This window comes from Aquarana catesbeiana, linkage group LG11 (genome assembly GCF_042186555.1).
Source record: "Aquarana catesbeiana isolate 2022-GZ linkage group LG11, ASM4218655v1, whole genome shotgun sequence".
NCBI classification, from domain to species: domain Eukaryota; kingdom Metazoa; phylum Chordata; class Amphibia; order Anura; family Ranidae; genus Aquarana; species Aquarana catesbeiana.
In genome coordinates this window covers 238,756,176-238,828,264 of record NC_133334.1, presented here as the reverse complement: position 1 = coordinate 238,828,264, position 72,089 = coordinate 238,756,176, and positions in this window count along the sequence as shown.

The window sequence follows — 72,089 nt, the reverse complement described above, 5'->3', positions numbered from 1 at the left end:
TAATTTTGATGATTATGGCTTACAGCTAGTGAAAACCCAAAATTCAGTATCTCAGAAAATTTGAATATTACGTAAGACCAATTAAAAAAAGGTTTTTTAATACATAAATATTGGCTTACTGAAAAGTATGTCCATGTACAGTACAGTATGCACTCAATACCTGGTCGGGGCTCCTTTTGCATGAATTACTGCTTCAATATGGCATGGAATAGATGCGATCACCCTGTGGCACTGCTGATGTGTTATGGAAGCCCAGGTTGCTTTGATAGCAGCCTTCAGCTCATCTGCATTGTTGGGTCTGGTGTCTCTCATCTTCCTCTTGACAATAACCCACAGATTCTCTTTGGGGTTTAGGTCAGGAGAGTTTGCTGGCCAATCAAGCACAGAGATACCATAATCATTAAACCAGGTATTGGTACTTTTGGCAGTGTGGGCAGATATCAAGTCCTGCTGGAAAATGAAATCAGCATCTCCTTAAAGCTGGTCAGCAGGGGGAAGCATGAAGTGCTCTAGAATTTCCTGGTAGAGGGCTGCACTGACTTTGGACTTAATAAAACCAGCAGACATGGCTCCCCAAATCATCACTAACTGTGGAAACTTCACACTGGACCACATGCAACTTAGATTCTGTGCCTCTCCACTCTTCCTCCAAACTCACGGATCTTGATTTCCAAATGAAATGCAGAATTGACCACAGTCAGTGATGATATTCAAATTTTTTGAGATGCACCTGTATTTTTACCTGTCATCCCTTAATCCCCTTTTTGGCCTTAATTCTAAGCAGTATGTGTGGAGAAAACCAGGCACTGCTCATCACCTGTCCAATACAGTGCCAACAGTGAAGCATGGTGGTGGCAGCATCATGCTGTGGGGGTGTTTTTCAGCTGCAGGGACAGGACGACTGCTTGCAATTGAGGGAAAGATGAATGCGGCCAAGTACAGGGATATCCTGGGTGAAAACCTTCTCCAGAGTGCTCAGGACCTCAGACTGGGCCGAAGGTTTACCTTCCAACAAGACAATGGCCCTAAGCACACAGCTAAAATAATGAAGGAGTGGCTTCACAACAACTCTGTGACTGTTCTTGAATGGCCCAGCCAGAGCCCTGACTTAAACCCAATTGAGCATCTCTGGAGAGACCGAAAAATGGCCGTCCACCAACGTTTACCATCCAACCTGACAGAACTGGAGAGGATCTGCAAGGAGGAATGGCAGAGGATCCCCAAATCCAGGAGTGAAAAACTTGTTGCATCTTTCCCAAAAACATTTATGACTGTATTAGATCTAAAGGGTGCTTCTATTAAATACTGAGCAAAGGGTCTGAATACTTAAGACCATGTGATATTTCAGTTTTTCTTTTTTAATAAATCTGCAAAAATGTCAACAATTCTGTGTTTTTCTGTCAATATGGGGTGCTGTGTGTACATTAATGAGGAAAAAAAATGAACTTAAATGATTTTAGCAAATGGCTGCAATATAACAAAGAGTGAAAAATTTAAGGGGTCTGAATACTTTCCGTCCCCACTGTATTTTGTTACATTACAGCCTTTAGTTCAATGATTTTTTAATCTGAATTATATGTGATGGATCAGAACACAATAGTCTAAGTTGGTGAAGTAAAATTATAAAAATATATATATAAAACTATTTTTCATAAATAAAAAACTGATAATTGGCATGTGTGTATGTATTCGCCCCCTTTGTTATGAAGCCCATAAAAAGCTCTGGTGCAACCAATTACCTTAAGAAGTCACATAATTAGTGAAATGATGTCCACCTGTGTGCGATCTAAGTGTCACATGATCTGTCATTACGTATACACACCTTTTTGGAAGGCCCCAGAGGCTGCAACACCTAAGCAAGAGGCACCACTAACCAAACACTGCCATGAAGACCAAGGAACTCTCCAAACAAGTAAGGGACAATGTTGTTGAGAGGTACAAGTCAGGGTTAGGTTATAAAAAAATATCCAAATCTTTGATGATCCCTGGGCTTTATGGCAGAGTGGCCAGAAGAAAGTCATTACTTTCAGCAAAAAACAAAATGACACGTTTTGAGTTTGTGAAAAGGCATATGGGAGACTCCCAAAATGTATGGAGGAAGGTGCTCTGGTCTGATGAGACTAAAATTGAACTTTTTGGCCATCAAAGAAAACGCTATGTCTGGCGCAAACCCAACACATCACATCACTCAAAGAACACCATCCCCACAATAAAACATGGTGGTGGCAGTATCATGCTGTGGGGATGTTTTTGAGCAGTCGGGACTGGGATACTGGTCAGAGTTGAGGGAAAGATGGATGGTGCTAAATACAGGGATATTCTTGAGCAAAACCTGTACCACTCTGTGTGTGATTTGAGGCTAGGACGGAGGTTCACCTTCCAGCAGGACAATGACCCCAAACACACTGCTAAAGCAACACTTGTGTGGTTTAAGGGGAAACATGTAAATGTGTTGGAATGGCCTAGTCAAAGCCCAGACCTCAATCCAATAGAAAATCTGTGGTCAGACTTAAAGATTGCTGTTCACAAGCGCAAACCATCCAACTTGAAGGAGCTTACATTTATGCTGCATTTAATTTTATGATATTAGCAATTGTTTTTTCCAGACTATGACATCACCTAGCTCCCCTACAACAGCCAAATGACACGAAACTGGGCTGGTTGTTTAGTGCCACGTTTGTGCTGGTTTCTGCTGTTTACATTTCCGTTCTATCTCTTATCGTTTTCGCTTTATTAATGATTTATTAAAGGTCACCAAAGGTCACTCGGCCCCCCTATAACAGCCAAAAGACACAAAACTGGTCTTGTTGGTTAGTGCTATGTTTGTGCTGGTTTGTGCTGCTAACATTTTTATTTGTGCTGTTATGGTTTTTAAGTTCAGCGCTGCTCCAAAATAAATATATACAATAATAAATTAAATTAAAGTGCTGTGCAAACACATAGAGTGCAATCAAAGTGCAATCAAAATAAAGTCCTTCAGTGCAGATAAACGTTTTTCACTTCTGCTTGTAAAGATACATGTGCCACTCTGTGCTTCCCTCCTGGGTCCCCACTCACCAACAGTAAGCTTTAAAAATGCAAGGTCTTTGTCCTACATCAATGGCTAGGATGTCTCCTTTGGCGAGTGGGCACCCAGGAGGGGAGCACGGAGTGGCACATGTATCTTCACAAGCAGAAGTGAACACGTTTATCTGCACTGAAGCACTTTATTTTGATTGCGCTCTGTGTGTTTGCACAGTACTTTAATTTAATTTATTATTGTATATATTTATTTTGGAGCAGCGCTGAGTATAATCATTTTGTATCCCCATTAGGTTTTTTTTTTACCTTACACGTTAGCAGCAGCTCATTGTTTTTTATTTATTTATTAACCATTTATTAGCATACACCATAGCGCGGGCACTTTTACTTTTTTTCATGGTTTATAAGTTCTAATGCCGCGTACACACGGTCGGACTTTCCGGCATACTTGGTCCGGCGGACCAGAGTTCGCCGAACAATCCGACCGTGTGTAGGCTCCGGCAGACTTTTCCGGCGGACTTTTTCCCAAAAGACTGCTGGACCTAGATTTGAAACAAGTTTTAAATCTTTCCGTCGGACTCAGTTTCTGGCGGAAAGTCCGCTCGTCTGTGTGCTGGTCCGACGGAAAGCCCGCTCATCTGCATGCTGGTCCAACGCAAGGGCAGGGTATTGCATTTCGCGCTCGCTGCAATAGGAAAAACAAATTTTCCTATTGCGGCGAGCGCGGGGCACACCACGCCCTTAGGTCTGGTATGGATTATTAAGGGAAACCCCTACGCCGAAAAAAACGATGTACCCCATACTCATTCACATTGGGTGGGGGGGCCGGGATCTGGGGGCCCTCTTATTATAGGTTCCGATAAGCCCCCCGCCCGCAGACCCCGAAACCAACGGCCAGGGTTGTCGGGAAGAGGCCCTTGTCCTCATCAACATGGGGACAAGGTGCTTTGGGGTGGGGGGGCCCCGCAGGACGCCCCCCTCCCCCAAAGCACCCACCCCCCATGTTGAGGGCATGCGGCCTGGTACGGTTCAGGAGGGGGGGGGCGCTCGCTCGTCCCCACCCCCTTTCCTGACCGGCCGGGCTGCGTGCTTGGATCGGTGGTCCTGTATGGATCTTAGGGGGGGACCCCACGCCGTTTTTTCGGCATAGGGGCTTCCCTTTATAATCCATACCAGACCTAAGGGCCTGGCATGACCCGCGACGGGGCTCGCAAGGTGTCAATCTCGCCGATAAAAGCGGCATGATTGACTTCCTTTTCTAGTCCCGTCGCACCTGAGTCACATTCAAAATGAACGGACTTGTCTATGTGTGGGCAAGTCTGTTCATTCTGAAAGTCCGCCGTAACTCCGGCGAAAGTACGTCGGAAAGACGGGCGGACTTAGCCCGCCGGAAAGTCCGGTTGTGTGTGGGCAAGTCCGTCCGTTTCAAAGTCCGGCGCACCTGGCGGACAAAGTCCGTCAGAAAGTGTGCCGAACCAAGTATGCCAGAAAGTCCGATCGTGTGTACGCGGCATAACAGTTTTTTTTTTTAATCAGACCCCACCCACTTTGCCCCCCTACAATCAGCACAAATAAAAACTCAGTGTGTTTCTTTAGTGCTACTTTTGTGCTGTTTTGTGCCGTAAAAATGTACATTTGTGCTGATTTTATTTTTAAGATATTAGCAATTGTTTTTTCAAGACAAACAAACCAGCACAAACGCGGCACTAGCCAACCAGCCTGGTTTCATGTCATTTGGCTATTGTATGGGGGCTAGGTGATGTCATAGTCTGGAAAAAACAATTACTAATATCTTAAAAATGAAAGCAGCACAAATGTAAATTTTTACAGCACAAAACAGCACAAATGTAGCACTAAAGAAACACACTTGAGATTTTATTTGTGCTGATTGTAGGGGGGGCAGCTTTGCTGAGCTAGAACTCCATTCTATGCTGATATAGCGTGGTGAAGATATTGTCCACTTAACTATAACTGACCTAATCCTTTACTTACTCATTTATGTGCATACTGCTATTTACTGCAACCCCTGACAATATATAGGGTTCATGTACTAACCAGTCTGATGTTTGCTTTTTTATATGGAGAACCTTAGTTATGTGCAAGGTATCTATATTTGTGCTCCCAGTAGCAGTGCAGTATCCATTTGCTTAACCTGGTGTGTCAGTGGGACTGAGGTTGTTTTTAAAGTCAAGGCAGAAGAATTCAGAACCCTATCTACCAAGCGGCTCCTGCCAGGGGGTAGCGATACAACCGGATAAGTCTTAAAGCTGAACTTCAGCAATACCTCTATTCTTGCACAGTTGTAGAGGCTCTTCTCCTCTACTGAAGTCTCTTACCCTGTTTACGCTCTGAGGTTCTCACAGTGTGCATTAGCTCTTGCAGATGCTCAACTGGATTGAGATCTGGACAATTTGGAGGTCAGGTCTACATCTCAAACTTGTTGTTTTGTTCCTCAAACCATTCTTGAACCATTTTTGCATTATGGCAGAGCACATTATCCTACTGAAAGAGCAGGGGCGTTGCTAGGTGGCAAAAAGACCTGGGGCTTCAGCCCGAAGTCCGATGTTGGCACCGATGGGGGGGGGGGGGGGGGGTTGTGAGTGGTCATGGCACGGGGTTTTTTGGCTGAGCGCTGGGGTTGTGTGGTGGGGGGTAAGCTTACTTGCTGGTTGCTGCCTGGGGCTTAGCAGTGCCCATCAATTTTGACCACTAATCTCAGCTACCTGACACACTGACCTACCTAACATACACTGACCTGACATACATACATACATATTTACACCTACCTAACATACACTGACCTGACATACATACATACACCTACCTAACATACACTGACCTGACATACATACATACATACACCTACCTAACATACACTGACCTGACATACATACACTGACCTGACATACATACATACACCTACCTAACATACACTGACCTGACATACATACATACATACACCTACCTAACATACACTGACCTGACATACATACATACACCTACCTAACATACACTGACCTGACATACATACATACATACATACATACACCTACCTAACATACACTGACCTGACATACATACATACATACATACATACACCTACCTAACATACACTGACCTGACATACATACACCTACCTAACATACACTGACCTGACATACATACACTGACTTGACATACATACATACATACACCTACCTAACATACACTGACCTGACATACATGCATACACCTACCTAACATACACTGACCTGACATACATACACTGACCTGACATACATACATACACCTACCTAACATACACTGACCTGACATACATACATACATACACCTACCTAACATACACTGACCTGACATACATACATACATACACCTACCTAACATACACTGACCTGACCTACATACATACATACATACATACACCTACCTAACATACACTGACCTGACATACATACACCTACCTAACATACACTGACCTGACATACATACACTGACCTGACATACATACATACACCTACCTAACATACACTGACCTGACATACATACACTGACCTGACATACATACATACACCTACCTAACATACACTGACCTGACATACATACATACATACACCTACCTAACATACACTGACCTGACATACATACATACACCTACCTAACATACACTGACCTGACATACACTGACCTGACATACATACATACACCTACCTAACATACACTGACCTGACATACATACACTGACCTGACATACATACACCTACCTAACATACACTGACCTGACATACATACACTGACCTGACATACATACATACACCTACCTAACATACACTGACCTGACATACATACACTGACCTGACATACATACATACACCTACCTAACATACACTGACCTGACATACATACATACATACACCTACCTAACATACACTGACCTGACATACATACATACATACACCTACCTAACATACACTGACCTGACATACATACATACACCTACCTAACATACACTGACCTGACATACACTGACCTGACATACATACATACACCTACCTAACATACACTGACCTGACATACATACACTGACCTGACATACATACATACATACACCTACCCAACATACACTGACCTGACATACACTGACCTACCTAACATACCGTGACATACATACACTGACCTCACCTACCTGACCAGGAGACAGACTTCATGTGTCCAGGTGTCCTGCAGTTCAGTTCAGCTGTAGTGTGCGGTGTGCAGCCCATTCATCATGTGGCACAGCAGGCAGCCAGAGGAGAGGAGACTGCTTGAATTTCATCGCCTGGACCTTGGAGCTCCAGGCTTTGTCCTGCACGTAGATATACAAAGTAGAGCCTGCCTCCCAGTCCCAGCACGGCCAGCAGGCACAAGGCGGTATGGAGAAGACTCTTCTGCCTCCTGCTGCACACTCCGGTGCCCATGATCAGACACACCGAGATCTGGAGCTCTTCACTCTGCCATCCGCCCCCAGCACAGCTCCTCTTCAGGTTATCCTCATCCCCGCCTCCTTTACAATAATCGGTACAGTCACTGGCAGTGGCACATCTCGCCAGATCGCTCCTCCGCTGCCCTGATCTATCTGAGCGCGGGGAGCGGGGATCTCAGTGATGTGGCGCGGCGGATTGTAATTCCCGCCTTCTGGAGCGTGCAGCGCCTATGATGGACGTCACACGTCCCGCGGTCCCAGCATTGGACCAGTGGGATGTCCATCATAGCTCCAGAAGGCGGGACCTGTATGTCATTCGGCCACACTCGGCCGCACTCGGATCAGATCGGTCCCCGCTCGTCAGCAGCCGGCGGCGCTCGGGGCTAACAATTAAACGGTGCCTTCTTGACACTCGGGGCTTTTCGGGGACCAATTCGGGGCTTCAGCCCCCCCTAGCCACCCCCTCCCGACGCCCCTGTGAAAGAGGCCACTTCCATCAGGAAATACAGTTTTCATGAAGGGGTGTTCTTGATCAGCAACAATGTTTAGGAAGGTGGTATGTATCAAAGTAACATCCACATGAATGGCAGGACCATGGTTTCGAAGCAAAACATTGCCCAAAGCATCACACTGCCTCTGTCGGCTTGCCTTCTTACCATAGTGCATCCCGGTGCCATCTCTTCCTGAGGTAAGCAACACACATGCACCCGGCCATCTGCATCATGTAAAAGAACAGGTGATTCATCAGACCAGGCCACCTTCTTCCATTTTTCCATGGTCCAGTTCTGATGCTCCCTTGTCCATTGTAGGTGCTTTTGGCTGTGGATACAGGTCAGCATGGGCACCGTGACTGCAGCTATGCAGCCCCATACACAAAAAATTGCAATGCACCGTGTGTTCTGACACCTTTCTATTGGAATCAGCATGAGCTTTTGCAATTTGAGCTAGAAGCAAGGGCAAGTAAGCATAAGTCTTTTGGGGGGTTGTTGTGGGTAGAGGGTCATGTAAAAGATATCTTTGCTAAAAGTACAGTTATCCTGTAAGCTTGTTTAGGTTGTTGGTGTGTCTCCTATCACATTATATAAGGGCCAGTGTTTGTTTTAGAACTGTTTTTCTCCCCATACAAGTCTATGCAAAAGCTACTTGAAGCAGGTCAAATGCAGGCCAGAAGGAAGTCAACTGCACCTGCTATGGATTCTGAATGATCTCAGGTGCATCTCAAACTGATGTTAAAGCAGAGTTCCAACCAAAAGTGGAACTTACGCTCATTTGTCTCCTTCCCCCTCCAGTGCCACATTTGGCACCTTTCTGGGGGGGGGGGTCGGATAACTGTTTCTGACAGGTATACTGTCCCCACTTCCAGGTGACCTGGCCGCGGCGCATTAAGTCAGCAGCTCAGCTCCCTCCTCCTCCCTCCTTCTTCCCCCAGGCCAGTAGGAGAGCGCAGTGGGGCCTCATAAATGCGCAGTAGGGACCCGGCGTGAAGCCCTAGTGCTTCACTACCGGGTTCCCTTACCGGCAATGGCGGCGGCAGCACTTGACAGCTGATGGAAACATCAGCTGCGGTGCCGACATCACTGGACTCCAGGACAGGTAAGTGTCCTATTATTAAAAGTCAGCTGCTGCAGTATGTGTAGTAATTTTTGCAGGGGTGGGCCGCTTTAAAAGCATGTTACAATTTGCAGTCCAAAATTCATTGACATTGATCCTGAAGCCAAATAAGCATGCCAACCATGTGGAGATTCTGCATGATTTTGGCTGGGTCCAAGGTTGAATCATACCCAAAACATTGAATGGAGTTTGTACAGTCTATTTGTGCTTATGGATATCCTCCAGATGTTCTGTTTTTCTTTAAAACCTCAAAACATACTAGCAGGTTAACCACTTGCCGACCAGCTGCCATCATTTTACTGTGACAGGTCACCACAATCCCGCGAGTCGTTGTAGCTGTACGTCGGTTCCTTTAAGCGGGATAGCAGGCTGCACTGCTCCAATGCTCGTGGTCGGCGGTTGCGATGACCATGTAAAAGGCCATGTAAAAACACACAACCGTGTTCTGTGAGGAGAAGAGAGGCAGATTGTGAGTTCCTAATAGCTAGTAACTACGATCTGTCATCTCCTATAGTCAGTCCCCTCCCCCCACAGTTAGAACACACACTAGGGAACACAGTTAACCCCTTGATCGCCCCCTAGTGTTAACCCCTTCCCTGCCAGTGACATTTACACAGTAATCAGTGCATTTTTATAGCACTGATCGCTGTATAATTGTCAATCGTCCCAAAAATGTGTCTAAAGTGTCCGATGTGTCTGCCCAATAGTCGCAGTCCTGATAAAAATTTTGCCGCCATTACTAGCAAAAAAAATAATAATAATAAAAATGCCATAAATCTATCCCCTATTTTGTAAACGCTATAACTTTTGCGCAAACCAATCAATATACGCTTATTGCAATTTTTATTACTGAGAAAAAAGTTCGCTTTTTTCAAAAAAAATTGTGGTACAAAAAAAAATTAAGGTACAAAATATTGTGTTTTTTTTTTTTTTTTTTAATTGTTGCTCTTTTTTTGTTTATAGCGCAAAAAATAAAAACCGCAGAGATGATCGAATACCACCAAAAGAAATCTCTATTTGTGGGAAAAAAAGGACATCAGTTTTGTTTGGGTACAGCGTCGCATGACCGCGCAATTGTCAGCTAAAGCGTCACAGTGCCTGTATCGCAAAAAATGGCCTGGTCACTGAGCAGCCAAATCTTCCGGGGCTGAAGTGGTTAAAGTAGATCTTCACTCTTGGAATAAACTTCCCTCCAATCCACTCCTCCTCTATTTGAATAAGACACCTTTCACACTCAAGGCATTTCTGTAAAGCGCCTGAAAAGCACCTCTCAAGCTACCCCAGTGTGAAAGCCTGAGTGCTTTCACACTGGGACGGTGCGCTTGCAGGACAGGAAAAAAAGTCCTGCAAGCAGCATCTTTGGGGCGGTGCGGGAGCGGTGTATACACCATTCCTAAAACTCCCTGCCCATTGAAATGAATGGGCAGTGCCTGCAACACGAGCGCTTTTAACCCCTTTTTTCATCCGCTATCGGGGGTTAAAAGTGCCCAGCTAGTGGCCGAAAAGCGCGGATATAACAGCGGTAAAGAGCCGCTAAAACTATCAGCGCTTTAACACTAACGCCGGCACCACCCCAGTGTGAAAGTACCCTTAAGAAGCTTTTTTTCTTTACCTTTGTTTTAATTAATAATGTGCAGCCCTGCCCCCCCCCCCCCCCCCCCCAATGCACGTCACTAGCCTAGGCGAATAACATGCACAGTGCCTGCTTTGCCTCCTGGGATATGCACATCACATCCCAAGAGGCATAGTCCTTCATTCACAAAGGAGGAGGGGGCGCACTGGCTGAACCCAGAAGTGCCGGCAGGCCTCTCAATTACATCACAAACAACATGGCGGTGCGGGACTGAGTTGTGACAGAAGATGAGGCTTTCAGCGGGACAATGCTGGATCCTCAGGATGGGTGAGTATCTGAAATGTGCAGAACACACCACCTAGTAAGCGGGTGGTAAAAGCAGGGCCGTCTTTAAGACAAGGCAAAAGGGGAAGCTGCCCTGAGCCCTGTCATTGTTGTGGGGCCCAAAGCAGCTGCCTCATACTTGCCAACTATCCCAGTGTAAATTCCCTTGTCCCTTAAAGTTTTAGTCCTGTGCTGTGTCCTGATATCTCAGTGTGAAGTGCTGCTACTAATGCTGCCCAGCTCTGCCCTATTGTTGTGTACAGATGACTCACCTGCAGACCCTGTGTTTACATGTACATAACCGGCATTCATATGTAAATAGCAGCAATATTCGTATGTAAATAGCTGCATCCGGTGGCATAGATATGTAAATAAAGGCGGCATTCATATGTATATCATGCCCCCTGCAGTGAGGAGATGATGTGCTGTAACCTCTAGCAACCAATCAGTGAGCAGTATTAATGTACAGTAATCTCTAGCAACCAATCAACAAGCAGAAATCATGTGATGTAACATCTAGCAACTAATCAGTGAGCCGTAATGTGTGCTGTAACCTCTAGCAACCAGTCAGTAAGCGGCAATGATACACTGTAACCTCTGGCAACCAATCGCAATCGCTGCCTGATCTGATACAGTAAACTGATTTTAAGTCTAGCTGCTAATTATTGTATGTCTCAGAGCAGGTGGAGAGCGAAATTGTATGGGGGGGTGGGGGCAAGAAAACGTTTGCTCAGGGTCCAATCAATATTAAAGATGGCCCTGGGTAAAAGTATGGTATGGTAAGGTATGCTTTAATGCCAATGAATTACCAAACTGGGTGTGTATACATTCCAATGGGACATGACATCGTAACCTCTTTTAGGTGCACATGATGTGAATGGTTCTCTGTAAAAGTGTTGAATAATGTGTTAGTGCTTTATAAATACAGAAAATATAGAAATAATTAAATAAGCACATATTTTATTAAAAAATGTCATACACATATAGTAATATACTTTTTTTAGTATGTGAGAAGTTTACACATATGGTATCTCATTTTTATAACAGTGGCCCTTTTGCTGCCCACATCCACCCAAACATATGTGATTTATTGCTTCCACTATCCAGACACAGAGATTTGGACAAAGGGTTGGGTGTGGATGACAGATATTATGTCAGGAATAGGTACAGCGGAGGCAGCGCTATGCTCTATATGCACATCTCCACTGGCCGTCCGCCAATTGTTTCGCTGCAGCTGCAAAGGCTGAATAGTAAATCACACATCCTAAATACTGTTGTTTCACATTGTATATGATATTTTTTTTCCTGGATCATTTTCTCTCTTTCTTAGTGAAAGCCATAGCAAATTTAGCAAGGATCAAACACTGCCTAGGGATCAAACAACCAACCTAAATACTTCAAAATAGTCAGAGAGGTTTAATCTCATAATATGGTTTTGTTTCTAGGTGCAAAGTCTTAATACGGAGCAAGAGGTTCTAATATGCTGAATATATTAAAGGATTACGGTGATATGCCCTGTGCCCAATAGACATAAAGGAATGTCAGGATGGACTTGATATGTTCTGCGATGTCTTAGAGGTAAAACTTATTTATTTATTTATTTATTACAGGTACTTTTATAGCGCTGTCAATTTACGCAGTGTTTTACATATATATTATACATTTGCACCAGTCCTTGTCCCTCAAGAAGCTTACAATCTAAGGTTCTTGGCTTTGGCCTATAGTCAGGTTGTGAACCACCTCCCTAGTCTTCTACTGAAGCAAGGCTGATGAATAACAAACTTTTTAAAGGAATATCGGGCAAAATTAGCATTCCAAAAAAACTAAACCAGTCTTGATTTTTCCCAGACAACAATAACGAGCCATAATGCCACTGAAAGAGGAAAACCGCCAAACTTTTTTCAGGATTTTAATACTTGACAGGGCTATAATATGGTAAATACAGAATGTTGACTTGGTAGCTTGTTATGGCAGTAATAGGGTTGATTTATTAAAGGCAAATAGGCTGTTTTTGTTGCAAGGGAAATTATACTTTACAAGGAGATTTTCCCCAGAATTCATTGAATGTGGAGAAATTTCACTTTAGAAAGAATACCCAATCACTTGGAAAGAAAATCAAAAACAGCATTTATACTTGCACATGATGGGACAACGGAAGTCAGCAGAGCTTCACCTCATTCACTAAGCAAGAGGGTAAATTCCTTTGCAAATTGCAATTTCCCTTTGTCTATTTGCCTTAAGTAAATCAACCCCAGTGTTTCACTCATCTAGTCACTTCACCTCCCTTTATTCACATAAACTTGGTAGATTGGCAACCTTGCAATTTTATGAAGCACCCTACAGCTCTTGCCCAAGTTCGTGCCTTGCGAAGGTGGTTGGAACTACCCTACCATCCAGTTACCTTGTAATGTCTATGGGTTGCCCCAGTAAACCAAACTTAGTGCCACTCAATCTTCCCTTACTGTATCTTTAATCATGTGTTACAGGGTGCAAAGCAACACCTCACCAAGTACAGATCAATATAGTCTAAAAGGCAGCATTCATGCGTAATCCTCTGGTTCATGCATTTCAGTTAAACCTGGGTTAGCCTGAAAAGAGTAAAGCCAGAGGTGTTTCTTCTTTGTACTTTATATTCTGTCAAATGAAATAAAAGATGTTTGAGGACATTTACTCATGAGCACTGGCTTTTGCACTATATGGGTAGCCTATGGATACCAGTGGATATGGAGTACTAAAAAATAATTTTCTTAAAGAGCAATTGCCCTTCTTCCTGAACTGTCCTGATCAAGTTCTAAACACATAATCAACATACTTTATGTAATACAGAGAACTATCCTAGATACTAATCAAAGATTGAGCTGGCATGAGTAAGGCATGAGCGTGTCTCAGTACCTGTAAATATGGAAATACCAAAAAAAAAAAAATCCCCAAGGGATTTTGAGAGACACAAACAATGAATATAAGATATACCAAATCCAAGGACATGAATACAGCTATATGCACATAAATATCCATAGTTATATAAATCACGATATGGCTGATAATCCAGGGAGCAAATGCTTATGTATTGGATCTCAACGCGTTTCACGAGACATCACTCGCTTCTTCGGGAAAAATACATACAGTATAGATGTAATTATGTCAAAATATTCCAGAAAACTCTGGACATGGTCAGAAATCATATGGATTATTAGTTCTCATGAGTCTCCCAGACATAAATGAAAGACCCTATAAAAACAACCAAAATTAAAAACCAGTTGGTCCGCATGGTTCACCCCTGGAGTTGTGAAGGAAACCAGGGCCAAATCCTGACGTGTGCCAGAGATCACGATGAAAAGATGTAAAAAGGCACTGAAAACTTCCAAAGATGTGCCAGTGGTTATGTGCAAAAAGCAAACCGTCAGGATCCAAACATATAAGATGTTTGAGGACATTTGCTCATGATACAAATTTTTGCAAACCTTGGTTTTTTGTTAGTTTTAAAAATGTGAATGGTTACTGGTCATTGATCTGTGGTAAATGTGTTTTATTTGCTTGGAACTAAGGATATTATATTTGTCACCTAAGTGTCTTTGAGTTTAGCTTTGATCCCCTAAATGTTAGAAGTTTTGTATTCTAGGGTAGTGGTTCTCAACCACCGGGTCGAGACCCTCTGTTGGGCCATAGCCTCTCTCCTACCAAGCCTCCAGCCATCTGCAGACCTCCCTAAACTTCCATAGTGCCTACCATCTCCCATAGTGCCCCCCAACCTTCCATAGGGGACCGCAGTGCCTCTCTGCCCATCAACCTCTCACAGTGCTCTCCAACCTCCCATACTGTCCCCCAGCTGGCTACACTACCTTCCCAGCCCTGCACTACCCTAAAGTCTACCACTGCAAAGTCCCTAGCCCCCTGGAGAGAGCCCCAGCCCCCCCAGGAATCCCATCCCTTACAAGGCCACCAAATCTGCTGCAGAGTCCTCTAACCCCTTCCAAAACCCTCATTCCCCCAGAGTGGCTCCCAGCCCCATACTGAGCCTTCCAGCATTCCAGTACATTTTTTACGTTCCCACACTTTTATTGTTACATAGTTACATAGTAGGTGAGGTTGAAAAAAGACACAAGGCCATCAAGCCCAACCTATGTGTGTGTCAGTATATGTCAGTATTACATTGTATATCCCTGTATGTTGTGGTTGTTCAGGTGCTTATCTAATAGTTTTTTGAAACTATCGATGCTCCCCGCTGATACCACCGCCTGTGGAAGGGAATTCCACATCCTTGCCGCTCTTACAGTAAAGAACCCTCTACGCAGTTTAAGGTTAAACCTCTTTTCTTCTAATTTTAATGAGTGGCCACGAGTCTTTTTAAAATCCCTTCTGCAGAAAAGTTTTATCCCTATTGTGGGGTCACCAGTACGGTATTTGTAAATTGAAATCATATCCCCTCTCAAGCGACTCTTCTCCAGAGAGAATAAGTTCAGTGCTCGCAACCTTTCCTCATAACTAATATCCTCCAGACCCTTTATTAGCTTTATTGCCCTTCTTTGTACTCGCACCATTTCCAGTACATCCTTCCTGAGGACTGGTGCCAAGAACTGGACAGCATACTCCAGGTGATGCCAGATCAGAGTTTTGTAGAGCGGGAGAATTATTGTTTTATCTCTGGAGTTGATCCCCTTTTTAATGCCAATATTCTGTTTGCTTTGTTAGCGGCAGCTTGGCATTGCATGTCATTGCTGAGCCTATCATCTACTAGGACCTTTTTCATCCTAGATTCCCCAGAGGTTCTCCCCCCAGTGTATAGATTGCATTCATATTTTTGCCACCCAAATGCATTATTTTACATTTTTCTATATTGAACCTCATTTGCCATGTAGTCGCCCACCCCATTAATTTGTTCAGGTCTTTTTGCAAGATTTCCACATCCTGCGGAGAAGTTCTTGTCCTGCTTAGCTTAGTATTGTCCGCAAATACAGAGATTGAACTGTTTACCCCATCCTCCAGGTCGTTTATGAACAAATTAAATAGGTTGGTCCCAGCACAGAACCCTGTGGGACCCCACTACCCACCCCTGACCATTCCAAGTACTCCCCATTTATCACCACCCTCTGAACTCGCCCTTGTAGCCAGTTTTCAATCCATGTACTCACCCTATGGTCCATGCCAACGGAACTTATTTTGTACAGTAAACCTTTATGGGCAACTGTGTCAAATGCTTTTGCAAAATCCATATTGTGTGAGTATAGACTTTTTTTTATTGTCGGGGAATGGAAGGTTTTGGAATAATTTACCAGGCCTTGGTTTCAATAAGGCTGAGAATCATTAGTCTAGGTTGCCTTTCACCAAAGTGATACACCTCTCTCCATACACTGCAATGCAATAATAGTTTTCCCTTTCTGTGACTTCTGTGATTGTTTTACACTACATTACAGACTACAAAAAGATAAACGTGAGTGACAGGGGTGTAAATCTATGTAAGCAATGTCACTAATGAGCATAATACATAATTACCTCCATAATGTGAGCCTTCAGCAATATCCTGGCAGTGTGCAGTTTTATTTATATCATTCTATACAACCCCTTTAATCAATCACCGAGAGTTTCCATCATGCCGGAAAATCTTTGTAACTGATGCCACGGGCTTTATTTACACTTTTAGATTTTTAACTCTAATTACTAATCACATAAATGTATGCAAACCTTAACAATGAACTTTTGCTTCTGTTTGGTCTGTTAAAGGGTAACTCCACTTTTGTGGGAATAAAAATAGCAAATACAAAAACTTATCTAGCGTATACAGTACAATTGCTACACAAGTCATATTGTAATTAAATATTTTTATAAATTACCTTTCCTTTTCAATCTGCAGCACTGTCATTTTCTGTAAATTGCAATGCAATATGGCAACCTGGAGGCGTTCTGTACACAGGCGGTGTACAGAACACCCCCCCCCAGATGTGTCATTTCCTGCTTACTGAGTTTCCCAGAATTCTGTGCTAAAATACAAGTCAGGTTTTGGGCATCCTCTGCAAGAAAAACGTCACTTTTGGTAAGATACTCCCAAAGAGAAATCATTTCTAAAGAGAAGCAGAACCTGCCACTGTCCTCATTAGTGCAGCAGCTGATTTATAATCATAAAACCACTCCCATTAAATTCATTTTGGACATGGACACAAACACATGGGGATTTCTTCAGAATAACAAAAGGTAGGAATCTGCAACAAAGTTTGGTAAAATCCCTGTAATGTACAGAGATCACCCAGAGGGGAATGTTTTTTTTCTCAACAAAACTGGAGTTAATCTTTGAATTCACCACTGAAAGTTTTTGATTTTTTTATATATATATACAGTATATCTGTTTGACTGTTTGATCAATGTAAAAAAGTACCTCAGACATCAGCATGTCTCGGCACTAAAACAGCACCCCACCCTCCGCGCGGGCGGTCCAGCACTTACCCGCTCGTGTAGGGCTGTGGTGTCCTCTTCTCCTGGAGTGTGGGCAGTGGCCGTGGTGGCTTCAGGAGCCACTCCTCCAGCTTCCTCCACCATGTGTCTCCTCTTCCGCCAAAGCGCTAGGCATCCAATAGGATCGCCTGATGCTTTGGCCAATCAGGAAACAGGTCAACAGTTCTTACAGACCTGCCTCTTGATTGGCGGTGAGGAACTAGTGTGAATATAGCGAAAAATCATTCACTTTGGTTCCAACATTTTTTGAAGCCTATTAGAGCCTCTGGCTCTAATCAGGTGCTTCAAAAAAACACCAACCCGCATTGGAAGCCATGGTCCGGCGCCACTGATATGTAGATCAGGGGGCCGAAAGCATTAATAGGGGAGGCAGTGCCCGTGCGCCCTCTATGGTCGGGCCACCACTGCTTTTAACAGTTCTTAGCTATCTACCACAATACACCTGCCCCATATGTTATGGAGAACAGAAGAGGATGAAGTGTTTTGTAGTCCTGTCCTAGGGTGATAATGCTGCTATACCACTATAGTATATAGTGAGTAAACATTGGGGTTCATTTACTAAAGGCAAATAGACTATGCACTTCACAAAGTGCAGTTGTACTCTGCAAGTGCAGTTGCTCCAGAGCTTAGTAAATGAGGTAAACTTCACTTTGCAAAGAATATACAATCACAAGGGAGATAAAAAAAAATGAATTTTTGCTTGCACATGATTGGATGATAGAAGTCAGTAGAGCTTCTGCTCATTTACTGAGCTCTGGAGCAACTGTACTTGCAGAGTGCACAGTTTATACAGTTTATTTGCCTTTAGTAAAGCCACCCCCTGCTCAACCTTGGACAGGAAGTGTGTTATTGGTAGGATCACCAGGGGAAAATAAAGAAAAAAAAAAGCACCATAGAAGAAAACAAATGCAGCAACCACAGGCGCTTTACCCGACTTGTTCATTCCCTGACTTAGTTGGGGTAGGCGGAACATTTTGGTAGGGGTGGGTCAGGAGGGTCTCTTGACCTTTGACCTCTGGGGGCACGCCTGCTGACCTTTGACCTTTTGAAGGAGTCCCTGTTCCAATCCCTGAGACCTAACCTTGTTATTCAAGGGGAAATCCTAACCCTAACCCCTAACCCCTAAGTCCTAACCCTAACCCTTAACCCTGCCAACAACATTTTTGTTGAAGCTTGCTGGCAGCTGACGTCTCAGAGCAGGTCCAGGCTGTGGAAAGATCACGATAAATATGGTCGGGATCCGCCCAGAACCCTGGATTGGCACCAGGCTCCGAGGGCCCCGAGCCGGCCACACCCGCCCCCTTCACAGCCCAGTGCTCCAGTGACCACGGGGGGCAGGGATCAGAGCAGACAGCGGTGACTAACAGTGTAAAGCTCTCTGCTCAGGGAGCTCTAAGAACCAAGTGATCGGCTGTGTTTGATCGCTCGGTTCTCAGTGTTAGTGGTGCCGGAGGAAAGATACAGCATCGGACCAATCCTGCATTTACATAGTTACATAGTTGGTAATGTAATGGAAATTTGTAAGTTCTGTATATAATTGTATTCTATTTTGTATGTATTGCACACTGCCCTCACTGTGCACACAGCACAAATAATGTTTTTAGTACATGTTTACATTCTTTCGAGTCCTGATTAGAATTAGCCTGCCTATGTTACGCCCCTTGTTACCATAAACGTACAATTGTAATATTAATGTGATACCTACGTAATCATGTGTATAAAAACCTTCAATTGCGTCATAATAAAGCTGAACAGTTATCTGGAAAGATGCTGAGCGTATCTTTTGTGTCTGTTCCCTACTGCAGTAGTTATTATTTTGGAACCACTAATCAATATGAGGATAGGAGTTGCCTATCTATAAAATGTCCGAGTCAGTAAGGTTGAAAAAAGACACAAGTCCATCAAGTCCAAGCTGTGTGTGTGTGCTTTTATATCAATATTACATTGTACATTGTATATTACATTGGCCATTTAGGTGCCTATCTAGTAGTTTTTTTAAATTATCTATGCTCCCTGCTGCAACCACTGCTTGTGGAAGAGAATTCCACATTCTTACCGCTCTTACCTTAAAGAACTCTTTACGCATTCACCTTAGGTAAGTGTGATTTAAAAAAAAAAATGATTCCCATACTTCTCTTTAAAGCCCTACTTTAGTTACTGGAGATTGTGCAGGTGAAACATGGAAATGATTAGGAAGCATATCCCCTCCGTAGTCAGGAAAGGCTTTGTGGGTAATGGATGCTGTGTCATCTGCAAGAAACTTCTGACGCAGTTCATTGTGAAGCAATTTGTATTTATCAGACTTATCTCTTGTTTGTTCATGTGCTGAGATGAGGTCCCCGGCGTCCAATTACTCTGACAGCATTCTACAACAGGCTTATTGAATCAAACCAGTTCTCCAGCCCCTGAGATAACTTTATCTTCAAGCATTTAGTGATTTGTGGCCCAGATGTGGTCTGTAAATATGATAAGATATGCAGTACCCTTTTTATAGTAATAAACAAAATGCGTAACTCTTTATTTTAAAAATAATTAGGATAGCTGAGAGTTAATGCAGTATTAAACCCAAAACCCAAAAAATGTAATATATTGCAGCTTACCAATCAGATGTGGTGGCTGCATTAGTTTCCTTTTTTTTTTTTAGGCTTTCTTCCCTCTGTTTTCACCTGGTGATCTGGCCTGCATTACAATGTCTACACTCTGGATGAAGGAGCACAGGGGGCACCTTTGGACATCAGCATTGTCAGTCTGAAGGGAGGGGAGTGTTAGATGTACTAGCAGATTTAAATGCATTAACAAATTAAAGCCAATCTCCAGCTCACATTTTAGGCCTCATGCACACTGGACGTTATAATAACGTTATAAAAATGCCAGTAGCTTTGCCGTGAGTTTTCCAACGTTTTCCAGAGTTTTTGCAATAGCATTTTTATTTTTTTTACCAATGGGATTAAAAAAGGTAAAAAACGCTGGTTAGCGTTTTTCAGCGTTTTTAGTATTATCTTTTTTTCAATGGGATCAAAAATGGTAAAAAACGCTGGTGAGCCGCGTTTTTGAGCATTATCTGCGTTTTTAGGTGGTTTTAGGCCTAATTTGACATTAGAGCATTATTACAGCTGAAAAACTCCTCTCAGAACCCACTAATTTTAGGTTGTTTTTTTTTTACAGCCAAAAAATGCCCCAGTCGCAAACAATTGATAACAGCCTATGTGTGCATGGACACATAGGATAACATGCTGAAGAGTTTATTGACTGTAGAAAAAAACGTCTGAAGCCAAAAACAGCAGCTGTAAAAACTTCCAAAAACATCCAGTGTGCCTTATAAGCAGGTACAGCAAACATTTATTTTTTTCTTTTGGGATAAAGGAATAAATAAAAGCTAATCGTTGTAAACACCCCGTCGGTGTTCAATGGTTTGTCTTGTCATGTAACTAATACATTCTGCTGGAGAGCTTGTTCTTTTGAAAAACAACAGGCTTGCTGGCTGGATCATCAGATGAAAATAGAAGAAAAAAGCCTAAAAAAGAAAACGAATGCAGCCATCACATCTTATGCCCCGTACACACGATCGGATTTTCCGATGGAAAATGTCCGATCGGAGCGTGTTGTCGGAAATTCCGACCGTGTGTAGGCTCCATCGGACATTTTCCATCGGATTTTCCGACACACAAAGTTGGAGAGCAGGAGATAAAATTTTCCGACAACAAAATCCGTTGTCGGAAATTCCGATCGTGTGTACACAAATCCGACAGACAAAGTGCCACGCATGCTCAGAATAAATAAAGAGATGAAAGCTATTGGCCACTGCCCCGTTTATAGTCCCGACGTATGTGTTTTACGTCACCGCGTTTAGAACGATCGGATTTTCCGACAACTTTGTGTGACCGTGTGTATGCAAGACAAGTTTGAGCCAACATCCGTAGGAAAAAATCCTAGGATTTTGTTGTCGGAATGTCCGAACAAAGTCCGACCGTGTGTACACCCTATAAGAATTGGTAAACGGCAATATAATAAATGTTTGGGTTTACCACTTTAAGCTGGCCGTACATTGTATGAATTTTGTCCCATTTCCAACGAATTGGTCAAAATTCACTTAGTGGGTGGCCCTGTCAGCCCCCTCTTCCTGATATCCTTCAATTGAAAAAACTGGGTGGGAAATTGTCAGCCAAACAGCAACTGCCTCCAATGATGTCGGTGAGGCTGTCTGTCAAAAGACAATAGCTGCAGCGGGAGATTCTGTTCAGATTTTCATCAAGAATAAGGGTCTGGTAAATATTTTGAGAGAGAACTCCACAACTGTTCTTTTTTTTTCATGGGGTCTGCCATTTATATCTATACCCGTCCCTTATCTAGAATACAGATCTTGTATAGATAAAGGCAATCCCATGCGGCTTTTTTTAACTGCTTCAGCCCCGGAAGATTTTACCCCCTTCCTGACCAGAGCACTTTTTTGCGATGCGGCTTTGCGTTGCTTTAAGTGACAATTGCGCGGTTGTGCGATGTTGCACTCAAACAAAATTGACATCCTTTTTTCCCACAAATAGAGCTTTCTTTTGGTGGTATTTGATTGCCTCTGCGGTTTTTATTTTTTGTGCTATACATAAAAAAAGAGCAACAATTTTGAAAAAAAAAAAAACAATATTTTTTTACTTTTTGCTATAATAAATATCCCTCAAACATATATAAAAAACAATTATTTTCCTCAGTTTAGGCCAATATGTATTTTTCTACATATTTTTGGTTAAAAAAAATTGCAATAAGCCTATATTGATTGGTTTGTGCAAAATTTATAGCGTCTACAAAACAGGGGACAGTTTTATGACATTTTTATTTTTTTTTTATTAGTAATGGCGGCGATCTGCGTTTTTTATTGGGACTGCAACATTATGGCGGACACATCGGACATTTTTTACACTATTTTGGGACCATTGTCATTTATACAGCGATCAGTGCTATAAAAATGCATTGATTACTGTGTAAATGACACTTGCAGTGAAGGGGTTAACCCCTAGGGGGCGATCAAGGGGTTAAGTGTGTCCTAGGGAGTGATTCTAACTGTTAGGGGGCTGGGCTTCAACACACACGACAGTGATCACTGCTCTCAATGATAGGCAGAACAGGGAAATGCTTTGTTTACAAAAGAATCTCCCCAATCTACCTCTCTGTGACACAATTGCGGGCACCCGGCGGACATCGAGTCCGTGGGACCCGAGGTCACGGTCACATAGAACGCGGCGGGTTAGCGCCCACAGCACTGCTTCTTCAAGGGGACATACACCCTTTTGCCCACCAGTGCCATTCTGCTGACGTAAATCGGCGCGTGCTGGTCGGCAAGTGGTTAACTAACAGAACAACGCAGAAGGTAGCTGTCATTTATTTGCAAATTACCAGCTTGTTGCCCACCCACAGTACATCCACTGCAGACAGGCAGCACAGGCAGGCTAGTCCTGTAATTGAAAACAGCACAAGTTTGTCAGCAGATTTCAGCCAAATTTTACATTTTGGCTGAAACTTGCTGATCAGCTGTGGACGTTCACAGCACAGAGTTCTGTGTTTACAAATACACAGAGATCGATCTGGCTGTTACTTCTCCCTGAAATCAAAACTGACTTCAGGGAGAAGAAGCAGCCAGATCTGTGCGCAGCACACATTAAACTTGTTAGGCACACAGTTAACCCCTTGATTTCCCCTTGATGTTAACCCCTTCCAGGCCAGTGTCATTAGTACAGTGTACTGTACATTCCCCGATCACTGTCTTAGTGTCACTAGCAATGCAAGTGCCAGTTGCTATTACAGTCACGCTATAAGTCACTGATCGCCTCCATTACAAGTATAGCATTTATAGCTGCGTAAATTCCATCATAAGGATCATAGCTTGTAGACGCTATGACTTTTCCACAAACTAATTAATATACAGTTATTGGGATTTTTTTTTTTTTTTTTATATATTTTGACCTAAAATTACAAAGAAATTTGATTTTATTGGATATTTTTTATAGCAAAAAGTTTAAAATATTTTTGATCTTTTTTCATTTATAGAATAAAAAATAAAAAACTCAGTGGTGATCACATACCACCAAAAGAAAGCTCTATTTGTGTAAAAACATTATATACATTTAATTTGGGTACAGTGTTGCATGACCAAATGCCAGTTAACCACTTCAGCCCCGAAGGATTTGGCAGCTCAATGACCGGAGGACTTTTTACAATTTGGCACTGCGCTGCTTTAACTGGTAATTGCGCGGTCATGCAGCGCTGTACCCAAAGAAAATTTGTGTCCTTATTTTCCCACAAATAGAGCTTTCTTTTAATATTTGATTGCCTCTGTAATTTTTATTTTTTGCGATATAAATGGTAAAAGACTGAAAATTTAGAAAAAAATGATATTTTCTACTTTTTGTTAGAAAAAAAATCCAATAAATTCAATTATAGTCATACATTTAGGACAAAATGTATTCAGCCACATGTCTTTGGTAAAAAAATGTCAATAAGCGTATATTTATTGGTTTGCGCAAAAGTTATAGCGTCTACAAACTAGGGTACATTTTCTGGAATTCATGCAGCTTTTAGTTTATGACTGATCTCATTTCTTGAGGTGCTAAAATGGCAGGGCAGTACAACCCCTCCCCTCCAATGACCCCATTTTGGAAAGTAGACACCCCAAGGAAATCGCTGCGAGGCCTGTGGAGCCCATTGAATATTTTATTTTTTTGTCACAAGTGATTGAAAAATTACAAAAAAAAAAATTACACAAAGTTGTCACTAAATTACATATTGCTCACACATGGCATGGTTATATGCGGAATTACACCCCAAAATACATTCTGCTGCTTCTCCTGAGTACGGGGATACCTCATGTGTGAGACTTTTTGGGAGCCTAGCCGCGTACAGGATCCCAAAAACCAAGCACCGCCTTCAGGCTTTCTAAGGGCCATAAAATGGTGATTTCACTTTCTCACAACCTATCACAGTTTCGGAGGCCATGAAATTACAAGATAGCACAAACCCCCCAAATAACCCCATTTTGGAAAGAAGACACTTCAAGCTATTTGCTGAGAGGCATGTTGAGTCCATGGAATATTTTATATTTTGCCACAAGTTTCGGGAAAATTACAATTTTGCACCATTTTTTTTAACTGTGGTGGTGAACTCACCTCCGACAGCGCTGGAGTCACGGCTTTACGTATCGTGGGAGCAAATGCTGTTGCTGTCAAGATAAATAAGCCCGTGCTGCAGCTGAATGGCGTACCTGCTAAGCAAATGATGGTTAACAATAAAACAAAGTAACATTACAGTATAACAGTACACACGGTCGGAATTTCCGACAACGAATGTTCGATGTGAGCTTGTTGTCAGAAATTCCGACCGTGTGTAGGCTCCATTGGACATTTGTTGTCAGAATTTCCGACAACAAAAATTTGAGAGCTGGTTCTCAATACAGATAAAAGAAGTCATTGAAAAAAAACAGCATGGGATCCCCCCCCAGTCCATTACCAGGCCCTTTGGGTCATGGGGACAAGGGCCTCATCCCCACAACCCTTGCCCGGTGGTTGTGGGGGTCTGTGGGCAGGGGACTTATCGGAATCTGGAAGCCCATTTCAACAAGAGGACCCCCAGATCCCGGCCTCCCCCCGTGTAAAATTGTAACGGGGTACAAATGTACCCCTTCCATTTCACAAAAAAAGTGTCAAAATGGTACAAATGGCAAGACACGGCTTTGGGCAAGTCCTTTATTAAAAAACAAAGAAATAAAAATGTCCCACAAAGTCCGTTCATCTTCTCTCCCTCCACCGACGGACTGAGCGACCGACCCGCCTCCATGGGAGGCACCCGCCGTGTGACGCGTCTTTGCTTTTACAGTTCTTTTATAACTGAGGGCGGGGCCACGCGGTGACGTTCCTGGGTGACCCCGCCCCCCTCTGATGCACAGGGACTTCCCTATGGCTTTCCCGGGGCATCAGAGGGGGCGGGGCCACCCATTACGTAAACGTGTCCCATAGACTTTAATGGTGTTCGAACAAATTTTTTGCCTGTTCGCATGTTCTACTGCGAACCAAACCAGGGGGTGTTCGGCTCATCCCTACTGCAAAGCAAATACAATAAAACATAGTAAAAATCAAACAGAGAGAGAACAATAGATATAGAACAATAGTGAGCGAACAGTAGAGCTGACAGTAGAGAGCGAACAGTAGAGCGGACAGTAGAGAGCGAACATAAGAGAGAGAACAATAGAGAGAGAGAAGAAAAATACAACCACAACTATTTTTGGATTTTTTATTTTATATTTTTTTTTTGTGTTTTTGTGTGTTTTTTTTTTCCACTTTTTTCACTTTTATAAAAACTGTAAAAAAACTGTAAACTGAACGTTGCAGATTAGGGTCTCTCAAAATGTGATGGCCATCACACCTTTTGAGACCCCGTGTTAGTGTGCCTAGGACTGTGGGGTGCTGTACCCTACGCTAATACTCAACTAGTGTTTGGTAGCGTTTGAAACATTCACCAATATAGAGACCAGGATGGTCAGGACAGAAGGGACAATAAAAGCGGGTGTCACGTCTAAATCCAAGTTTGCTGCAGACACAACATCTTCTTCTGGGTGTTCTATGGGTAGGGGTACCAGGGAGGACATAAGGAAAATGCCTCTCATGGAGCCGGCTCACTGCATTTGCATTGGGAAGTTGGGCAAGAGCACCATCTGGAAATAGAAGGGCTCTGACGATCTCTTCCTGGAATTTAAGGAAGGATCCAGTCCATCCTGAAGCTTTGTATAGCACAAAAGCATTCAGCAAAGCCGATTGAAATAACACTTTTTTTGTACCAGCATCTGGCCTTGCGGGGCAATAAGGTACGGCACCAACAACTGGTCGTTGAGGTCCACCCCGCCCATGTTAAGGTTGTATTCGTGGACACAGAGGGTTTCTCCACAACACTAGGAATTTGGACTACCGTGTCTGCGTGAAGCGAGGACAGAACGAAAACATTCCATGAATCCCTCCACTTCACTGCTTACAAATTATTACACTTCAAGCAGCCTCTCTCTGTAAGTCGGGATTCTACAAGCCATTGGGGGAATCCCCGGTGATTAGATTGCATGGTACCACATGCGCCAATTCCATAAAAAAAAAGGTGACTAAAAAGTGGCACGCTTGTGTAATAATAATCCACGTACAAGTGGTACCCCTTTCCGAATAAGGGTGACACCAAGTCCCACACTATCTTACCAGCGCTCCCTATGTAGTCTGGGCAGTTCTCCAGCTCTACGTGACTATCGTTTCCCTCGTAAACCATAAAACTATATGTATAGCCTGTGGCCCTGTCACAGAGCTTATACATCTTGACCCCGTATCTGGCATGCTTGCTGGGAATATACTGTTTGATAGACAAGCGGCCAGAAAACTTAATCAGGGACTCATCAACGCAGACAACTTGATTGGGAGTAAACAAGGCTGCAAAACGTTGGTTCAAGTGGTTTACGAGGGGTCGAATTTTGTAGAGCCGATCAAATCCAGGGTCACCCCGAGGACGGTAGAGTTCATTGTCATTGAAGTGCATGAACCGCAAGATCTGCTCGTATCGTGTTCTGGTCATGGAGGCAGAGAACACGGGCGTATGGTGAATTGGGTCAGTGAACCAATATGACCGCAACTCACTCTTTTTAATTATGCCCATGAGGAGGGATAGGCCCAGAAAGGTCTTAAATTCAGAAACCGTAATTGGTTTCCAATCTCTGGCGAGGGTCAACTGGGGATTAGCGGCGATGAATTGAGCAGCATACAAATTGCTTTGGTCCACAATAGATCTATAGAGATCTTCGGTGAAAAACAGCGAATAAAATCAAGTGACGTAAAATCAACTGTTTCCACCTGAATTCCGGGTTGGCCAGTGAATGAGGGAAGTACGGGTGCTGCAGAAGTGGTGGGTTCCCAATTAGGATTGACAAATGCAGCAGTAAGGGCACTATGAGCTCAACGGGCCTGTGTTTGTCTTCTTATTGGTGGCAGCGGGACACTACTCATGCTTGCCACTTCGCCAGGTTGAACTGCACTTATCGGACTCGCCACGTCACCAAGTGTTACTGCAGTGCTGGATGTACGACCAGGGTGTACTAGGCTGCTGGTACTTGCTAGTTCACCAGAAGGATGAGCGGCGCTAGTACTGGCTCTCTGCTCCATACGAGGGACCTGCGATTCTTGCACCTCAACGACAGCAGAAGAAGAACGGGGTCTGGTACGCCTGACCTTGGCAGGGACCACAACTCCGTTGTCAGAGCTATCTGTCATGGGGCCGCTGCTGTCTATGGGTTCGTATTCTGAGCCTGAATCTGACAGATGAATGACTTCCTCTTCACTATCTGTCAGGCTCAGAAAGTGTAGGCCTTTTCACTACTGTACCTTCGATTTGACATTTTGGTCTCTAAATTTACTGGTACAGTAGTGAGACTCACAGGTAAAAAAGCACCTGACTGATTCAAAAAATACCAAAAAAACTGTTAGCGTTCACAGGGATCAGGCCTGACTCTGCGAATGCTGCAGTTATGTGTTTTGTGTTTTGTAAGTGACAGTGATCGATCGATACTGCACTTGGGTGGGCTGGGCAGGCTGGTCGGAGGGGCTAAATGCAGGTGCTAGCAGGTATCTGAGCTGATACTGCTAACACTGCATTTTTGGGAACCCTAAACTGCTGGGGACGCTAGTATAGATCTGATCAGATCAGATATCGATCTGTTCAGACACTATACTACTAAGGGAGGTTTACGGTGCGTTTGTGTTAGCACTACTGGCACTAATCTGATGCTGCCTGGGGCAACGCAGACCCTATCTGACGCTAAAACCTAACTTTGATCACCCGCTGGTTGATCAGGGGGTTAAACTTTTATTGGGTAAAATACGGGTGCCCTGACACTATAAAAAATAAACTAGCTAAACTGCTTCACCCGTGACACTTATACTGTGATCCCAGGTGACAGGGGATGATCAAGGGGTTAACCCTTTATTGGGGGGGTTAGGGGGGGTCCCTAGACCTATCTGGGCCTAAGACTAGTTACCCTAACACTGATTTTTGTTACTAATGACACCAGTACATCGATCAAAAAAAAATCTGAATGCTGTACTGGGTGACACAGTGACAGGTGGTGAAGGGGTTAACTGGGGGGTGACCGAGGATGATCGGGGGGTGAATTGTGTGCCTACGTGACCTGGTGTCAGTGTAGTGTTGTGCAACTCACTGTTAGATGCTCTCTCCTCTCGGTCTGGAACGGAAAAGACCAACACAAGGAGAGATGACATCACTTCCCCTGTCAGTGTTTACAGTAAGACACGGGAATGATCTCATTTGCCAGGACCGATCACCAGGTCCAAGCCAGATTTAATTGGCCTGGGCCTGGAAATTGATCGGTTCAGGATGGAATCCAATTATCGCTGCTGGTGGGGGCGGGCACGCGCCACCCAGCCGGCCACGCACGTAATGTATAGGTACGACGCTTCGCACAGCCGGACCAACCTACCGCAGTATAACAGCGGCGGCTGGTCCGGAACTGGTTAAAGTAGCACAGTGCTGAATAGCAAAAAAATGCCCTGCTCATGTCTGTAAATGTCTGTTTTTCTGAAGTAGGTTGTAAACATGGTTCAGATGCATCACCTTTCAGGCAGGTCAAGGGCATCCCCCGGGCATATTATTTAAGGAAAAATTTTCCATTTTTAATGATTCACTGTAAAGATCATTAAAATGACTGCTCTCTTCCAAACAGAATGTCAAAATATTTCTTTCTTTGGTACATTTTCCCCAGAGCAGTGTCCAGCATAATGTTGTATGTCTACAATCCCTTGCCTATTAGCCTAGAAATGGACAATAATGTATTTTTTCAGCAGCCATGTAATAGCTGCATGGCAAGGGTTGTGGGTGGAGACAAATTGGAGAGAATGGCAAGGATATTCCCTCCAAGAGTGCCACTTTTGCAAAGGGATACTATTACTGCACCAATTTAAAAAATAATTACCTTCAGATAATGAAACTGGAAGTAATTAATACAAACTCTAACTTGGCGTACAGGGACAGGTAGAGTGCCTGTCTCTGTACACTGAGTACCAGGTGGCATAAATGCCTCCGCTACCTCCTCCCCATCTGCCCAATGTTGTTAAGGACAATGTTGGCTTCACAGCCGACAGCCTCCTAGCAGTTAGCGACGCTGACAGAGGGCAGAGTGGGTGAGTGGGTGAGAAGCTGAGACACTACACTGTAGTTCCCCGTCAGGTCTGTTCTCTTCTTGTGATTGACAGCAGGCAGTAGGTGGATTCCAAAGCCAATAGAAGGCTGTCTATTGGCTATGGATATGCCCACTGCCTGCTCTCAATCAAAAGGGGAGAGCAGACCTGATGGGGAACTCGTGTCTAAAGCTGGCTATACATGGATCGAAATTCACCCAGTTCAGTAGCCATGTATGGGAGCCCTGGTTGTACACAAATCATCCTCTCAATCGACTTGTGTACACCCAACCTGTCAGGTTTTTCTTGAATTATTATTTCTGTAGACAGAGAAGGCTCCCCACTGGCAGAACACAATACCACTCTGGGAGGGATTCCCTCATCAACACTGACTGTGTTGATGGGGGAATCAAGCAACTTTTTTTTCCTTCCATCCATGTTTGAAGGAAAGAAAATGGCATAATCTATGGCCTGCCTAAGACAGATGTAGCGCCCTCTTGTGTATATAGTTGTGTAGTGTAGATAGAGGCTTGTTAGAAGCCTGGGTGTGAGTTAGAGGGTTTACTTTAGGTCAGGCTGGAGGGTTCTGCAGGTCAGGCCTCTGGTACCTCCCCCTGGTTCTAGAAGCTTGGAGAAATGTCTGGAAGCTAGTGGGCGGAGACCAGGAGGTGCTGATCTGAATATTTATGTGAATCTGGCCAATCCCCAGGAAGGAGGCCTGGTAGGGTGGCTGAACCAGCCCATAAATATTGAAGAGCCTGGCCAGCAGGGGAGTCGGGTAAAAGATGAATGGTGAAGGGGCCTCCAGGCCTCCAGGAAGGAGGAAAGCTGAAAGAGGGAGCTTTACTGCCCACTGGGGAAGGACAGGCTGCATAGCCTTGAAAGGAGCTAGCCCAGCAGAAGGCTTGAAAGTAATTCTATCCATAGCTGCAGCCTGCAGGACAAGAACAGTGTGAGTACACCCCTAGGGCCTATAAGAGAGAAGTCTGTTAGATTCAAGTCCTTCATGCAAGTCTTCAGGGGACAGTTTATTGCTTACCCAATCCTTTGCCCTGGGATCAGATACCATAGCCAGGTGGACACCAAATTCCTAAGAGGGGATTAGACCCGTTGGAACACAGTCAAGTATCTGTTGGTTGCAGTGTGCCAGAGAAGGAATTGTCCTCATTTTTGTTGCTTTTCGAGATAAGTTGGGCATCCCATAACCCCTTTACACTTTCCAAGTTAAAATCCCTAATAAAACCTAAAAACCAAGCCCATAGACTGTTACTTGTGTCTGGACGCAAGTTGGAAAATATGTGTTGCCTGGCTGTGCAGACTATAAGAACATCCAAAAATCAGCGGCTCCTTAGGGGGTAGCACTACAAACTAAAGTAATGTGAAACTTTCATTTTTATAAAAATTAAAATAATAAACTTGGTATACTTTGTGCACTGTGGTTTTGCACAGTGCAGCACCAATCCTCCTCTTCTGGGGTTTCTCTGACAGCGCTCCTGGCTCCTCCTTTTCGGCGAGTGCCCCCATAGCAAGCCGCTTTCTATAGGGGCTTGCTCCCAAGCTGCACTGTCTGCCCCTTTTTGACATAGACCATGCGGCTTGGCCCCAATCTTGCTCCTTCATCACATCATTTGATTGACAGCAGCGAAAGCCATCGGCTATCATTCTGCTCTGTGAGGAGGGAAACAGCGGCGAGAGCCCCTGGTCTTATGCACATAGCATGATTGGGATTAGGCTCAGGTAAGTATAAGGAGGGGTGGAGCAGCACGTCTAGGTCATCGTGTCATTGGGCGGAGCAGCGTGTCATCATGTTACCCGGAAGTGACGGCGGACGCCATTTTTACCTGCCGGATGTTTGTGGAGATATACGCATATACCATTTATCAATGTGAGTGATATTTTATGCAATAAATCTTTGAACGTTTTACACTATCTAGTACTTTCTTATTTTCATATTACGTATCTGGAGCTCTGGATGTCCAGTTACACCTTAAGGCTGTATCTTCGCTTGATTCAAGGCCCTACCGGAATGTGGAATTCCCCAAATGCTTATTAGACCTGCCTGCCACCAGGGGGTCCTGGCCATTTTGTAAGAGCAGATCTTGTTCATTTGTTGGTGGTCGGCCTTTGCGGTGAGAGGAATGTGTGGTGACTCACCTTTTGTGTTCTTGCTGCAAGATTCTCTCACCATCATCTCTTTCGGACTTTTTATTATATATATAAATGTTTTTTCTAACTCTTCACTTGGGACTATTCACTTATGTTTCTTATAGTGCAACACTTTGTTTACCAAGTATAAGGAGGGACTGGGGGGCTCCTGCAGCTCAGAAGCCTTAAGACTTTAGAACTAGACATGTGCAGTTTGTTTTGTTCCAAATTGAAATTCGGACAAATTTTTCGTTATTTGAACATGAATTTCCAAATTACAATAGAAACAAATTTAAAGCGGAGTTCCACACAAAAATGGAACTTCCGCTTTTCGGAACCCTCCCCCCCTCCGGTGTCACATTTGGCACCTTTCAGGGGGGAGGGGGGTACAGATACCTGCCTAAGACAGGCATTTGCACCCACTTCCGGCATAGACTCCCATGGGAGTCTACGCCTCTTCCCGTCCCCACCGCGCTGTCTCCTGGGAACACACAGCTCCCAGGAGAGAGCGGGGACCACTTGGGACGCGCAGCGCGACTCGCGCATGCACAGTAGGGAACCGGGAAGTGAAGCCGCAACGCTTCACTTCCTGATTCCCTCACCTAGGATGGCGGCGGCAGCTGCCGAGAACCGAGCGGGTTCTCGGCGTCGCCTGCCGACATCGCTGGACCCTGGGACAGGTAAGTGGCCATGTATTAAAAGTCAGCAGCTGCAGTATTTGTAGCTGCTGGCTTTTAATATTTATTTTTTTTTGGCGGTGTGGGTGGACCCCCGCTTTAAATGAATACGAAATAATGAAACAAAATTTCTGATGAAATTCGGATTCAAATAGTTTTCGAATGAAATTCAAATAATTTTCTAAATCAAATAGTTTTTGAATTCGAAGTTTTCAAAACGATTTTGAATTTGAATTTCCGAATAAAATAGCATAGAAAATAAAGGAATAGAATAGAAAAGAATATAATAGAATTCTTTCTATTGTATTTTACTTTTTTATTCTATTCTATCCCTTGTCTTTCTATTCTATTTTATTCTGTTCTTTTATTTTCTATTCTAAAAAAATAGAATAGAAAAAAGTAAAACAGAACAGAATAGAAAATAAAAGACTAGGAAAAAAATAGATTAGAAAAGAATAGAGTAAAAGAGAACAAAATAGAATAGAAAATAAAAGAACAGATATATAGAAAAAAACAAGGGATAGAATAGAATAAAAAAGTAAAATAAAAGTAAAATAAAATAAAAGAACAGAATAAAATAGAATAGAAAAACAAGGGATAGAATAGAATAAAAAAGTAATAGTAATAAAAAATAGAAAATAATAGAATAGATAGAATATAACTTACATAGTTACATAGTAGTTGAGGTTGAAAAAAGACACAAGTCCATCAAGTCCAACCTATGTGTGTGATTATATGTCAGTATTACATTGTATATCCCTGTATGCTGCGGTCGTTCAGGTGCTTATCTAATAGTTTTTTTAAACTATCGATGCTCTCTGCTGAGACCACCACCTGTGGAAGGGAATTCCACATCCTTGCCGCTCTTACAGTAAAGAACCCTCTACGCAGTTGAAGGTTACATAGTTACATAGGTACATAGTAGGTGAGGTTGAAAAAAGACACAAGTCCATCAAATCCAACCTATGTGTGTGATTATATGTCAGTATTGCAATGTATTGTACATTGTAACAGTTTTCCAAAATTCGAATAGAATAAATTCAATTTTGAATAGAATAGAATAGAAAATAAAAGAATAGAATAGAAAAAAAACAATAGAATAGAATGGAATAGAAAGAATATAACCATCTTCCAAAATTCGAATTTCAAATAGAATAAATTCAATTTTAAATGGAATTTGATTCGACTAGAATTTGAATTTGAATCGATTCAAATTTTCCGAATTTGGAAAATTCAAATCAATTTGAACTTGAATAAATGAAACGAATTCCGAAAACAGGTTAAACGGATTTAACTAAACAAATTTATGTACATACCGAATCAAAATAAAACAGAACACATTTTTTCATTCTGCGCATGTCTATTTTGAAGCCTTTCTTTGTGTCATCATATGTTGCAGTAACAAACCAAAGTCATTTTACATTTTTTCGTTCTGTCTAGCGCCGTGCTCTGCAGCATAACAAGACACTAAATTAGACCCAGTCAAAAATGTATTTGACATCGTTAGGCGAGAAACTGGAAACAAACTGTTGACACTGGAACTCCAGAATGCCATAAAACTTTAATTAGATGTGTACATTAGTCATTTTGAAATTACGGATTAATAAAGGACATACGAAAACTCATGTCACAGAAGAAAACCCTTTTACTGTAAATGTCCCTTCTCTGGTTATTGGGAAGCGCGGTCTCTCAGGGCTCATTGACCCAGTCTGTATATTTACAAACTACAGCCAGACGGAGAATGAGACTTAAGACGGACACTAATCACAGAGCTCCACGATGGCTTTTTTCCTTCCCGGGCTTGCATACGTGAGTAGGGACTAAATAGGTCTGACAGCCACTTCTCCTCGTGAAGCATTTTTATAAGTGCTTTAAGATCCTGCTTTTGAAGCAATGTCTTATATAATGCTCAAGTATTGTTACACCAGCAGATTTTCTCTGAAAAGACTCCAAAGGGATCCCGAAAATGTTGGTATTAGCAAAATGGCTACAGGTCCTCTTTACACTGATTATCAGGAAATACGATCGTTTATGGAGAGAGGTTTGTGTCTTCTGTCTCGCCATAGAGGTTCATTTTTAATTTTATTTCCACTGTAGCAGCCAGATTGAGATAAAGCCTACTTTCTATTTGTTACATGTGCCAATTCACATAACACAACTTTAACCACTTGCTTACTGGGCACTTAAACCCCCCTCCTGCCCAGACCAATTTTCAGCTTTCAGCGCTATCACACTTTGAATGACAATTACACGTTTATGTTACACTGTACCCAAATAACATTTTTATAATTTTTTTCACACGAATGGAGCTTTCGTTTGGTGGTATTTAATCACTACTGGGGTTTTTATTTTTTGCTAAACAAACATAAAAAGAAATTTTTCATAGTTTGTTATAAAATTTTGCAAACAGATAATTTTTCTCCTTCATTGATATGCGCTGTTGAGGCTGCACTGATGGGCACTGATAGGCTGCACTGATGGGCACTGATGGGCTGCACTGATAGGCACAGATAAGGCAGCACTAATAAGGCGGCACTGATGGGCACTGATAGGTGGCACTGATGAGAACTGATAGGTGGCACTGGTAGGTAACACTGATAGGCAGCACTGGTGATGAGGCACTGGTTGGTGGCATTGATAGGTGGCACTGTGGGCACTGGTAGGTGGCACTGTGGGCACTGATAGGTGGCGCTGTGGGCACTGGTAGGTGGCACTGTTGTGCACTGGTAGGTGACACTGGCAGGTGGCACAGGTGGGCACAGATGACTCGGTGGCGGCTCCGCGATCGGGACCGATGTTCCTCTGACAGCCGCCGGTGATTGGCTTTTTTTTTCCTCGCGCTATCAGCGTGAGGAGAAAAAATAGCCGATTACCGGCTCTCTTTACATCACACGATCAGCTGTGATTGGCTGACAGATGATCACGTGGTAAGGGGTCGGGATCGATCTGTGATCCGATCTGTGATCAGCCAAGACTCGGTGATCACAGAACGCACCGCTCGCGCCCTGCAGGGGGCACGCAGGTCGCTCAAGCGTGACAGGACGTAGGTCTGCGCTGTAGCCATCATTCGGCTATAGCGTGGACAGGAGGGGGTTAAAGTATAACTAAACCCACATCATAAAAAGACATCAATTCCATGCTATTCATACTCACTCAGATTCTTTTTCTGTATTCTGCAAAATATCTGGTTGATCCTGCTATTCTCTATCTCCCCTTCTGTTCATGTCCCCAATTCAGCTAGGGATTTTGCAGAGCAGTAGTGGCAGCTCTGCACATGCTCAGGTTTCAAAGAGTTTCTATGCTTAGCATTTCTTCCCTATCACACCTGAGCAGCCCATGTGATTATAGAGTCATACATGTAGGAGTATTCACAGTGGTAAATGACAGCCCACGCCCTCCCTCCTCCTCCATGCCCACTAACCATCTAAACACAATGGGGACGGGATATTACATGTAGATTGATGGAGGCTTCACCTCCCTCTTATTCTAAGACACAGGCTAGAGGGTTGTAGTCATCCACCCGCACCACGTTATTGCCAAAAATAATAAATATTTTATTTCAAATATACTGTATATTTGTATAACAATTTAAAACAGTTTATTGATATTAATTATTTATTTTTGCTCTGTATTCCAAAGGCTGTTTTTTTTATTTTCACAAATCATCCATAAAATTCAAAATATCTTTGGCCGACAGCTGTCTGACCTTCAGTGCTTTACTGCTAACATAAGCACTGCCTCCTCCCCAAATTTAAATAAATATATAAAAGTAGGGAGTGTCGGAGGTATCAAGAGATTTCTGGGGGGATGTCTTATCCTCCCAGCTTTCTCAGGCAGAGTGAGGCAGAGGGGATTTATATTTCATGCCTTGAAATGTGTTTAAATAACTTGGACAGAAGAGGTCGTATAAAGAATACAGTAGTAAGGGGTCTTAGAGAATACAATGCTCCTCAAGGGTCGTACGGGTCTATGGTTTGAATGTGTGTGTATGTATGTTGAAAATCTTTTTCTTGCAATGTCTATAATCTCACAGACTAACTCAATATTTTCTGATTTAATCCTTGTATACATTACAGATCTGCATTCTTCTCATATTTTTTTCTTCTTTGTTGTTTGAAAACTGAAAATAAAACACCTTTAAAAAAAAAAAACATAAGCACTGCCTCAGTATTGCATCTTGACTTACACATTTTGAGGGCGCACACTCTTCATCAGGTGCCCGAGTCGAAACACATAAGACAGAATGCTTTACTGAGGTAGTGCTTATGCTAGCAGTAAGGAAAAAGCTTAGCTTCCCTACAAAACTCAAAATGAGCATTTTCATTTCTGCCTAGTAGTAGTGCTGTTAGAGATTACTTCCTGTGTGGGGACATCTTTGCCACCAGGACAGTAGATGAGAGGAATCTCTCTAATAGAACCCTGGATAGCAGTAAAAACCTGACAGTAGAGCTGCACGATTAATCGCGGAGAATCTTTATCGAGATTCTCCGCCCCCACGATCTAAATCCTGAATATGAACGATTCTTATAGGGTTAAAATAAGAAATTGCCAGCTTAAATTTGAGGAGTCAAAAAGCACGCAGCGATCAATGGTGTCACCAGTATGCTGACATATTGTGGCGTGATGGTGAGGTTGCCTGTATTGGAGCGGAGGGGAAGCCGCGACGGAGCCAGCGTGGAACGCAAATAGTGGAGATAGCAGAAGTGACATCAGCAAAGAACGTGATGGTGATGCTGTGGATGGGACTGGGCAGTATCGCGTTTCTTATTCCCACAGAGGTCCCGGGGACAGCTCACCCTTAAGCCCACAAGCGTATACATGAGTGGCAAGTTCTCTACTGAAATGTGAGTCTCAGTCACAGTCTCCCTCTCTCACAGTCAGTCACAATCAGTCTCTCTCTCTCTCTCTCTCTCTCTCTCTCTCTCTCTCTCTCTGTCTCTCTCTTTCTCTCTCTCTATATATACCCTGTTTCCCTGAAAATAAGGCCTAGCGTGATTGTCGATGATGGCTGCAATATAATCCCTACCCCCCAAAAGCCCTACCCTGTTTCCCCGAAAATAAGCCCTACCCTGAAAATAAGACCGACAAGGACTTTAACTAGGGCTTATTTGGGGGGTAGGGCTTATATATATATATATATATATATATATATATATATATATATATATATATATATATATATATTCTGGATCTAAAAAAAAATTGTTACGTGTAATAAAACAATAAAAAAAAATTAAACTGCCGCTATGCAAGTCTCGCCCGCATATGTAAATGATGTCCAAACCACACGTGAGATATCACCGCAAACATTAGAGCGAGAACAATAATTCTAGCACTAGACATCCTCTGTAACTCTAAACCTGTAACCTGTAAAAAAAATTTAACCCGTCGCCTATGGAGATTTTGAAGTACCGAATTTTGGCACCATAGTGTCGCAATATTAAAGCGTGACATGTGAGGTATCTATTTACTCAGCGGCGGCGTAACATCATCTGTTACATAATACAAAAAAATGGGCTAACTTTACTGTTTTGTTTTGTTTTTTTATTCTCGAAAATGTTGTTTTTCCCCCAAAAAAATCTTGTTTAAAAAATTACCACGCAAATACCGTGTGACATAAAAAGTTCCAACGGGCGTCATTTTATTCCCTAGAGTGTCTGCTAAAAAAAAACATATATAATGTTTGGGGGTTCTGAGTAATTTTCTAGCAAAAAAAAAAAAATGATGATTTTTACATTTTTACAGTTTTTGAGAATCGTGATCTTTATTTTCTAAGCAAAGAAAATCGTGATTCTCATTTTTTTCCACAATCGTGCAGCTCTACCTGACAGGGGTACTTACCCTTCTCTGCACCTGCTAAGACTAAAAATATATATATTTTTTGGCTAAACTTTCACTTTATTGAATAAAATAGATGCGATGGAAGCTGTGTTTGCTATATTATAAGAATCGTCTAAAAGCACCTTGTTTCCATGTTGATGAGGACAAGGGCCTCTTCCCCACAATCCTGGCATGGTGTTTGTGGGGTCTGTGGGTAAGGGGCTTATCAGAATATGGAAGCAATTTGGGGGCCTCCAGATACGATCCCCCCATATGTGGATGAGTAACCCCTACACATTCACAAAAAAGTGAAAAGTAAATAAACACACAAACACAGTTTTTGACAAGTGCTTTATAAAGAAAATACAGTTGCACAATGCAGATTCCCATCAATCACGGTGCCTGCAAGAAAAAAAAAGCGTCAACCTTAGAATAAGTTCACACTTGCAAAATATTCTAAACCTGACACTAATGCCAACCAACGCGCCTATAGCGTTAACGTGCGTTTTTGATGCATTTAACACATGTTTAAGGCATGTTAAACAGCGCACCCCAGACAGCCTCTAAGTGTTTTGTTTTTTTTTTCACCTCACTGATATTGTATAAACATTTATTAAACACACTGTAAACAAGCTAAAAACACTACAGGCCCGTTTACAATGAATTACCATGGACTTGAATGGAAAGAGTTGACAAGCTTTAATACCATTATAAAAAGTCTGCTGCGCTACTCAACATTAAATAACAAAATAAACAGTTACAGAGTAACTAGATAAACAGTCCTTCAAGCGGCCAGCACAAAAAATGGATGAACATTGAACACCAATATAAAGAAAATCGAAAAAAGGTGCAGTGCTTAAAGATATAGTCCACAATGAAGAAGGAGAGCCACCACCATCACCCGAACACACCGCCTCTTACCCTCCTCTGTGGACCCTTATTACAGGGGTCAGCTCAGCCAAAGATATAAACGGTATCCTACAGCACACCAGGTAACATCAAGCCAGGTATAACAGATACAGGTAACCAGATCTCCATAGGTCGTTCCCAATGCTCATAACCGCATTGAAATACCAGCGTACATCCTCAGGAAACATAAAAGAACAGGCCTCATGTTGCAGTAATCTTAACAACAGTTTATTGTGGATAATAACAAGAATTACACTCACATGATAGTAGATTAAAAATTGCTTGTGTTATTGGTCTCATTACATGAGAACCCCCAAGATGGCAGCTGCATCCTGGCCTACATGAGCTCCACGTCTGGTCACAAGCTCCTCCCAAAATACCTATTTCTAAAAACCAGTGTGACACAAGGATGGGGATTCCAGATATGTAAGTGGATAGATTGGGTGAGGTCAGTGTGTTGGTAAGGACGCATTGTGTCCAGATCTCGTGCATGTGCTGTACGGTGCAGTTTGCAAATAAAATAAGGTCAGGTGAGATTTGGCAGTTTGACTTTAATCTTCAGTTTGAGATGTGGGGAACTTCCTGGAAGGCACTGGGGACAAAACCTATTCAGGGTGCAAATGGAAGGTGCTGGCTATGTCATCAGTGCCCCAGAAAATCAGAAAGTAGAAGAAAGATACTCTTCATTTTAGCAAAATAATATTCATTAATGTATTGCCGCTTTGTGTTCTCTATTTGGCATGCACATGTGTATTTTAGTTTTGAGGGGGAGAAGGTCCACTTTGAAACCCCCAAAGGTTTTTTTTGCTGTCTGCGTCAGTGCTGGTGGGATTCACCCTTTTTTATTTGTCCTGGAGACCATTATCACCTGATTGAAAGTGATCAGAAATCCAAAGTTTTATGGAACAAGAATACAGGGTTAACCTCCAAGTGCAGACCCTTCCTACCATGACAATTTCCCATTTTAGTATTTTAATCACTTGCTTACTGGGCACTTCTACCCCCTTCCTGCCCAGGCCATTTTTCAGCTTTCAGCACTGTCACTCTTTCAATGACAAATGCACGGTCATGCCACACTGTACCCATATGACATATTTATATATTTTTTCACACAAATAGAGCTTTCTTTTGGTAGTATTTAATCACTGGTGGGTTTTTATTTTTTGCTAAACAAATAAAAAAAGACTGAAAATTTAGAAAAAAAAAAAACAGTTTTCATAGTTTGTTACAAACAAGTAATTTTTCTCCTTCATTGATGTGTGCTGATGAGTCTGCACTGATGGCCGCTGATAGGCTGCACTGATGGACACTGAAAGGGCAGCAATGATGGGCACTGATAGGTGGTACTGATGAGGCTGCACTGATAGGTGGCACTGATAGGTGGCATTGAGGGGCACTGATAGGTGGCATTGATGGACATTGATGAGGTGGCACTGATGGGCACTGATCAGGAGACACTGATGAGGCTGCACTAATAGGTGGCACTGATGGGCACTGATAGGTGGTACTGGTGAGCACAGATAGTCAGCACTGAAGAACACTGATGGGCAGCACTGAAGGGCACTGAGAGGTGGTATTGATAGGCGGCACTGATGAGTGGCACTGATGGTCACTGATGGGTGTCACACAAAAGGACCAATGAAATACATACTTTTATTATTTTTTGCATAAAAAAATGGGCAATGGGTGACAGCCTGTTCCCTATCCTATTCTCGGTATTTCACCAGTACCCTCTACGGTGTCACATCACCCCCATCATGGCTCATGAGTGGGAGGTGAAAATCAAAGGAATCCATTCAGTAATTAATTCTAGATCAATACAATTTAAAAATCTCATGAAATAACAATACTTTAATTATAGATTCTCTTTAATCACCTAGGCAAATGAGAAGTCTTGAATTGACAGCAGATAGAAGTATGCAGTATAATCTATACAGCCGAGTTTGGAAAGGCTAGTGTGGGCGTCATTGAAATGTCACATGTAGGCACACAGAGGCAAAGGAAAATGGTCTTTTCAAGTGTTCCATCTGTTTCCATTTTAGGATGTGTAGTATGTGGCAAGAGGATCAAGGCAGCAAGGAACCAAATCTGTATTCTTGTTTATATTAGGGCTGTCATTAACCCAGAACAAACACGAGGGAGCACAGTGAAACTTTTTGAACTGTAAAATAAAGACCAACAGACAAATTGAAAAATGGACGAATAAAAGGAACCTTTTTAAATGCTAATCAACCCACTATTTTCCTTTTACAAACAGAATCCTGACATTAAACAAAAATCATTTTTAAAAAATCTGACATGAAACAGAGAATGGATTCTGAACACATCCAAATTCACTATGGAAATTAACAGAGGTTCAATGTCTGAAATATAAGGTTACTGGTGTATCCTATCATCAAGGCCAAATGACTTCTCCTCTGGCGCTTATAGAGTGAATTATCCTTCACAGTTTTCTTCATTTTTTGCTTCCATCCCTCTAATCTCTTCTACTAATTCATTCGCAGAGGATGCTGATAGGTCCGGTTTTGTGGGAAGAACACACAGGTCTTGGCCTAGGGCGGTAAAGGAGTGCGGGGGCAGCGGACCAAAGCTAAGGGACCACACTCAGGGGATTCAGACCCAACTGCAAGTCAAGTGCAGAAAAATGGCTTCTATCTGTGATCAGATTATCTGAAACCAATTTGGGATCAAATATTCTGTTTAAGATCAGCCTAGCATTCAAGATGTATTCATACTGGCTTATACAGTATCTCACAAAAGTGAGTACACCCTTCACATTTTTGTAAATATTTTATTCTATCTTTTCATGTGACAACACTGAAGAAATGACACTTTGCTACAATGTAAAGTAGTGAGTGTACAGCTTGTATAACAGTGTAAATGTGCTGTCCCCTCAAAATAACTCAACACACATGTCTAAACTGCTGGCAACAAAAGTGAGTACACCCCTAAGTGAAAATGTCCAAATTGGGCCCAAAGTGTCAATATTTTGTGTGGTAACCATTATTTCCCACCACTGCCTTAACCCTCTTGGGCATGGAGTTCACCAGAGCTTCACAGGTTGCCACTGGAGTCCTCTTCCACTCCTCCATGACTACATCACGGAGCTGGTGAATGTTAGAGACCTTGCTCTCCTCCACCTTCTGTTTGAGGATGCCCCACAGATGCTCAGTAGGGTTTAGGTCTGGAGACATGCTTGGCCAGTCCATCACCTTTACCCTCGGCTTCTTTAGCAAGGCAGTGGTGGTCTTGGAGGTGTGTTTGGGTTTGTTATCATGTTGGAATACTTCCCTGCGTCCCAGTCTCTGAAGGGAGGGGATCATGCTCTGCCTCAGTATGTCACAGTACTTGTTGGCATTTATAGTTCCCTCAATGAACTGTAGCTCCCCAGTGCCGGTAGCACTCATGCAGCCCAGACCATGACACTCCGACCACCATGCTTGACTGTAGGCAAGACACACTTGTCTTTGTACTCCTCACCTGGTTGCTGCCACACACGCTTGACACCATCTGAACCAAATAAGTTTATCTTGGTCACATCAGACCACAGGACATGGTTCCAGTAATCCATGTCCTTAGTCTGCTTGTCTTCAGCAAACTGCTTGTGCGCTTTCTTGTGCATCATCTTTAGAAGAGGCTTCCTACTGGGATGATAGCCATGCAGACCAATTTGATACAGTGTGCGGCGTATTGTCTGAGCACTGACAGACTGACCCCCCACCCCTTCAACCTCTGCAGCAATAATGGCAGCACTCATACGTCTATTTCCCAAAGACAACCTCTGGGCATAACGCTGAGCATGTGCACTCAACTTCTTTGGTTGACCATGGTGAGGCCTGTTCTGAGTGGAACCTGTCCTGTTAAACCGCTGTATGGTCTTGGCCACCATGCTGCAGCTCAGTTTCAGGGTCTTGGCAATCTTCTTATGGCCTAGGCCATCTTTTTCTAGAGCAACAATACTTTTTTTCAGATCCTCAGAGAGTTCTTTGCCATGTGGTGCCATATTGAACTTCCAGTGACCAGTATGAGAGAGTGAGAGCGATAGCACCAACTTTAACACACCTGCTCCCCATTCACACCTGAGACCTTGTAACACTAACGAGTCACATGACACTGGGAAGGGAAAATGGCTAATTGGGCCCAATTTTTTTTTTTTTTTGCACTATTTAAGAAAGGAGCAATTAATATTTTTTCACAAGCACTACGAATTTAGAGGGGAGGAGGAAAGTGTCTTCCCCTTTCTCACGATTCACAAGGGGAAAAAGGGGAAAAAAAGGAAAAGAAAAAGAAATTTTTTTTTTTTCCTCTTTGTTGTGAAGATCACATACACAACTCAATAAGTAATGAATTAACGGTAATATATGACACGAAATTAGTGTATGGGGGAAACTCACTTAATAGATTTTATCTAAAGTACGCACGTACACGGGGGGGGGGGAGGAATTGGAGTAAATCAACATGGAGTAGTGGGGATGGATCACAGATTAAGGAAAGGGGTAGGAGAGAATAATAGGGGGGAGGGAGAAAGGGAGAAGAGGGAGAGGGGATGGAGAGGGCATAGAGAGGGTGAGAAGGAAAGGGAAGAAGAAGAGGAAATTCCATCCCCTTTTTTTTTTTTTCTCTGGGTTGTAAGTTTATAATATGTAAATTATTGATGCGGGGATAGGAGGGGTAATTATGGAATGATGTAATGTAATTTGTGTTTTTGTTTTTTGGGTTGAATGAAGGGGTATAGTATGTTATATAACTGGTGTAATCATATAAATGAAAATAAAAATTGTGATTATTAAGAAAATTGGGCCCAATTTGTACATTTTCACTACATGTTGATGGGGACAAGGGCCTCATCCCCACAACCCTTGCCCGGTGGTTGTGGGGGTCTGCAGGTGGGGGGGCTTATCGGAATCTGGAAGCCCCTTTAACAAGGAGACCTCCAGATCCCGGCCCCCCCTGTGTGAAATGCTAAGGGGGTACAAAAGTACCCCTACCATTTCTCAAAAAAAGTGTCAAAAATGTTAAAAATGACAAGAGACAGTTTTTGACATTTCCTTTATTTAAATGCTTCTACTTTCCATCTTCTTTCTTCTATCTTCTTTTGGTTTCTTCCTTCATCTTCTTCTTCTTCTGGTTCTTCCTCTGATCCTCTGCTTCTTGCTCCGGTGTTCTCGTCTGGCATCTTCCTCCGTGGCATCTTTTTCCCTTCTTCGCTCTCGGGCTGCTCCGCATCCACGATGGGATGCTCCCACTGTGTGACGCTTCTCGTCTTCTGACGGTTCTTAAATAACGGAAGGCGGGCCACACGGTGACCCCGCCCCCCTCTGACGCACGGGGACTTGACAGGGACTTCCCTGAGGCTTTTCCCGTGACGTCAGAGGGGGCCACCCCGCCCCCCTCTGACGTCACGGGGAACCACCAGGCAAGGGTTGTGGGGATGAGGCCCTTGACCTCATCAACATGGGGACAAGGTGCTTTGGGGGAGACCCCAAAGCACCCTCCCAATGTTGAGGGCATGTGGCCTGGTACGGTTCAGGAGGAGGGGGCGTTCTCTCGTCCCCCCCTCTTTTCCTGCGGCCTGCCAGGTTGTGTGCTCGGATAAGGGTCTGGTATGGATTCTTGGGGGGACCCCACGACATTTTTTTTTTAATTTTGGCACGGGATTCCCCTTAAAATCCATACCAGACCTGAAGGGTCTGGTATGGATTTTGAGGGGGACCCCCACACCTTTTTTTTTTTTTTTTTTTAATTTTGGCACGGGGTTCCCCTTAATATCCATACCAGACCTGAAGGGCCTGGTATAGAATTTAGGGGGACCCCCACGCCATTTAAAAAAAAAAATGTTGTGGGGAAATCCCTTGCCGTTTTTATCAATAAACTTTTATGTGTATTGTCGGACCGACAATTCATATAGCCGCGAGTACTTTTAAATGACTTTTTTCCTTTGAAATGTCATTTTGATGTCAGACTGTTCTGAACACAGGAAACATGCGCCCCTTTACAGGCATACTATAGACACCCCCCAGGTACGATATTTAAAGGAATATTTCACTTTTTTTTCACTTTAAGTATCATTAAAAATCACTGCTCCCGAAAAAAGGACGTTTTTAAAACTTTTTTTTGCATTGATACATGTCCTCTGGGGCAGGACCCGGGTCCCCAAACCCTTTTTAAGACAATACCATGCAAATTAGCTTTTAAAATTAGCACTTTTGATTTTGAACGTTTGAGTCCCATAGACTTCAATGGGGTTCTAATGTTCGTGCAAATTTTCGGTCCGTTCGCAGGTTCTGGTGCGAACCGAACCGGGGGGGTGTTCGGCTCATCCCTAACTAATACTAAGGCTTGCCTGGCCTGGAACATTGCTTATGATGTCCCAGCTTTGTCCATTTCCTGGACTGTTCTAAGAAGTAGCTGCAGAGAAAAGAGTGTCATCTTGTTACTTTTCAGCATTGTCAAGTACCCCCAACTCCAAATGCCCTATCCAGCAATATATTTGAAAAAAGGCAGCTCCTAGACTGTTTATTAAGCCAGAGTGGTGACTGTTGCTGTTTGCCTGGCTGCCATTGCACCTATTTGGGAGAAGAACCTGGGAAAAACTTAGTGGCCCTTGCAGAGTTGAGGGCTAAATATGAAAAAGTAAAATACCATAGTGTATGGCAAAAGCAGCAAAACAAGGGTACACTGCTCCATAAGATCTATTTAAGAATTGCCAGTATTCTAAATCAATCAAAAATGCATGGCAAGTGATCAGAGGTGAAATATGAATGCTTGTGTACAAAAGCTCTTAGTTTTAACATGTTTAATAATTATTACTTTATCCACCAAACTAAAAATGCATATGATTAGACATAAGACAATTTAAAATGCATTTAAAAAGTTGACACTTTGGGGGATTATTAACAAAGCTTCCTCTGACAGGGAGATGATGGAGGTGCGGGAAACTGATGCAACTGATGTCTGCCATATTCACAATGTAGACAGACCTCTCTATCTAGACCGATCTATCTGTGCCATCTATGGCAGTATCTGTTTCAGAGTGAAATAGTAACTAATGTGGGTTCTGTGCCTAATTTGACCTGTTGGACCTCAGCTGAGCAGGGAATAGTGGTGGGGATGGGGAGCAAGTAGTTCCAGCTGTCCCGCTCTCTATGCTGTGTCTAGTGCAGCTACAGCACAGAAAACATAGAAGGTCACTCCTAATTAACAAATGGGCTGACTCTGTTTTCTCAGTTTAACCACTTGCCAACCAGCCGCCGCAGTTTTACTGCTGCAGAATGGCACGGCTGGGTGAAGCGACGTTATGTTACGTTGCTTTGCCCACTAGGGGCACGCCAGAGCGCCCGCCACTCGCCCCCAGAGCTGATCCGAGTGCCTGGCGGGCGCGATGACCACCGGGCTCCTGCGATCGCTCGTGACACACCGAGAACCGGAATCTGTGTATGTAAACACACAGATCCTGGTTCTCTGAGGGGAGAAGAGACAGATTGTGTGTTCATACAAAGTATCATCTCCCCTAGACAGTCCCATCCCCCTTCAGTTAGAACACAGAGAGGGAACACAGTAAACCCCTTGATCGCCCTGCCAGTGACATTTTTACAGTAATCATTGAATTTTTATAGCACTGATCGCTGTATAAATACCAATGGTCCCAAAAATGTGTCAAAAGTGTCCGATGTGTCCGTCATAATGTCGCAGTCCCAATAAAAATCGCAGATTGCCACCATTACTAGTAAAAAAATAATAGTAATAAAAATGCTATAAATCTATCCCCTATTTTATAGATGCTATAACTTTTGTGCATACCAATCAATATACGCTTATTGCGATTTTTATTACCAAAAATATGTAGAAGAATACATATCGGCCTAAACTGAGAAAAAATTTGCTTTATTAAAAAAAAAAAAATGGGGATATTCATTATAGCAAAAAGTACATAATATTGTGTTTTTTACAAAATTGTCACCCTTTTTTTGTTTATAGCACATAAAATAAAAACCGCAGAGGCGATCAAATACCACCAAAAGAAAGCTATTTGTGGGAAAAAAAGGACGTCAATTTTGTTTGGGTGCAACGTCGCACGACCGCGCAATTGTCAGTTAAAGCGACGCACTGCCGAATCGCAAAAAATGGCCTGGTCATTCAGTAGCCAAATCTTCTGGGGCTGAAGCGGTTAAAATAGTGACACAAGTTTTATGCTGACACCCCTGTTTGGTAATTCCTCCCTCCCTGGTCTAGTTTTCTATATAATTGGCCATATCACTTACCCTTCTACCACCACTTTGATATTAGATTTAGCATAACACTGATCAATACATTTTAAGGAACAACAATTTGCAAGGGCAAATTTCCCAAATTTGGAATAGGTTTAAGAGATTGGGACAGTCACCAACCACAAAAGGACAATTGTAAGGAATATCTCTAATTTATCATTTGCAGTTTTATTTACAGTGTCACTGATCAGTCAGTGGAGCAGACAGGTTTTCTTTAGTAGTAGACTATAACAGCAAAGCATAGAGAGTATGATGTGCTAAAAAAGATGGACGAGTTACTGGTTGACGCCATAAATAAATCACAAATAGGTAAGAAAAAAATAGCTGTCCAAGCTCTTCCAATATTAACTTGGCAGCGGTTCTGTAGCATTGCACAGGTACAGAGGAGCCCCATAAATCTTTCATACACACTTATGTAGCGCTTCGAAGAAATAAAGTTCAGATTCAAGGAAGACACGTAATTTTTGTGTCCACTAGTCTTCAGCATGTCTATTAAATATACATAAAAGACACGGCAATAAATCAGTTCATGTTCTGCTCTCTTGCAAGTGTTGAAATTTACATGGTATATATTTTCATGGAAGAATACGGCTTCAGATCAGGTGACAGGCCAAGTTATAGCCCAACTCCCAGGCAAAACCTTTTCTAGTGTTTGAACGCCTAGATATTTTCCCTGTCTGTGTTCCCACTTACTTTACTTATGGACATACCACAAAAAAAATGCATAAAGCAGAGTAGTGTGTTTTACATGTGCATCAATACCCTTTCACTCATTGTGTCTAGTCAAAGTCACATGACTGGACTTTCCTCCAATCACGTTGAGAGCATCAAGCTGAGAGATCTCAATGGCACACTGCAAGCTCTACCCTGCAACCTGCTTATTACATTTGAGATGTAAAATGGGAGCCATGATGTGGAAAATCACCGCAGCATTTACTGGAGAGCAATATCTGCTCTCCTCTTCCTAGTGGTCCTGGGCACAGCATGCCTAACCATTCCCAGTCATGGTTTGGAGTACTAACACTACACAAATGAACCCAACTAAGGTGATGAACTTAGTGCTGGACACGATTAAAACTGCCAGTGGCGTGCACCCTTAAAATCCATCTAAAGCTTCTAGTTTTTCTTCTCAGAGTGAAAAATAGGCACAGTGGAAGCAGAGTGGCTTAGTGGTTAGTATGTCTGCCTTACAGCCCCAGGGTCCTCAATTTAAATCCCAACTAGGACCTTATCTGCATGGAGTTTGCAGGTTCTTTATGGGGTTCCTTCCACAAGATAAGCTGGTATGTTAATTGGCTTCTGTCTAAATTGGGCCTAGTATGCATGTGAGATAGGGAATGTGTAGTGAAAAACCACCCGCGCCAACGTGGGTTAACCAAATATAAATAATATACAATAACTAAAGGAAATGCAGCTGCTGTTTGTTATCTCTGGCTATAGGTCCAAGATTATGAAGAATAATTAATCAAAACAGTGCTTGCTATAGTGTATATATCGCCTCAATCTGTAAAGTGTTGTGCTCCATTCAATGATCACATAACCTTATTAATTCATAAGAACAAAACATATATAACACCCTTGTGAAAAATATTATAAGCAAACCTGTCCATGCATAAAATAATATATAAATAATATATAAATATAGTCTGTGTTTGAGAATTGAATAGTCCTTGTAACTGTGCAGAACGGAGTGCTCCAACTCCTACACCCAAAACAGCCTTCAAATTGCCTTTTTCACCACGAGCTTTAATGATATCTACCACACTCATCGGATGCAAGTGACTCCCTTACTGTACAGTAGGGATGAGCCGAACACACCCTTGGTTCGGTTCACAGCAGAACATGCAAACGCCATTAAAGTCTATGGGACTATGCGAATGTGAAAAATGAAAAGTGCTAATTTTAAAGGCTTATATGCAAGTTATTGCCATAAAAAGTATTTGGGGACCCGGGTCCTGTCCCAGGGTACATGAATCAATGCAAAAAAAAAGTTTTAAAAACTGCCATTTTTTCGGGAGCAGTGATTTTAATAATGCTTAAAGTGAAACAATAAAAATGAAATATTCCTTTATATATCGTGCCTGGGGTGTCCTTAGTATGCCTGTAAAGTAGTGCATCTTTCCCATGTTTATAACAGTGCTACAGCAAAATGACATTTCTAAAGGAAAAAATGTCATTTAAAACTGCTCACAGCTGTAATGTATTGTCGGATCACGGCAATATAGATAAAAATACCAAAAAAAAATGGCTTGGATGTCCCCCCAAAATCCATACCAGGCCCTTCAGGTCTGGTATAGATATTAAGGGGAACCCACACCTAAAATGGCGTGCGGGTCCCCCAGGCACTATATACTCTGAACAGCAGTATATATACTATACAGAAAATTGGGCCTTATGCCGTGTACACACGACCGGTTTTGCCGTCAGAATAAACTCCGAAGGTTTCTCCGACGGAACTCCGATGGAATTCCATTCAAGCGGTCTTGCCTACCCAACCCAAAGTCCAACCAAAGTCTGACCGTCCAGAACGCGGTGATGTACAGTACGTACGACAGGACTAGAAAAAGGAAGTTCAATAGCCGGTAGCCAATAGCTTCCGTCTCGTACTTGCTTCAGAGCAAGTGTCATTTTTGGTCTGTCGGAACAGCATACAGACGAGCAGTTTTACCGATAGAAATTGGTTCCATCGGAAATATTTAGAACATGTTCTATTTCTAGGTCCGTCAGAATTTTCGAAAAAATAAGTCCAATGAGGCACACACACGATCGGAATAGACGATGAAAAGCTTTTGTTGGACTTTTTCTGTCGGACATTCCGCTCGTGTGTACGCGGCTTTAGGTGTTGGTGGTGCCAGAACACTGTAAGCCCTCACAGTTACTCTTGTTGGACGCAGGAATGGGCCCTGCTGTAAAATATTACATCAAGAATTGTAATTACATGCCCCTGTTAAAGAGAGGCAGAAAAATTAGGCCTTGGGTGGTGGTGGTGCCACAACACTGTAACCCCTCACAGATACTCATGTTGGGAGCTGGAGTGGGCCCTGCTGTGAAATATTATATCAAAAGTCATAATTACATGCCCCTGTTAAACAGAGGCAGAAAAATTGGGCCTTGGGTGGTGGTGCCACAACACTGTAACCCCTCACAGATACTCTTGTTGGGAGCAGGAATGGGCCCTGCTGTGAAACATGACTGCCAGTTTCTTGTCCTTCTGTGGCACCCCCTCTCTCTAGGCTCACGTTACTCCCTTCCTCAACCTGGGAACCAACATCGGAGCCTTCAAATCACTGCGCATCCTCCAGCAGCATATAACCAACACTGTGGTCAAATAATTCTGGGAACTCCTCCGTGCATGATGGTGGGGCTACGGAAGGAGTGACTGTGGACAAGGAGCCGGTGGAATAGGCCGATTTGGAATCTGCATTGGAAGGCAAACTACTCTGAGCCCGGGTGACAGAGGATGAGGAGGATGAGGACAGCTTCATTATCCACTCCACCAACTCTTCTGCATGTTGTGGCTCAATAACATGGCCAGCAGCAGCAAAAATGGACAAGCATGCCCCACGGCCACCTGCAGATGATGCACCATGTCCACGACCACCACTGTTGACTGTAGACACAGAGGCTGCAGCATCTGCCTCTCCTCCGTGGCCTTCAGGACATGATGTACTTTTTGTTTTGCAACACCACACTACACTGTTTTAGATACTGTGTACACCGCCTGTAGTGTATTAGAAAGTGTACAATGGCTGCACTGTATTGTATACTGTGTACACCACCAGAAGTGTAGTAGAAACTGTACACACTATATTAGATACTGTGTACACTGCCTGAAGTGTATTAGAAACAGTACACCACGGAATGCACTGTAGATATAGACTACACTGAATGAAGAGTATATATATATATATATATATATATATATATATATATATATATATATATATATATATATATATATTAATACACTGCATGACATCTATTAGAAACTATACACACTGTATTAGATACTGTGTACACCACCTGCACTGTATTAGAACTGTACACACTGTATTAGATACTGTGTACACCGCACTGTATTAGCAACTGTACAACGGCTGCACTGTATTGTATACTGTGTACACCACCAGAAGTGTAATACACTGCCTGATGTCTATTAGAAACTGTACACACTGTATTAGATACTGTGTACACCGCCTGCACTGTATTAGCAACTGTACAATGGCTGCACTAAATTATATACTGTGTACACCACCAGAAGTGTAATACACTGCCTGATGTCTATTAGAAACTGTACGCACTGTATTAGATACTGTGTACACTGCCTGCACTGTATTAGAACTGTACACACTGTATTAGATACTGTGTACACCGCCTGCACTGTATTAGCAACTGTACAATGGCTGCACTGTATTGTATACACCACCAGAAGTTTAGTAGAAACTGTACACACTGTATTAGATACTGTGTACACTGCCTGCAGTGTATTAGAAACAGTACACCATAGAATGCACTGTAGATATAGGCTACACTAAATGCAGAGTATATATATATATATATATATATATATATATATATATATATATATATATATATATACTAGACTATATATATATATATATATATATATATATATATATATATATATATATATATATTAATACACTGCCTGACGTCTATTAGATGCTGTACACACTGTATTAGGTACTGTGTACAGTGCCTGCACTGTATTAGCAACTGTACACCATGGAATGCACTGTAGATATAGGCTACACTGGATGCAGAGTATACATATGAGACTGTATATATATATATATATATATATATATATATATATATATATATATACACATATATATATATATATATATATATATATATATATATATATATATATATTAATACACCACCTGAAGTGTATTAGAAACAGTACACCACAGAATGCACTGTAGATATAGGCTACATTGAATGCAGAGTATATGTATATATATATATAAACAAACAAGACTATATATATATATATATATATATATATAAAAAAAAATATATATATATATATATATATATATATATATATATATATATATATATATATATATAGATACACTGCCTGCACTGACTGAATATCGAGTAAACACTGAATATATAGTCTATGCTATATGCAGAGTATATATATATATATATATATATATCAAATACACTGCCACTAACTGAATAACCTGCCTGATTAATCTAACTCAAGCTATCTCTCTGTCCACACCAACAACACTACACACGGCCGCTCTGTAAGCAGCCTTATATAATGTGGGGCGTGGACTTAGTCCCCCTGAGCCATAATTGGCCAAAGGCACGCTGTCGTTGGCCAGTTATGGCTCTCTTATGGCTCTTAGCGCGCTGTGATTGGCCAAAGCATGCAGGTCAGGTACATGCTTTGGCCAATCATCATACAGCAATGCACTACGATCTCGCAGTGCATTATGGGGCGCTCAAATTTTCCGCAAACGCCCCATATGTTATGTTCATTTTAGAACAAACGAACACCCGATGTCGAACTTACGTTTGTCTTGAACCAAGTGCTTATCCCTACTGTACAGCAAGAGATGTCAAAAGCGCTTGTTTGGTCACTAAAAGACCTGTCTTGGTCTTTCCACCCAACTCTGTTATGGGTCCTGTCCCCCTCTTAGTTGTGGTCCTGATCTTCCCATTTATAAGTAATACGTATGTTTTTTATATTTTAGACTGAGGTGCCTTGAGACCTTGCATTTTTTAAAGGGTGCTGTGACTGAAAAAAGGAGGAGAAACACTGAATTATCCAATAGTTCTGATGGCTGGATCAACAGGTATTTACAAAATTTTCCACGGAATATTTAGGGAAACTGAAACCTGGTCTTAGGCAGCCTACATCACATATGTAATTTTATAGTTTGAGCATAGTCATTCTTTAAGTGGCATAAAACAATTTATAACACATAAACTATCCTTCTTTGCCTTATAACCAGTCAGTGTCATTACGTGGAGCGGCACCTTTAAGTATCTTGCCTGCCACAAGTCCTGGATTGTCATGCTTGTGTGCCTGGTCACGTGTTTCCTTTCTTTCCCCAGTAGCAGCTGTGCGCACATGAATAGTAAATCAAGAACAGTACACTGTTACTTACACTTATTTCAAAGATTTCCTATCGCAGTCTATTTCCATCCCTGGCAATCTGCTCGAAGTCATCCCGCCTCTATACTAATTTTGTACAGTAAACACCTGACTGACATCTGGCATTTCTGTAACCCATCAAATATGGTTTGTTCTTTACAGAATCACTTTCCGGCGGTTCGTTTAAGGGTCGTATCATAATAATAAACCTTCTTTACAGGTTGTAAAGTGGAGAAAAAGACGAAGTGGAGGATTCAGATCAAAGCAGATGGAAACATATTTTCGGCTTCCATTATTTTTATTTTCAAACCATTTCTAGCAAATATTTTGCATCCGTCTTGTTTCATTTTGGTCCTGAGTGACAGATAAAAGGGTATCTCTTCCCAAGATGATATCATATTAATTGGTAGGAGAGAGTAAGCTGAATCACCCGTCACCTGCATATCGCTATCAATTTCTTCACTAAGAAGATCTATTTGCTTAAATGTCATCACTGGCAAACCAACAAAACCATGACTACTTTGTTTGGCTAAGTGATGTTGTCTGGCTCCTCCCTCTGAACCATCCTTATAAATCAGTAGAGAATTAATCAACTAATAGGGAGAGCTGCCAGCACAATACAAACAGGGTTAAAGTGATATTAAAGCAAAACTAAACCCTTCTAACCTTTACTGTCAAGGAAGCTGCCATCTTGGCCTCTTTTTTATCTGCACAAGCAAATGTGAAAAACATCTTTCATAGCATGTCTTGAGTGTACCTGTTTTGGGAAACTATTAACCACTACAATACAGGGCACACCCCCCCCCCCCCGCTTCCTGTTCTGCCCAGGACAATTTTCATACAACACTGTACCCAAACCACATTTTTATCATTTTCTTCCCACAAATAGAGCTTTCTTTTGGTGGTATTTGGTCACCACTGGGTTTTTTTATTTTTTGCTAAACAAACCAAAAAAGACTAAATTAAAAAAAAATTTTAAAAAGTTTTTCTTTGTTTCTGTTATAAACTTTTGTTTTCTCCTTCACTGATGGGCACTGATGAGGCAGCACCGCTGAGCACTGGTGAGGTGGCACTAATAAGGTGGCACTGATATGCACTGATGAGGAGGCACTAATATGTAGAATTGATGGGCACTGATGGGCAGCACTGATGGCCACTGATAGGCGGCACTGATGGGCACTGACAGGCGGCACTGGTGGGCACTAATAGGTGGCACTGATAGGCGGCACTGATAGGTGGCACTGATAGGCACTAATAGATGGCACTGATAGGCAGCACTGATGAGAAGTTACTGACAAGCATTACTGATGGGCATCTGTGAAGGGTACTGACAGGTGTTACTGATGAGCACTGATTGGCACTTTGATGGGCACTGATTGGCACTTTGATGGGCACTCAATCGCATATTATCCTGCTGGACTTCATATGAAGTGCCAATTAAGGATAGCTGAACCACTTGCCGGCCCTCATTTTGCTATAGGCCAGGTGGGAAGTGGTTAAAAAGGAACTAAACCCATCAATTTAACAGTTTACATAGTTAGGTTGAAAAAAGACACAAGTCCTTCCAGTTCAACCAAGGGAAAAAGAAAACATACAATCCCATATACGCTATCCTATACCCACAGTTGATCCAGAGGAAGGCAAAAAACCTCAGCAAAGTATGCTCCAATTTGCTTCAGCAGGGGAAAAAATTCCTTCCTGATCCCCCGAGAGGCAGATATTCCCTGGATCAACTTTACCTATAAATGTTAGTATCCAGTTATATTATGTACATTTTGGAAAAAATCCAGGCCTTTTTTAACGCAAACTACTGAGCTGGACAGAACGAGCTTTTGAGGGAGTCTATTCCACATTTTCACAGCACTTACTGTGAAGAAACCTTTCCGTATTTGGAGATTGAATCTCTTTTCCTCCAGACGTAAAGAGTGCCCCCTTGTCCTCTGTGTTCACATTCACTATATGGACAACGTTTGTATTTATACATGTTGATTATATCCCCCCTTAATCTCCACTTCTCAAGAGAGAATAAATTCAGTTCCTCTAATCTATTGTCATAGCTGAGCTCCTCCATGCCTCTTATAAGTTTGGTTGCCCTTCTCTGCACTTTCTCCAACTGTCCAAAATATGTTTTGAGAACTGGTGCCCAAAACTGACCTGCATATTTTAGATGAGGCCTTACCAATGATTTGTACATGGGCAAAATGATATATATCTCTCTCTGGAGTCCATACCTCTCTCAATACAAGAAATGACTTTGCTGGCTTTGGAAACTGCAGCTTGGCATTGCATGCTATTATTAAAGTGGAGTTCCACCCATTTTTACAACTCTTCAGCATCCCTCACTAAACTGTGCACTGTAAACGAATTGGATATTTTTAAATTTTTTTTCTCAGCACCTACTGTATATCTGCTGTATTCATTTGTCGCTTCCTCCTCCCTGGCCGTGGCCCATCGCATCATTTCCTGTTTGCAATGCCTTCTGGGAAGGGGCGGCAACTTCCTCTGAAACTGCCGTTGCTATGGAGACCTGACCTGAAACCTATTACACTGCTTGTGCTGCACTACATGTGCGAGATCTGCAAGGATCTGCAAGGATGAGATCCAGGAAGAAATACAGTCTGGCTTCAGATGCCCACACTTAAGATGGCCACGGCCTGCTGTAAGTTTATAAAATAACAAACTACTGCTATAAACTAACAAAACAGAACTTAGTTTACAGACTAACTTTACTAGACTACATTAAGCTTGTGTATTATAGGGGTATTTTTATTTAAAAAGTATCATTTCGGCGGGAAAACCACTTTAAGCTTATGATCTACCAAAACCCCCAGATCCTTCTCCACTATGGATCCCCCCAGTTGTACTCCCCTTAGTATGTATGATTCTTAGCCCTCAACTGTTTCAAACAACAGTTACATTTCTGGCACTTGCCGGGATTGTAATTGTCTCATTGGTTGTGCTCTCAATCAAACTGTGAAACCATCAAGTGGCTGGTGTCCTAACTGTTCACATCTGCAGCATCATAGCAGTTGAAGATCAAACAGAAGCCAAGATGTCAGCTTTTTTGGTTGAAAATATGAGAAGGGTTGAGTTCTGCTTTAAATCTTCAATTTTTAAGCAGTTTTATCAACCGATTTAATCCATTACTAAATATTCAGCTTCTCTATCTTTTATTAATTGCCTATGTTCCTGTTTAAGCTAGTGCCATAACTGCTTCCACAAGCATGTAGGGACTAAAACTATGTTTCCCTACACTAGATGAATCAATAAAAAAAAAAACACAGATCTGTAGTCTAGGATGGTAAGGATGGTCCTACTCCTCACTCCTTCTCCACCCCCCCCCTTCCTTCCACCTCCAAGCTAACAGATTGGCTGAAGATTGCACTGTCCACCGTTACTTATTTATTTACCTTTTTCCTGTGAAGACTGGAAATTCAGGGAATCATCAATGAGAGAGTAGGAGCCAGCAGCATTGAAAGTTGTGAGTGCTGACTAAGAATTTTAACAAATAGTTTACTGGTGAATAAACATTTCATTGTTCTCTATTTGTTAAACAAAAAAACAAAAAAAACATAGATCACTGGGGGTTTCTCAAGGCAGTCCTGCAGAAAAAAAAACCTTCAGGCCAGATTCTAGCAGCAATATTGTCACTTTACACTCAGCCCTCTACTAAAGTGTACACATCTGGGGCACTTTATTCTGTGCTATCAATAACAAATGGGACTAAACAGGGTTACCCTTTGTCTCCGATCATATTTGCCTTAACAATAGTACCCCTGGTGCACTGGATCCAAACCTCTTCAAATATAAAGGGCACTGGTCCTATTCACAATAAGATTGGGCTATTCACGGATGAAGTCATCTTAGTCATCACAGACCCACTCCATTCTTTATTGGAGATTCAGCTTTTTCTTGTGTCGTTTGGTGCAGTATTGTGCTACAAAATCAACAAGGCTAAATCTCAGATCTTAGATCAAAATATTCCAATTTCCCTTAGAAAATCTCTTCAAACCCACTTACCATATTTTTGGTTTGGTTTACATTAAATATCTTGGCACATTATACCCTCTCTCTCTAAACTTCCATTTAAAGATGATCTACCTTAGGAACTTAGTTCTCTTTCTAAATTTGAGAAATAGCTTCCTTTATTGTAGGATAGTTTCCTTTAAAATGCTGACTCCACCCAAACTGCTGTAGTTCTTCAGGACAATACCTATCCCTATTCTGCAAAAAAATGTTTCCAGACTCCATACTTTCCTTACTTTCCTTACTAAATATATATGGAAGGGAAGGGAACAGCGACCTGCTTTCTTAACTCTAAAGGAGGATCATCAATTCACCAAACAGGCTACTGGTGGATCACCAATAAACAACCTGTGGTCCAACATGGAGACCTTCCTTCTACCCTTCAGAACTTTCCTTCCTACAAGCCTTATGCCCCATACACACAGTCGGATTTTCCGATGGAAAATGTGTGATAGGACCTTGTTGTCAGAAATTCCGACCGTGTGTAGGCTCCATCACACATTTTCCATCGGATTTTCCGACACACAAAGTTTGAGAGCAGGATATAAAATTTTCTGACAACAAAATCCGTTGTCGGAAATTCCGATCGTGTGTACACAAATCCGAAAAAGTGCCACGCATGCTCAGAATAAATAAAGGGATGAAAGCTATTGGCCACTGCCCCGTTTATAGTCCCGACGTACGTGTTTTACGTCACCGCGTTTAGAACGATCGGATTTTCCGACAACTTTTTGTGACCGTGTGTATGCAAGACAAGTTTGAGCCAACATCTGTCGGAAAAAATCCTAAGATTTTGTTGTCGGAATGTCCGAACAAAGTCCGACTGTGTGTACGGGGCATTACTGTATAGGTGACCCAATAACTGCATCCCCGTACTCTACTATTACCATATTTGAAGTGATACATAAACAAAAAAAAATTGCCCTCCAACAATCCCTCTTCCCAGTCAATGTCGTTTCCTTTAGAGCAGTGGTCATCAACCCTGTCCTCAGTACCCAGTAACAAGCCAGGTTTGCAAGATAACTGAAATACATCACAGGTGATATCATTTGCTGCTCAGTGATTGCAGTATTCCAGTCTGCATCTCCCCAAGGTAATACATAAAATCTGGCCTGTTAGTGGGCCTTGAGGACAGGGTTGATGACCGCTGCTTTAGACTACTTAAAACTTTGTATCCCTAATCAAAATCTCTCCTCATGTTCCCACTTAGGTATTCAGACCATCCAAAATATATTTGTGAATAATACATTGGCACTATTTGATGATCTCAGAAGGACATATCACTTATCCGTTTCAGACATTTATCGCCACGTGAAAATTTCACATATGTTCAGTACTCAACTGATTCCACTTTATGGATCTGGACCTGTTTCAGTTCTATGATTCTACCTCTCCCAGGTATATCCTTATTCTATAAGAAATTGAGTAATTATCATAGATTCACTAACACCACCACCATATTAAAATGGGAACACAACTTTGACTAAGTATACCTGGAAAAAAGCAGCCATTAGGATTTCTTCTGGCTCTCCCCTCTGTGTAGATCATTGTGAATTTCTCCAAAAAATCCTACACAGGTGGTATATCACTCCCAACATTCTTTCTAAGACATCCTCGGTTAACCCTGCACAGTGTTGGAGAAATTGTGGTTCCGTGGGCTCTCTAATCCTTATTCTGTGGTACTGTAAGTCTCTCTGGTCCTACTGGAATCAAGTCTTCAAACTGATTACAGAATTTACATCCTCAACACTCCTTCCTTCTTTTAAATTGGCTATTTTACATATCAACATAGATACCTTCCCCTCCAAGGGCAGAATGGTCATTGTTCATATTCTCCTTTTCGCTGAACTCAATATTACAAGACACTGGAACTCCTCTACTATCCCTGGAGTGTCTGATATTATTAAGGTAGTAAATTAGAATTGTGCGCTTGAGCGCATATTCACCACAAAAAATTATTGTGTGTCCTTCCCTTGGAATTTGTGGCTTACCCACCCCTATTATAATCCCTAATCTACTATTGCTCTTTTTGGATTCTCTCACCTATAACGTTACTTTCATGTCTTGTACTGAGTGGTTTGAATCACAGGATCCCTCTTGCTATTACGTTTGGTTCCTACATTGAATGCCTTAGTACTCCAGGTTCATGGACTGTTATTATACTGTATAGTTTGTAGTTCCCCACAATTTCTTCTGCCCATTATTTTCTCTGTATATATATTTTTTCATATTATACATGTACTATGTTTTCACCTTGCCTAATTGTTATTGGTGCTGATATATTTCATTTCATGTATGTCTCCTTTTAACAGAATGCATATTTTATTCCTTTTGTTGAATACCTCAAACGTCTCTTCCTCTACCTCTGTATTTCTCAACTAGGTGAGAATGACGTTACTGGTAATGCCCACTGCTCAGGGTTGCCAACCCCCAGTAAATTTACTGACAGTTTGTAAAAATCTGTGATTTTTTTTACAACTGCCAGTAAATATGTAGGGCTGATAATTTAATGCTGTGTTGACTTTTTAAGCGTAAATCAAGAAAATGACTTTGTTATAGGTATTGTCAGTGTTTCCATATCATGTTTATACTGTTGAAATATTCACTGTGTTAATTTTCTTTTTTTTTTTATTATCAAATTTTTATTATTTTCAGCATATCCATTAAAACAAACTTCATATCACAAATATTCATCTTTATATATTTATCAAAATAGATACATCCTTATCCATATCGGCTATCTCCCCCTCTCAAAAAAAAACCCCAAAAAAAACAAAAAAAAAAAAATTCTACTTATACCTACACCCCCCATCCCGTGTCTCCTCTTCCTCCAAATGCATTGTGTTCATTGTGCCTCACCCCCCTCCCCCCAATAAACCCAATTTGTTCATTTCATACTATTATTCAAACATTCCATATAATAATAATAAAAAAAAAAAAAAAAATTCCTTTTACTTTTTTTTTTTTTTTTTACTTTTTTCCTTTTAAAATAATGTACGAGGCTTCTATGAGCCATACTTCCCTCTTATTAACCTAAAGTGAATATATATCCCATTTCTTCCCTTAACCATATCTAAACTCTGTGGGGTTATTTTCAATAGGAGTTCTGTAATTTCTCAGGTTGCCAGTAAAAAAAATGTGCTTCGCCAGTAAATTTTCCATGTTTTGTCAGTAAAAAATGCTGCGGGAGGTTGGCAACCCTGCCACTCACCGCAGTCTCCTGAGATATAAATGTCATCTATCCCACATCATATTTTCACTTCCATGATAACTGTCCTTTAACATAAATTCTCTGATTTGACTTTAAAATGCTGCTTACTGTAACCTGCTGTTATTTACACAACTACAAACTTTAAAAAGTTCTTACTAATAAAGTATATCCAAACCCAAGAACAAAAGGTAATATATTGCAACTTACCAGTCCTTAAAAGTGGTGGTTGCATTCGTTTTCTTTTTTCAGGCTTTTTCCTTTATTTTTCACACCAGGTGATCCTGCAAGTTGCACACCTCCTGTCCTGGGGTGATGATACTCTCTAATCATACTGTATCTAAAGAGCACATGTGTAAAACACAAGGCCATCAGGCCGAATTAGGCCCGCCAGGCCATATCTTCTGGCCCTTGCACCTCTACTGTAGTGGCACCCGCCTTGTCTCCGCCCACACCTTGTCTAAGCAGTTAGCAGCAGAGAGGAGGACAGAACTCCTCTGCCAGATCCTGCGATTCTCTGTGCGGCTGCAGAGAGTCTGTTCTCTAGTTTCTCCCCCTGTCTCAGCAGTTGGCAGCAGAGGGGAGGACAGAACTCCTCTTACAAATCCTGTGCCTCTTGGTGCAGCTGCAGAACCTCTTTGTCTTCGCCTCCTCGGTCTCAGTATTCATTATACTCCAGAAGCTGTCTCCAGCCCTCCCCTGGTCCTCCTCCAGACCCTGCACTTTCTGCTTCCCAGCTCCGCCCCAGTTTCTTCCCGACAGAATCACAAGGAAAGGGAGAGGGTGCACTATGATGTAAGGAAGGGTGGAGGACTCTTGGCTTCTGATTGGGGGGGGGGTTGGCATCTGATGTAAGGGGTTGGGGTGCTCTGGACCTCTAGTCTCACAGATACAACCAGCCCTTTGAAGGCAACCACAATGCTGATGTGCCCAGCATTGAAATTGAGTTTGACACCCCTGCTATAGAGGCACAATACTGTCACCCTAGGACAGGAAACATGTTAGGAATACAAAACTCCTACCCCTCTTCTCTTCTCCATAACATTAGGGGTGTTCTGCAGTTCACACAGATGATCTAGGTAGTACTGATAACACAGCAAATGATAACAATGGAGAGAGCACAGTTTTTGCTGCATTTCTGGTGCGTTTTGCACCTGTGAAAAAAAGGACATGTGACTCAAAAAACGCACCATATTTGCAACCGCGGGTGCGGTTTTGTTGCGTTTTTGATGCGTTTTCCATTCATTTCAATGGGGAGGTGCGTTTTTTTTCCATTAACCATGCACCAAAAATGCAGCTTGCAGTACCTGCAACTGACCAGTGTGAAGAGTTCCATAGGATTTAATGATCATGCTTTTTTCTCCTGCTTTTTTTAAATGCAAAAATGGAAGAAAAACTGATTAGTGTGCAAGCAGCCTAACACAGTGAGAAAGCTATCCCCATCCACCCCAAATGTGTGAATGAGGCTATCGGTTCAGTTTTTTTCCATTTAGCCTGCTGGCCATACAGAAATGTATGGCTAGCTTAAGTAAATCAGTAAGATCTCTTTCACACTGGGGCCGCCCGTGCATTTTTAGCCCCAAAGAAGGGGGTTAAAAATGCCTGTATTGCGATGCTTCCGAAGCATGTTCATTGCAATGGGCAGGGGCATTTTGGGAGCGATGTATACAGCGCTCCCAAACCACCCCAAAGATGCTGCTTGCAGGACTTTTTTTCCCGTCCTGCAAGCGCACCGCTCCAGTGTGAAAGCACTTCGAACAGCTTTCGAACTCGGTTGGCATGGGTGGCAGTTTTCGGGCACTTTACAAGCGCTATTTCTAGCACTAAAACGCCTGAAAACTGCCTCAATGTGAAAGGGCTCTAATTATTAAATGACATTTGATTAAAAATAATATTTACATTAATAAACAATGTAAACAATATTATTTACAATATTAAATAATAACATTTACAACTATCTAACCATCTCAATGATGGCAATGAGTAAAATAAATAAATTAATTTTTTATATATATATATATATATATATATATATATATATATATATATATATATATATATATATATATATATATATATATATATATATATATATATATATATATATATATATATAATATATCTATATAGATATATGGAATATTGGAATAGATGGCTCCATAATATTAGTCTATATTTGCACCATACACCAACAGTTTTGGATGTGTATCTTGGCTGTTGGGGCATAAACGAATCATTTATTTAATTGTTTAATCCTCCTATTTTTTGGAATATGTGATGGAATGAAGCATGTGAATAAGATAAGTAAGACAAAACTGTACCTAATATTGTCTTCAATGATGAATCAAATTCATTTTTGGGTTAGTTTTGAATTTAGTCTATGTACTAAAGAACATTAGCAATTATTTTTTTTAATTCAGTGATCCATAAACACTGCATGCTTAACAAAATGATTTAATTAATATTATCACAAAACCTATTTCTTATACAACTAAACTACAATGACATTTAAAATGATCAAATTTTTAAAGTTAATTATACATTTTATTTCTAACTTTATAGACCACACTGAAGTTTCAACTCACATACCTTTTACTAAAAAAGTAAGGCTAGGTTGACACCTAAGCAGTTATGTGAGTCACATTTGCATAAGCAAAATAGCCTATTCATTTGATCATTTGCACCTTTTTTAAAATGCAACCATTTCCTGCAACCGAAAATGCGCTGCATTTTCAGATGCATGGGGGTGCTACTAAGAATGAATGGCAGCTCCTGCGCCTGCAGAAGAAGCTGTGCGAGCTGCAATAGGTGTACCTTATGCCGCGTACACACAACCGGACTTTACGGCATACTTGGCCTGGCGGACCGGAGACCGTTGGACAATTCGATCGTCTGTGGGCTCTAGCGGACTTTTTTTCCCCAAAAGTTCGACAGACCTAGAAATGAAACATGTTTCAAATCTTTCCGACGGACTCGAGTCCGGTCGAAAAGTCTGCTCGTCTGTATGCTAGTCCGACGGACAAAAACCGACGTTAGGGCAGCTATTTGCTACTGGCTATGAACTTCCTTGTTTTAGTCCGGTCGTACGTCATCACGTATGAATCCGTCGGACTTTGGATGATCGTGTGTAGGCAAGTCTGTTCATTTGGAAAGTCCGTCAAAAAGTCAGTCGAAAAGTCCACCGAAAAGTCAGCTGGACAAAGTTTGCCGTAAAGTCCGCTCGTGTGTACGCGGCATTATAGTACACACTGTTCTGTACTCGCAACCACCCGCACAAGTGTGAACCTAGCCTAACAGAAGAGCTTTAGTAAATGCTACAAGTAGGCAAAAGTTTAATGAAACAGAACCATATAGTAATCAGGTCCATAGTGTTTTATAAACTGCCCCTAGAAAGGGCATTATCAATGGAAACTAATGCCGCGTACACACGAGCGGACTTTCCGGCGGACTTTCTGACTAGGTCCGACGGACTTTCAGAACCAACGGACTTGGCCACACACGATAGGACTAAGTCCGTTCATAAGTCTGTTTCGGTTTGAACGTGATGACTTAAACGGGACCAAAAAAAGAAGTCCAATAGCCAGTAGCCAATAGCTTCCCTTGTGTCGTATTTGGTCCGTCGGACCAGCACACAGACAAACAGTTTTCCCAATTTTAGTCCGTCGGACAGATTTGAAACATGTTCTATTTCTAGGTCCATCTGATTTTTATCCTGAAAAGCTATCTGACTAGCCCACACACTATCGGATTGTCTGCTGGACTAATCCCGTCGGACCTAGTCCACCAGAAAGTCCGCTCGTGTGTACGCGGCATAATACATAGGAGGATAGCTAATTTGTCTTACCTAACAATCTACTTGGAGTTTTGTTGGCATGTATTTACATGTATACATCTGTTTACACCAGCTAGATAGCCTCTGCACCCTGGCTCTTTAATAGAATTTAAAAGTTACATAGTTACATAGTAGGTGAGGTTGAAAAAAGACACAAGTCCATCAAGTCCAACCTATGTGTGATTATATGTCAGTATTACATTGTATATCCCTGTATGTTGCGGTTGTTCAGATGCTTATCTAATAGTTTCTTGAAACTATCAATGCCCCCCCGCTGAAACCACCGCCTGTGGAAGGGAATTCCACATCCTTGCCGCTTTTACAGTAAAGAACCTCTTTTCTTCGAATTTTATTGAGTGGCCACGAGTCTTGTTAAATTCCATTTTGGGAAAAAGTTTTATCCCTATTGTGGGGTCACCAGTATGGTATTTGTGTATTGAAATCATATCCCCTCTCAAGCGTCTCTTCTCCAGAAAGAATAAGTTCAGTGCTTGCAACCTTTCCTCATAACTAATATCCTCCAGACCCTTTATTAGCTTTGTTGCCCTTCTTTGTACTCGCTCCATTTCCAGTACATCCTTTCTGAGCACTGGTGCCCGGAACTGGACAGCATACTCTAGGTGCGGCCGGACCAGAGTCTTGTAGACCTGGAGAATTATCGTTTTCTCTCTGGAGTTGATCCCCTTTTTAATGCATGCCAATATTCTGTTTGCTTTCTTAGCAGCAGCTTGGCATTGCATGCCATTGCTGAGCCTATCATCTACTAGGACCCCCAGGTCCTTTTCCATCCTAGATTCCCCCCAGAGGTTCTCCCCCCGTGTATAGATTGCAATCATATTTTTGCTACCCAAATGCATTATTTTAAATTTTTCTACATTGAACCTCATTTGCCATGTAGTTGCCCTCCCTATTAATTTGTTCAGATCTTTTTGCAAGGTTTCCACATCCTGCGGAGAAGTTATTGCCCTACTTAGCTTAGTATTGTCTGCAAATACAGAGATTGAACTGTTTACCCCATACTCCAGGTTGTTTATGAACAAATTAAATAGTATTGGTCCCAGCACAGAACACTGGGGGACCCCACTACCCACCCCTGACCATTCCGAGTATTCCCCATTTATCACCACCCTCTGAACTCGCCCTTGTAGCCAGTTTTCAATTCATGTACTCACCCTATGGTCCATGCCAACGGACCTTATTTTGTACAGTAAACATTTATGGGGAACTGTGTCAAATGCTTTTGCAAAATCTAGATACACCACGTCTATGGGCCTTCCTTTATCTAGCTGGCAACTCACCTCCTCATAGAAGGTTAGTCGATTGGTTTGGCAAGAACGAATCTTCATGAATCCATGCTGATTACTGCTAATGATACCGTCCTCATTACTAAAATCTTGTATATAGTCCCTTTTCATCTCCTCCAAGGGTTTACATACTATTGATGTTAGCCTAACTGGTCTGTAATTCCCAGGGATGTATTTTGGGCCCTTTTTAAATATTGGTGCTACATTGGCTTTTCTCCAATCAGTTGGTACCATTCCAGTCAGTAGACTGTCAGTAAAAATTAGGAACAATGGTCTGGCAATTACTTGACTGAGGTCCCTAAGTACCCTCGGGTGCAAGCCATCTGGTCCCAGTGATTTATTAATGTTAAGTTTCTCAAGTCTAATTTTAATTCTGTCCTCTGTTAACCATGGAGGTGCTTCTTGTGATGTGTAATTAGGATACTGCAGTTTTGGTTACTGAAGCCCCCTGATTCCCTTGTGAAGACTGAGGAGAAGAATAAATTCAATACCTTCGCCATCTCCCCATCCTTTGTAACCAGATGTCCTTCCTCATTCTTTATGGGGCCAATATGGTCTGTCCTCCCTTTTTTACTGTTTACACACTTAAAGAATTTCTTGGGATTTTTTTTGCTCTCCTCCGCTATGTGTCTTTCATGTTCTATCTTAGCCATCCTTATCGCACCCTTAAATTTCTTGTTGCATTCTTTATAAAGTCTGAATGCTGATGATGATCCCTCAACCCTGTATTTTTTTAAGGCCTTCTCCTTTGTTTTTATATGCATTTTTACATTGGAATTAAGCCATCCAGGACTTTTGTTCGCTCTTTTAAATTTATTACCCAATGGGATGCATTGGCTAATGCCCTTAGTTAATATGCTCTTAAAGCAAACCCATCTCTCCTCTGTGTTCTTTGTTCCTAAGATTTTATCCCAATTTATGCCTTCTAGCAAGGTTCGTAGTTTAGGGAAGTTGGCTCTTTTGAAATTCAGTTTTTGTATTCCCCTTATGTTTCCTATTTGTGTGATTTATACTGAAGCCAATTCACCTGTGATCTCTGTTCCCTAAATTGCCCCGTATTTCCACATCCGTGATCAGGTCTGTATTGTTGGTAATCAGTAGATCCAGTAACTCTTTATTTCTAGTTGGTGCATCTACCATCTGAACCATAAAATTGTCCTGCAAGACATTTAGGAACTGGCCAGCCTTAGATAAAAGTGCGGTTCCCTCCGCCCAGTCTATGTCTGCATAATTAAAATCCCCCATTATGATAACACTTCCCATCCTTGCTGCTAATCCAAATTGTGATAGGAGATCTGTATCCCCTTCTTCCCTCAGGTTAGGGGGACTATAGCAAACTCCCAGTATTATTTTCCCCTTAGCTTCATCCCTTTGGAGCTCTACCCATAAGGATTCCACCTTCTCCCTAGCTCCCTTAGTGATGTAATCTCTTACATTCACTTTTACATTATTCTTGATATATAAGCATACCCCTCCCCCTTTTTTACCCTCTCTATCCCTGCAATAAAGGGAATACCCTTGAATGTTTGCCAGCCAATCATGAGAGCTGTTGAACCAGGTCTCTGAAATTCCCACAAAATCCAAATCCTCCTCGTACAACAGTATCTCTAGTTCACCCATCTTTTCTGCCAGGCTCCTGGCATTGGTGAACATGCCACATAGTTTAGACCGGTCGCATATTATCCTCTTATTGGGTGTTCCGAGATTGCAACTAGTTGCAACCAATGTTGGGAGGTTGAGGTGGGTATTCCGATCATGTGACAACTGTGATTGGCTGCCACAGCGGACACATGATCGACAGCTTCCAATCACAAGTACGCATAGGGAGCTTTCCATACATTTTACTTACTGTGCTAGGAGAGCGCAGTGAGCACTCTCTCAGCACAGAAAGCCGTTCCCTACAAATGCATATATGTGGCTGCTCGGTGTAAAGCCTACCCAGAGACCGCATACAGCGGGCAGATTAAACTATACAGCCTTGTCCAAAAGTTTTGAGAATGACACAAATATTAATTTTATTTTTATTGTTAATTAATTACAATATTAATTAATTATTAAACAATTAAAATAATTAATTAATTATTAATTTTATTAATTTTATTTATTATTTTTATTTTAATTATATTCATTTTCACAAAGTCTGCTGCCTCAGTTTTTATGATGGCAATTTGCATATACTCCAAAATGTTACAAAGAGTGATCAGATTAATTGCAATTAATTACAAAGTCCCTCTTTGCCATGAAAATGAACTTAAACCCACGAAAAAACATTTCCACTGCATTTGCAAAGAAAGATTCAGGGTGCCCAAGAAAGTCCAGCAAGCACCAGGGCTGTCTCCTACAGTTGATGTAACTGCGAGATCGGGGGATCACCAGTGCAGAGCTTGCTCAGGAATGGCAGCAGGCAGGTGTGAGTGCATCTGCCACACAGTGAGGAGAAGACTTTTGAAGGATGGCCTGGTGTCAAGAAGCCACTTCTCTTCAGGAAAAACATCAGGGACAGACTGATAGTCTGCAAAAAGTAGAGGTATTGAACTGCCGAGGACTGGGGTAAAGTCATTTTCTCTGATAAATCCACTTTATGATTGTTTGGCGCATTCAGAAAAAAACCTTGTCTGGAGAAGAAAAGGTGAGCGCCACCATCAGTCCTGTGTCATGCCAACAGTAAAGCATCCTGGGACTATTCATGTGTGGGGTTGTTTCTCAGCCAAGGGAGTGCGCTCACTCACAATTTTGCCTAAGAACACCGTCATGAATAAAGGATGGTACAAAAACAGCCTCCGAGATCAACTTCTCTCAACCATCCAAGAACAGTTTGGTGAGAGACAATGCCTTTTCCAGCATGATGGAGCATCTTGCCATAAGGCAAAAGTGATAACTAAGTTGGACAATGGTATGGTTAGGTCATTCCAAGCCATTAAGGACGATTTTGATCTATCTAATCACAAGTTTTTCCGCTACCTCCAGCTCCGTCATGCCCTTAATTCTCAATTTGGAGACTCCATTCCCAAACTGGAGTCGATATTCCTGGTGGATGTGGTTCTTGGTCAGGACCCCAAGAAGCTGATCTTCTCTTTCTATAACCACCTCATGCTACCTACGGCCACTTCACATGCTTACAAATTGAAATCCAAATGGGAGACAGAACTGGGGATTGTGAAAAACAAGGAATGGGAGGATGCACTGACCTCCGGTAGGACGGTATCCCTAAACTGTCAGACCGACTCACACACCTCTAAACTGTTCATAGGTCTTACCTTACCCCGATTTGTCTCTCTAAATATACTGTGGACTTGCCCTCATCTTCAAAAATACTGGTCGTGGGTGGTTAAGTTCCTCCATGACTTCATGGGCTCTCCCCTAACCTTGTGCCTCCATCGGTGTTTACTAGGTCTCCTTTCCATCTCCGAAGAGGAAAAGTATCTAAATATATTTTTGCAAGAGTTTCTGTTTATGGCCAGAATGCAAATAGCCCAGTCTTGGATCAAAGCGTCTCCCCCTGCCATTCAGCAATGGATCAGGGCAGTGAACACTTCCCTATAAAAAAGTACTGTATTCACACAGGGGCTGCCCAGCCAAATACATCAAAATCTGGGATAGGTGGCTGGAGGACTCCTCCACTTGCACAGATGAGCAATAACTCTTATCTAAGGTATGGTCTCTGATGTAGCTTATGATATTGTCTTTCGCTCTCATTTTGTATGCTTGTATGCCTCCACGTGATGTGCTGTGCTGCACTCCCTGCTGTTTTCTTAAAAAGTGTGTTACTCTCGTGCTCGGGTACCACAGGCCTAAGTGGGTAGGTTCTTAGGACTATCCTAAATAATATGACCTGTTATATACCCTGCTCGTGCGTAAGTTCTGTCAAATGCTTCTGATTAGTGCTTGTTGCACTTTGTACTTGTATGCATATCCTTTTCTTTTTAATGCTCAATAAACTTCATTTTGATTTAAAAAAAAAATTTTGGGACCCACCCACAATTTGGCATAGTCAGTGGGATCATCCCCCAGCTATAGGTGGCACTAGTGGGAGGCGGGGAAGATCCCGGAGAGTTTTACCAAGTTTTAGAAGCTTTGAGAAGGAGGGTGGCTTCTGTCTAAGAGGCGGTGCTGTGAGCACATAAAAAGGTTGAGAAGGTGGTGCTCAGCACAGTACTGTATAAGGAGCAGCCTTGACTTTAGTGTACAGAGTGGATAAACATGCGAGGGACACAATTCAGTTTAGGGAGTAAATAAACCTAAGTTTGCGGGGGTCAGTTTACAGAGGGAATAAACCCAAAGAGAAAATAATACAGGTTGGGGAGGGAAGGACTCAAGGGGCACATCATTCTGTTAAGGTAGGGAATAAACTTGAGCGCACATAATTCAGTTTAAGAAGAGAATTTTTCTGGGGGACTTATAATTTCTTGTAGGGAGGGGATAAACACAGGGGGTGGGGGCACATATCTTGATTTAGGAAGGGAATAAACCAAAGGTACACAGTTTATGGAAGGAAAACCAAGAAGGCACATCATTCTGTTAAGATAGGAAATAAACTGGAGGGCACATCAGTTTAAGAAGGGGACTGACCTGGGGGACATAATTTCATGTTGGGAGGAGATAAACCTGGAGCGCATACAATTCAAAATAAACCTAGGGGGTGGGGGCAATTCTGTAACAGGAGGGAATTAAACTTGAGGGCACATAATTCAGTTTAAGAAGGGAATTGACCTGGGGGACTCAAACAACCTAGAGTCGGGAGGGGATAAACCTGGGGGCATACAATTTGGAATAAACCTGGTAGGTAGGGGTGCAAATAATTTTATTTAGGGAGGGAATAAACCCAGAGGGTACACAAAATTCACTTTAGAAAGGGAATTAACCCAATGGGGCACATAATTTAGTGTAGTTTGGTAATAAACCCAGTGGCAGATAATTCACTCTAGGTAAGGAAAGACACCAGGGGGCACATACATCAGTTTAAGATGGAAAAACCTGCAGCGCACATAATCAGCGAGGGGATAAACTTGAGGGCACACAATTCAGTTTCAGAAGGGAATTGATCCCTATTTTTGTGTAAGAAAGTGAATAACCTGGCAGACAAACAATTCAGAATAATCCTGGGGATAGGGAGTGAGGCACATCATTTGATTAAATCAGTTTAGAGAAGCATTTTTCCCCAATGCTTCCCCATGGCACTGGCTCTGAGAACTACCAGTCCACACATTGTAAATTAGGCATTTACAAAGGATTATCAGAATGGCAAAAGAGGACAGGAAAATTGCAGCAAAAAGCCAAACTCTAGACAATCTATAGTTATACTTTACAATGATATCAATAAATATGATTAGTTAACACTATATCTACTATCTGCAAAGTGATATTATTTTCTTCTCCTATGTTATGTTTTTATTGTCAGAATAATTTAAAAGGACTATATAACGGACATGAAAATGGGATCCAGGCAGAAAGACTTCTGGCTAATTAGGAGTTAATACATTTTTCCCACTTAGGCCCATAATCTATTAGAAAGAGTAAAATAAGACCTATATTTACTGGATTCAATATACCACAGTTGTTAAAATGTCACCTTTAAAATGCTGATATTGATTTAGTGTATAAGATCTAATAGGCTGTTTTCTACACCAGTAAATCTTGAAAATTCAGAATAACATCTGTTTATACTGATCAAGATAAATACAAGGCACTTTTTTGTTCTGTCATTTGTCCTGCTTATTTGAATTTGGTGTTTGGCTTAGATTTCAGTGTCGGTTAAAGCGCCAGTAATTTAGAAGGAGCATTAGGGTTGATTTACTAAGGGCAAGTAGACTGTTCACTTTGCAAGTGGATTTTCGCTTCGCAAAAGACATTTTTCTTAGCTTAGTGAATCGGAGTTCTGTTCCCTTCCATCATCCAATCATGTGCAAATCAAATGCGTTTTTTATATTAATTGTCTTTGCACATAATTGGGTATTCACCGCACTCAAAAGGAGCTGGGGAAAATTCCCCTGCAACGTTCAATTTATCTTGCAAAGTGAAAAGCCTATTTGCCTTTATTAAAGCAACCCCATTATGTTGCAAAGTTCTTCTAATTAAGAAAGATTTTGTATATTTTGGAACTGCGATATATGTGATCTGTACATATTCTAGT